Source organism: Chenopodium quinoa, unplaced genomic scaffold, assembly GCF_001683475.1.
Source record: "Chenopodium quinoa cultivar QQ74 unplaced genomic scaffold, ASM168347v1, whole genome shotgun sequence".
Classification (NCBI taxonomy): domain Eukaryota; kingdom Viridiplantae; phylum Streptophyta; class Magnoliopsida; order Caryophyllales; family Amaranthaceae; genus Chenopodium; species Chenopodium quinoa.
The window spans coordinates 4,610,742-4,682,830 of record NW_018745024.1 but is presented as its reverse complement, the minus strand read 5'-3'; the positions used below and the strand labels follow the sequence as shown (position 1 = coordinate 4,682,830).

At 35.3% G+C, this 72,089-nt stretch overlaps 3 protein-coding genes across 5 annotated transcripts; 1 reads left to right on the top strand and 2 right to left on the bottom strand.

Annotated features, from left to right (window-relative positions):
- Positions 1-192: 192 nt before the first annotated feature.
- Positions 193-6,664, bottom strand: LOC110708352. 3 transcript variants are annotated; one of them, XM_021886467.1, is made up of 3 exons: positions 6,336-6,647; positions 4,137-4,610; positions 2,869-3,699 (listed from the first exon to the last, which is right to left on the bottom strand). In XM_021886467.1, the coding sequence occupies exons 2-3, from the start codon at positions 4,572-4,574 to the stop codon at positions 3,655-3,657; spliced, it is 483 nt and encodes a 160-aa protein (XP_021742159.1). In that variant the 5' UTR covers positions 4,575-4,610; positions 6,336-6,647; the 3' UTR covers positions 2,869-3,654. The 3 variants fall into 3 exon arrangements, 1 of the variants encoding a protein (XP_021742159.1); XR_002508713.1 differs by lacking the exons at positions 2,869-3,699; positions 4,137-4,610 and adding an exon at positions 193-548 and having other exon boundaries at positions 6,336-6,664; XR_002508712.1 differs by lacking the exons at positions 2,869-3,699; positions 4,137-4,610 and adding an exon at positions 193-545 and having other exon boundaries at positions 6,336-6,664.
- A 6,978-nt stretch (positions 6,665-13,642) lies between these two features.
- LOC110708351 lies at positions 13,643-24,622 on the bottom strand. Its single transcript, XM_021886466.1, has 7 exons — positions 24,311-24,622; positions 22,706-22,849; positions 22,541-22,608; positions 22,358-22,408; positions 22,181-22,240; positions 21,656-22,096; positions 13,643-14,019 (listed from the first exon to the last, which is right to left on the bottom strand). The coding sequence occupies exons 1-7, from the start codon at positions 24,438-24,440 to the stop codon at positions 13,981-13,983; spliced, it is 933 nt and encodes a 310-aa protein (XP_021742158.1). The 5' UTR covers positions 24,441-24,622; the 3' UTR covers positions 13,643-13,980.
- A 12,450-nt stretch (positions 24,623-37,072) lies between these two features.
- LOC110708350 (serine/threonine-protein phosphatase PP1-like) lies at positions 37,073-46,980 on the top strand. The gene is made up of 4 exons (XM_021886464.1): positions 37,073-37,497; positions 39,661-40,220; positions 40,831-41,097; positions 46,381-46,980. The coding sequence occupies exons 1-4, from the start codon at positions 37,323-37,325 to the stop codon at positions 46,393-46,395; spliced, it is 1,017 nt and encodes a 338-aa protein (XP_021742156.1). The 5' UTR covers positions 37,073-37,322; the 3' UTR covers positions 46,396-46,980.
- Positions 46,981-72,089: the final 25,109 nt, after the last annotated feature.

Below are 72,089 nucleotides of genomic sequence, written 5' to 3'. Positions count from 1 at the left end.
AGGAAACGTAAACAATTATAACTAATCCATTTCCTCTTGTTTGGCATAGATAACTTGGAAACAAATAGCTTTCCTTCTAATTTTTGATGTCTTGGCTAACTTTTGATATACATTATACAATGTAGAGCAACACTAATTACCATAATATATATATATATATATATATATATATATATATATATATATATTCGGGATCCCGTGAGACCATCCCCCTATATGAGACCATCTCTTATATGAGACCAAATTTGGGCCCTTGAACTAAATAGATCTGACGGATGAAAAAGCGCATAGTAATGGAAAAATCAGTAAATACACCACCTAATTGTCATCTCTCTCCACCTAGCTAACTAACTTCTCTCTCCACCTAGCTAACTAACTTCTCTCTCCACCACGAAGCTTCATCAATGGCGGCTAATCAGTAACGTTGTTTCTCATTTCTTCAAATTGCTTCATCAATTGCTTCATCAAATTAATCATAAGCAAGTTCACACCGACTTTGCTCGCCTTGCGCTACAAATCATCAATTACTAATCACATTTCCATCGCTGCTACAAATCAAATTCGCAAGGTGAATTGCATGTTAATTGAATGATAATTTTTGATTTTTTAGTTTGTTCTGTTCTTATTAATTTGCATATTTAATTGCATCAATCACCAGGTTATTGAATTGCATGAGAATTTTCGATTTTTGAGGTTTGTTCTGTTCTCATTGAATTGCTTGTTTAATTGCATCAATTATGGATTTGATTGAATTTACTTCTTTGAAATATTTTGAATTAAATCAAAAATTTAGGTTTGATTAATTTGATAGAAATTGAAAATTTGCAATCAAATTTAAAATGAGCAAATGAATTGAAAATGAGCAAACCTAAATATTGGTAATAATATAAAAAACATATAATGAGCAAACATAATTAAATTGAGCAAATATAAAAAGGAGCAAATGAGCAAAATAAGTTGGTAATTATGGTGGTGGTAGGGTGCAGGGGACAGGGGTGGCGGCGAGGGAGTGAGAGTGCGACAGGTTGTGGTGGTGATATTGGTGGTGGTAAGGTAGGAAGGAGAGAGAGTTTGGTGGTGGTGGTAATTGTACAGTGTAAGAAAGAGGGTGAAAAATGGGATTCAGCTCATTAACATGAGTTGCAGAAGCAGTGAAAGTGAAAGAGGTAGCTGTAGCTAATGAGCAAATATTTAGTTGCTCATTTATCAAATGAGCAAGTGGTTGTGCTTCTTAGATTGAGCACTTCTGTGTGCTGTGATAATCTGAAATTACCGTGTGTATGTGTGTGTGTGTGTAAGTGAGTGTAAGAGTGCATGTGTTAGAGTGTGTGTGTGTGTGTCTAAGAATGTATGGTTTTTGCTGGCAAATATGCTATACTGAATGCTATATATGCTAGGTTTTGCAAACATATTGAAGGGTAGCATTATCAACTTTTACTCCTTTTCAAATCATCATTTCTGATATCAAATCATTGAGTTCCTTGGTTTTCTTGCCTGCACACAAGCCCCACCCCCCTTCTTCTTGGTCTATTTCCTGCACACCAACCACATTCCCTTCTTACACTTACTTATACAAACCTATTCCCCCCCCCCCCCCTCATCTTTCTGTTTGCAATTCTGAATTCTGAATCTGATTTCAGAAATGATGAGCAGCAATGAAGAACTTGACAGTCATTCTAGTACCATCACAAATGTGGCAACTACTCCTACAATAGTAGTTTCTCCTAAAGTAGCACCTTTGCTCACTCCTGGAGGAACAAAAGAATGGCTTCCAATATACCCCAATGAGTTGAAACCAGCTATAGGGATGAAGTTTAATAATCTTGAAGAGGGCCTTGAATTTTATAAAAGATACGCATTTGCTGCTGGATTCAACACAAGAAAATCTACAACTAAAAGGCAAAGAAGAAGCAAAGAATTGAAATCACGGTATATCTTATGCAATAAAGAAGGATACAAAGAGAAAAGAAAGCCTACTGTTGAAAAAGATTTAAATAACAACGAAGGAGAAAGCAATGAAGAAAAAACTTCAATCAAAAGGAAGAGACTCGTTACTCGTAATGGGTGCAAGGCACATATTATCATAAAGCATTGTGATGATAAAAAATTCATAGTGTCACAATTTCATGAGGGACATACTCATCCACTTTATACACCTAGTTGCAATCTCTTCCAAAAAGAAGGAAGAAAAATGAACATATTGCACAAAAAAAAAATTGTGAATAATTCTAAGGTACGACTTTCAAAGCCTCTTATGTTTCATGAATTATCTGTATGTTCTAATAAAAGTAGTATGCTCATTTGAAAAATGAGCATTAAATTATTTGCTCATTTGACAAACTGTTTTGTTCTTTAAATAGGTGAATATTGGTCCTGTTACAACTTTTCGAATGACGAAGGAAATTGTTGGAGGATATGATAACATCGGTGCATCTAAGCAAGATTTCAAAAAATTTCATAGAGATTTGAAAGCATACATTCAAGGAAGTGATGCTCAAATGTTCGTGGATAACTTTACCAATGTGGAGCGCTTTTTTCTTTGATTTTGAGATGGATGATGATTATTGCCTTTGTAGAGCATTATGGGTTGATCCCCTTTGTAAAAAGAGTTACGCTCTATTTGTTGATATGGTATCCTTTGATACCACATACCAAACCAATAGGTAATTCATAAAAATCACAAATCATTTTTATGTTATAACTATAGCTTAAATTAATAACTTTGTTTTAAATGAACTTAGTATAACTGTTTGTTTATTTCACAAATGAGCATTGACTTATTTGCTCATTTCAGAAATGTGCATTCAATTATTTGCTCATTTGACAAAAAAGCAAACAATTGTTTGCTTATTTCACAAATTAGCATTGAGTTATAAGCTCATTTGACAAATGAACAATCAATTATTTGCCCATTTGTCAAATGAGCATTGAATTATTTCAGTAGCCGATGACAATTCTGATTTCATAATCTGAATTCAGATTCTATCACAGATTGTGAGTGCGTGTATGTATGTGTATATGTGTGTGTGCGTGTGTGTGTCTGTGTCTAAGTACGTGTGTCTGTGTATTTATGTGTGTGTGTAGTTATTTGATCATTTAAAATTTAATCTGTATGTGTAAACAAGTACAACATGGTGTTTACTCCATTTACAGGGGTTGACCATCATAAGAGTTGCATTACTTTTGCTGCTGGTTTCATAGCAAAGGAAGATATAGTGTCATTTAAGTGGTTGTTCAGATCATTTCTCAAGGCAATGGGTGGAAATGAACCGAATTGTATGATTACAGATCAAGATCCAGCAATGAAAATTGCTGTTAAAAGTGTGTTTAACAAGACTGAACATCGCTTCTGTATGTGACACATAATGAAAAAGTTACCAGATAAGGTGGAGAAATCAATCATGCAAGAAGAAACTGATTTCCTAAAAAAATTATGTGCTTGTGTTTGGCATCTTGAAATTGAACCTGCTGAGTTTGAAGAAAGGTGGAACAAGGTGATGGTTGAATACCACTTGGAAGAACATGAGTGGTTAGGTTATATGTACAAGATAAGGAACAAGTGGATTCCGGCGTATTTCAGAGATGTGTTCCTCGGAGGAATAATGCGTACAACATCAAGATCCGAAAGCGAAAACAACTTTTTTTGCTCCTTTATCAATCCTCATGTGTCACTTGTTGAGTTTTACTTGAGATATGAAGCTGCAATTGATGCCCAGAGACACACTCAAGGTCAGAATGATAATGATTCAAAGCACAAATATCCTGAGTGCAAAACACCACTAGGGATAGAAAAGCATGCCTCACATTTATATACTAACTCTGTCTTTTATGAATTTCAATATGAGGTTGAAATTGCTTGTTTTTCATGTGGTGTTGATGAATTGAAGAAAGAAAATGGATTGGAAGTTGTAAAAGTAAGTGAAGGAAATCGGATTAGAACATTTGATGTTGTGTTTAATCCAACTAACTTTGACACCACATGTTCTTGCAAGTTGTTTTATAGACAAGGAATTCCATGTAGACATATGATTTGGGTTTGGAAAGCAAAAAGGTTTGAAACCAATCCTGAGCAGTATATGCTACACAGATGGACTACTATGGCACTGAAAATTTAGGGGCTTTGAAAATACCAATACCTTGAAGGATTTCCACCTTTCATCTTCACAATCATCCGATATTGGTGTGGGATTGTAAAGTAGTACTTCATGCAACTTGAGAAAAGCCCTTAGACAAAGGTGAAATTGTCGGCTCACGGTTTCTCCACTTCTATAGAAGTAATGTCCAGTAGACCTATTCTTCTTATGATGAGCCAAAGTGTATAAAAACATGGCTACTATCTCTTGAAGCGACATGTTTTTTGTTCCACTCAAACCCCCAATGTCTCTAAGCATCTCACAAATAATATTGAAAGTTCTTCTATTAACGCGAAGCTCACTCTTGCATTTCACATCACTCTCCTTATAAAGCCCTCTCAATACTAACATCCGTAACAATTTTTTGTTTCTTTTCCTATCTTTTATTTGAACCCCCCTTATTAGCTTTTTCTTCCTTATAGAACGCATAAGTCGAGGCATTGTACAAGAAACACAGAAAATAAATGGCAATTGAACCTGATAAATGGCAAAACAATATTTATATCAATCTCTAGTTAATCAAATAACAAATATTAAAGTCAACTAGATAGTTCAATAATTTCACTGAAAATTTAAGTGAAGGCTCAGATGGTCATAAACCAATTTTGATGAAAATGCAGGATAATAATTAAATAATATAATCTGACATATGGTCATAAAATCTTAGGGGATTATCAATAGGACTAAGTTAAGCCAGACTGTTGGAAATAAAAAAAAAAAAAAAAAAAAAAAAAAAAAAAAAAAAAGTTAAGAACATAACATATCTTTAAAATGCATAATAAATTAACTCACTAATTCATTAAATTAACTCACTGAAAAGCCAGCAAGCCTAATCTGATTAATCTGAAAGGCTAGTTTAGCTACCTGTCCATGTATCATATGAGTATGACCTTATTTATTTTCAAGTCTAAAACATTGTATATCCATTACACTAGCAATCTTTAATCTTTCTAAGTATCTTAGGAAAAGTCCATGTCAGACATATAGCCAAGCAGATTAAAACTAAATTTTGCTCATTTATATATTCTTAACACTTGTCACAGCATCTTAGGTCTATATCCATTACCAAAGCACCCATATAACTTTTGTAAATGAACTGATGCAGGACAGGACTTTAGCAACACAGCAATCATAAGCTTCCAAAAATCACTAATCAAACATTTAACATAGAGACATCATTTCTTCTCCATTTTTGAAAAAAAAAAATTCTAAATATGTGTGTGCGTGTGTGTATGATTAATTCTGTGTAAAGTAGTTTTGGAAACTTAAACAAGAGCAGGATAATCATTTCATAAACCAAGCATTAAATTAGTGGTAGATGCCAAATAACATATTCTAGCCTAGATGCCAAATAGAATTGGTAGTTAGTGGTCTGTTTTTGGTAGCCTAGATGCCAACATAATTGAACTTAAATTATGCAAAAACCACCAAACCATAGCAGCAGGGGGGAGCGGCAGCAGGGGAATAGCAGCAGGGGGGAGGGGCAGCATCAGGGGAATAGCAGAAGGGGGGAGGGGGAAGCAGTAGGGGAATAGCAGAAGGGGGGAGGGGCAACAGCAGGGGAATAGTAGAATTCCTCGGCACTTATGGGTTGTCGATTTGTCCATAAGCAAAACAATAGCAATCAAGTAACAAGAATTAGAGACCCAATATGCCTTAAAAACCAGCAAAGCAATAGCAATCAAACAACATTAACAATCTGCCTCAAAACATTGATTTTCGCTAAACAAAGCTGATTATTTACCATTGACATTTGCTAAACAAAGCTGATTTGCAGATCAAAACATCAGTAAGTATTACTATTAAGCATAAAATTGAAATTTGGGGGAAAAGAAGCCAAATAATAATAGCAAATTATAATAGCATAAAATCGAAATTTGCATGACAAAACATCAGTAAGTATTATTTCATAAAATCGAAATTGATATCATGTTAGCAATAATGTCATGAAGCAAAAAGCAGGAGAAAATAAAACTCAAATAAAACTGAAAAATTAGGATAGAAAACCCTAGAAATTAATTAACACCATAAATCGAAAATAGCAATCAACACAAAGAAAAAATATAGATCGAAAATCAAATTAAATAGCAATCTTTCAATATACAGTAGAAAAATCAAAACGCAATCAATAAGACAAAATTTTTATAAATTCAACACAACTCAAAAACTAGGGTTCTTCAACAAAAAAGTGAGAGATCAAACCTTGAGTTTGTTGATTTCTGGAAATTTGAAGTACGAAATTTAGAATTCTTCAGCGAATTTGTGGCTTCGATCGATCAAAGTTGAGGATTGTGGGGAGATCTGTTGTATGAGAGGAGAGAGAATAGATAGAGGAAAGAAACGAGATTTGTTTCCCCAAGTTTTACAGTGGAAACAAAGTAATGGAATGGGTTAGAAGAAGGAAACGGTTTCTATTACTTAACTCTTTAACCAAACATCTTCTAACGGAAACGGTAACCCGATTCCGTTACTAACCCCATAAAAAGCCCATACCAAACATGCTCTTAGTGGGATCAAGGGTTATGGAACAAACTTTGTAATTGGTATGGAAAGGCTTCAAAGTTGACGGTTGATGATGGCCAATCATTTTTAAGATTTGTTGATTTGATCAATTTCTTGCTCTATCTAAGGCTACTTTTATTTCTGTTTAATTTTGTGGGTTAGAGATTGTAATATGGTTGTTTGGTTGAATATATTAGCTAAGTTTTAACAAAGATAACCATTTATGAATTGAGAAGTTTTATTTTTAAGATTTGTTGATTTGATACCACTTTTTTAGCCAAATTTATAAATTGTTTTACATGGAACTTGTTTTGGGTGTTTTTGTCTCTCGGGAGAGTTATAGCTCAAAGACTAGTTGCGCGTGGCCTGTACCTGCAAAACAATGGAGACTCCGGGTGGTTGGAGCTCCACCTCCGACGATCAAGTTAGTACTTGAAGATAAACGGGAGAAAGTGCGAAAAAAGAGGTGAGATCTTCTCGGATTCCGAAATCAGGTGATTCTCTGATGTAAGAGAATGTAGGGTGCTCTAATAATTGTAAATGCCACAAAAATGGGAAAAATCTCCCTATTTTTAAAGTCATTGAAAAATGCGCCCTTGATTAGGTCACTCTGACCTAATCATTTTGGGCTGCGCCGAATTACGGCATTCTCGGGATTTGGGCCATTGAATGCCGCCTTTTTCTCCCAAGTTCTAGGAGGGACACGTGTCAGAAGGAGATTGGCCCAATTCGGACCAACCAGGGTATGACACGTGTCAAGGTCTGATTGGACCACATGGCATGGGTAAAATTACCTTAAACGGAACTAGTTTGTGCCCAGGGCGATGCCCGGGTTATTTATCGATTTTTAAAATAAAACATTTTATCTAAAATATATTGTATATGTTATTTGAATTTTCTATTCATGGATTAATAATCACTTGACAGTCTTGTCCGTTTATGGGTATTAATAATGTACAACAAAAAAGAACGGTCGTCTAAAACTGTGAACTCTTTTCATTTTCTCTTAATATATAGGGAAAGATTGGTTGAATGTTAAGAGTTAAGAGAACGGGTATGTATAATCACAAGTCTATTTGATTTTTTGTTTTTTTTTCCTTTTTTACGTTTCTAGATCCGGCCGTTATTTGTATAGAATTATTGGTATTTATTGATAATAAAATTCTAAATCCAAATTTTTATCCAAATTTTCTTGAATATAGAACTCTTAAATAAATTTTTTTATCCTGCCGAGTCTATCCTAATATATATATATATAATAAGTCTATATATATATATATATCCTAAATGTCATATTAAAGTTTAATTGTTGCCTACTTGGAACAACACTAACTGTCTCTGTCTCGTGGCCTGGATAAAAGTTTAGATTTATATATTATTTATATGATTAGTGGTAATTTGCAACAAAATTAAAAAAATTGGTTGTAAAGGTGGTTATATGCAAAAAAAAAATATTAATAATAAATAAATAAATAAATATAAATATAAATAAATAAATAAATAAAAATAAAACTTGAAAGGTGGTTTTTTTGCAAAATTTCCTATAACTAATGCAAGCTACTACATGATCGAACAACATTCATCAATAGAAAATTAATGCTAACGAAATTTCAAAACAAGAAATACTTGCATGGTTACATTTACATACTACTAGGACTGATAACTAAGTTTTATTTATTTATTCCTAAATTTGAACCCTAAATGATCATGACCGATTTCCTGCAAAGCTAGCTGCCTAGCTAGATGCATTATTACAAGCACTGGGACTTAAATTTCAAAATATGGATTTATTCCTTCATCGTACTTCTCCATCATAACTGGTCAGCATCAACGATGGTAGAGACATCAACCATACCCGTCAACTCGTACATAAAACATGGTAGATCATCGTCAAAGGTAACATTTTCTCGAAGGTACTTGGAAACCTTGGCAATCACGTATCTCAAAACACCGGGACTCACATAAGCCGGAAGATCATCCTTCTTACAAGTTATTAGGGCATTTGCAACGTAACCCTCAATTATATCAGACTTCCATGGTGTAATGACAAAATTAGCCCTATGATACTTGTTGGTTGGTTCCGTCCACAAGATATTATGGTCTTGTTGGTAAATGGACTCTGGATCACTACAATGATGGTGGATCTCAAGCTTATGGTGAAAGAAAAGGGAGACTCCGATCTCATGACTATCAATTTTCGACGAGTAGGGTAATCGTTCAATGGGGTCAAGGGTCATGGAACAAACTTTGTAATTGTTATCGTAAGGCTTCAAAGTTGAAAGTTGATGACGGTGTTCCATTGTTCAATCAAAGGGATACATTTGTTTGGTTTTGTGGGTAAGAGATTGTAATATGGTTGCTTGTTGAATAGTAGCTAGGTTTTAACAAAGGTAACAATTTATGAATTGAGAAGTTTTGAGTTAATCTAAAACTAGTTTAGTCCCGTGCGTTGCACGGATTAAGTAGCCATTATTTGTTTAAATAGTTCTCAAATAGTTTTTTTGGATAGAATCTTATTTTCTTAAAATATGTTTTGTAAGAAGATCTTATTTTCTTAATTAAGTAAAGTTATTTTCACAGCATATTTTATCTTAATTATTACAGATTTACACTATATCCTTCAGTACGTGTTAAAATATATCTGATATCTAACAAATACTCCGTAGTTATTTCCTCAATACTAAGACAAAATCTGTAGGAAATTTTGACTTTTGCTACCTGTCAAACAGGTCGAATCCACTTTTGCTACCATCAAAACTTTTATTTTATTTTATTACCTAACATATGCCCTTTTTTTACATTTTTCTACCACTTAACGGATCCGTTAATAATTCCATTAAGTTTTTTTAAAAAAAAAAAATAATTATAAATTAAAAATAAACAAAAAAATAAACCACCCACCCCTGCCACCCCTCCCCTCAACTGCCGCCCCTTCCCTCCCCCCTGCCGGTGGCTGGTGCCCAGAGATTCGGCCGACGCCGGCGCGAACCCACCCCCCTCCCTTTCCCCCACCCCTACGCTGCCAACCGAACCCACCCCCCTTCCCTTTCCCCGTTCTCGCAACCAAATCAGCCACCACGCGCAGCTCCTCTCCAAATACCAGCCCGCAATCGCAACCCCTGCAGCCACCTCCTCACTCAACCCGCACAAAATCAATTCCCAACCACCGATACTCAAACCACCAATCGCTGCCACCCACATCAATTCCCGAAATCAGAGCAAATCGCAGGTCCATCGAACCTCGTCCAGAAATCAATTTAAGTTTGCCGAAAAAAGTTGCGGTGTGGTGGTTTAGGGGTTAGGGTGGCCGAAAAGGTTAAGGCAGGTCGATTCGTTAGGGTTTGGAGCAAAGTGTTGTAGAAGAGTGGTGGTAGTGGTGGTGGTTGCGGCGATTCGGATCTTTGATTGTGGTTTCGGTGTGGTGGCTAGGGTCGGGGAAGCAGGGGAAAAGGGAGGGGGCTGGGTTGCGTTTGTGGGGGAAAAGGGGTGGGATGGGTTCGCAGGTCGCCGGTCGGGGGAGGGAGTTGGGTGGCTAACGGGAGGGGCAAGGTTGGTTTCTTGGGTGGTTGATTTAATTTTGGTGGCTGACAGGGAGGCTTGTACGGTGGCAATGGAGGGAGTGGCGGCCGGAAGGTGGTAATGAAGGTGGTAACGGAATTATAAACGGATTCCGTTCAGTGGTAGCAAAATTTTAAAAAAGGGCATATGTTAGGTAGTAAAATAAAATAAAAGTTTTGATGGGTAGCAAAAGTGGATTCGACTTGTTTGACAGGTAGCAAAAGTCAAAATTTCCAAATCTATAAGCTTAACCAAAAGCAAAGTCATTTTTTTAGAAGCAAGATGGAAATATCTAATCTCTAACAAATAAACTTTTTTAAATATTTTTTTTTGGAAAGATATACATATATCCCTTACGCTGAAAATGTTTTAATAGTTGTTTGAAATATGAAAACCACAATGTTTTAATGATTATGTGTTTCATATTTGACATATTTTCCTCCAATTAAATAATTATATTACTTAATTTTTGGAATAATATAGTATTATCGACATTTTTTAATCCATCAAATTTTTAATTTCATTTTAATATGTAATTTATATTACGGAGTATTATTTTATAGTTTCTTGAAAAATATTTATTTTATGTTTGTTTAAAATTTAGAAAATTATATTTGCATTGTAGATATTAGAAGACTAATTGTGTCCATGTTATAATGTGAAAAAATGAACCAATCATATTTTGGTTGTCATATTTGCATTGTAGTAACATTTATTCAACCTATCTACGCGTGATTTTGTCTTACACTGCTAAGTAATACCAAATAATAAAAGGTATTAAATGTATTATATATATATATATATATATATATATATATATATATATATATATATATACATATATTACACTGTAGCTCTAAATGATCACACTACCTCTGGTCTAATTTACTCGCAACAAAGGAATATTTTATGTCTCACAAATAATACCCCTTTGTTGTGAGTAAATTCGACCGGAGGTAGTATATCATTTTTATTAGGATTTTTTTTGTGAAAAACTACCTATTAATAAATTTGTGAGAAACTACCTACTATAAAATATGTCGTAAGAAACTACTATCTAAATGCAAAATGTACTACCATAGGCCGAAATCTCATCATTGACTTTTTACCCGTCATTGACCAGACCGCGTGGCGGCCTTTCCTAACCCCCTGTCATAAATGCAAAATCAGAAGATCGGGATAGATAAATGTGCTAAAGTTTTTCATTACTATATATACAAATTATTTGTTAGAAATTTAAGCACATCGAATTTGAGACAATTTTTATTTTTTGCACATTTAGTTCAAAACATATATGCACATGGGCGGAGCTAGGGGGTTTGGTGGAGGCCCGGCCCCCTGTGGTCCAACTGGTAATATATGTAATTTATAGTATGGCCCCTCTAGAATAACTAATAAATAGCTAATATTTGTCTTACATCATGGTGCTAGTATCTCCAATAATGAGATGAAAAAATTAGAAATTATAGGGATAACATAAACATATCATAAACTAGAGATAAGATCAAAGCTCTCGGATCACCTCCGACCATAAGGCGGCATTGGCGGGGAGAGGTCGGGGTAGTTTTGGTGGTGAGGGGAGCGATTGGCTAGCGGAGGGCTTAGCTTATAACCCGTTGTTGGCCTGCCTGTTGCCATTAAAACAACAGAATTCCTTTGAGGAAATCCATTACTTAAAACCAAGATTATTACAAGGAACAACGAAAACACCTTCATATTTTGTTATTAATTATTTGATCATGCAAAGTATGTGTATGTTATTATCGTTATACCTCATTTATATCCATAATTTACATGAATGGGTGATGGTTATGATTAGAAGCATACTCTTTGAATTAGACAAATAGTTTGATAAATATGGATTGTTTTTTAATGGTTACCATGCATGTGTGCAAGAAATTGTAGCGTAGTTATTGTAATTGTTTTAAATTGAATAAAATCTATATTTATAAGCGTGAGCAATCAAATTTAGTCATTAATAATTTTAACATAGAAATAAAATTAGATTTCAATGAAATTGACAACAAAATATAAATCAATGATCAATTAAAGAGAAAAGAAAAGTTGGCATTTTTATAAACTCTACAAGAATATAATGGGGAGAAATGTCCAAATCCTAAAGCAATACTTTATGTCTTTTCTGGTTACACTCTATACCCTTATGACTGAACTCAACTCGACCAACTCTTTCATTCTCCACTTATAAGTACTCTGTGTAACCAACTAAACACGAGGTTTAAGCAACTTTGTATACTCTGTATGTACATAATGGTTATCACGCAAGAGGTACATCCGTACCACGGCAATGTTCATTGGGATTTCTAGGGGGTGTAAAACAGTGGCGAAACTTAACCGTTTGGTCTGGCCGGTTTGGTGATGGCTTCTCTTAATTGTGAGAAACCAAAACCAGTAATCCACTTAACACCAACGTAAATGTGAGGAACAACGAAAAATCTCCTTCAGAATTATTTTCATCCAGGTTATGGAATAATGTATGCTTGTTATGAACTTATGCTTAGTATTTCTGCATGCTAATTATATATAGATGATCATCCACTTTGAAGGATTGAACTACACAATGGCCAGCAGCTTGTTGTCTGAATTCTTCAAGCTAGAATAAGTATGCAGCTCTTATATATAAATATAACTAGTTTCAGGTCTACCACCAGAAACGAATATTCAAACTAGTTCCTTATGCCCGAATGAAAATTCAACATCTTTCAAAGTTCAATTCGTACCATCAATCATTTAATTCGCCGAAATAGCAACGTGCCTGTTATACATTCGAATGAACATATCTGAATTCGACTGAACATATCTGATTCAACTGATTCGCACTATTCATGTGAATTTATATTATTGTGGCTCTATGCCTCTATCCTAGATTTACCACTAATCCAAACTTATGCTGTTTATACTATCAGCTCAGCTATAGGATGCTCTCCCGGCCTTGGGGATGTTCTTCGGGCCCTCGATCATCAAATCTACAAGGGAAGTAGGAAGTTCAACACTACTCTGTATATAGCTTTTTCGAGTTGTTTTCAGTGTTACCTAAATGGCTAAATCTCGAGTCTCTTATCCTTAAATTCAAAAATAAAACCCAGCGCCTACAACTATTGCATCAAGTGCCTGAAAAAACTGTTTTTTGGTGCTTTGGTGATCTCATAATGCTTTCAAAGTTGCAATAATTTATCATCAAAGCACTCTGTACTGGTAACAGCAAATTCTCAAATTCCCTGGCTTGTCGAACCTAGCAGTCTCAGCAATCAACATAATCAACAAAACTACTAGTATAAACAATTTTCCAGCATTAATATAAGCATACATGAAGTATAACATCCACATTCGACAACCTCGCTATGTATAAGGCTACGGTAACCAAGTAGTGTGAGCTGTATTTTTCTAGGAAGCACAGCAAATTTCTGAATTTCATATTTAGCTATAATTAATAAAGCAACAATGGAGTTTCAACATAAACAAGACATTGCAATTCGTGTATTCGACTTACAAATATTTAGTACTCCAAAATAAGAAAAAATAAAAATAAAAAATTTGGAATTATTTCTGAATATCAAATAAGGATAATCTAATTTAATGGGTGAAACTTTGGATTATCCATGTCAAATTATCTAAATATATACACAAACTATCTATATCCTGATGATAGAGCAATATACAATCATACCCTATGACCATTTTGTTGCTGTTGTTGCTTTTATATTGCCAATAACTATAACCCCTGTCTACCTAATGAGCAAAGCTTCCTGCTATGTGCCCGTTCACAGTTTCAGGCTGGCCGTATTCCCCTCAAGGCAGAAGAAAAAATCTGAGACACAGACAAATCAGTTCATTATAAAACTGCAGTGTAAGTGTGTTACTGCTGAAAGCTGTTGCAACATGAATAAAGACCAAATCTGAGAGTATTAGGTACAGGCACAACAGATATAAGTTATAAGTAGTTGCAGCCTTGCTGGACAACTTTCATAATCCGAAGTTTCACACACTGCCTATACATTGTGAGTCTTTCACAAAATATCCACATAAGGGTTTACAGATATAAACGTGTACTTATCACTAATCAAAGTGCTGAGACAGCAATGTAACACACATAGCAGATAACAACAAATCAACCTTCTAGAAATTAATCTAATTTTTCGACAATTTATCTACAGATCACTAGCATACGAAAAGAAGATACAGGTCCAACTTTCAGTGACTGCTTTTTCAAGACGATTGTTGGTAATTTCTTTTAATGTGTTAATACCAAAAATAAATCAAGAAACTTTCAATCAAATATCAAGCTTTTATATATTTACAATGGAGTAATATAAGGCTTGTATAACAAGGGAAAACAACCAGTATGCTGAGAATCACACTTTCATAAATAGATCAAACATCTAAATATTCTTCCAATCTATAAACAAGTCCACCTACCTTTTTCTAGCTAGATTCATTCTCAGTATATTGACATTGCTAATAGAGTATCTTCAAAATTGTACGAAAGAATCAAAAAGAGGTTTGACTTTCGTTGACTTTCTCTCTTCTCTCTCTTCTTCATGGTTCTTCATTTTTGATTGGTTTTCTTCATCAAATCTGGATTTCAATGGCGAAGAAGAAGAAGCAAGCTATTTCTACACCTCAAATTGCGCAACAAAAGGATGCTCATGAAGTTGTTGGTTCGGTTTTGAAGAATTTGGGAATTTCAAGTACCCCTTTTGTTCCTAGCCCGATTCAAGAGGGGGATGAGCTGCTTACTCCGGTGCCGGCGGTTGCTCAGGCAGCTTGTGGTGCTATTTCCGGTGGTCCATTAGATGCTGAAGCTACTGTTGCTGCTAAAGTTGCTGCTAGATCGAACCAGTCCAATGGAACAGTACCTAGGGTTTCTGGGTTTACTGTTCCATTAAATGCTGGTGGATCTGGGCACGATGGTGAACCAGGTCATCCTGTTCTTCCTTCCTCACCCTTCCTGGAGCATATTGCGCACAAGGTTACTGAAGATCGAGCTGCTTCCCTTACTGCCTTGGAGGTGAGCTCGCGCAATGAAGACCGTGCTGCTGCTTCCCCTGTTCTGGAGCAGAATGTGACTCGAGATTCAACTTTTACTGGGAAATTGGCTGCAAAAGGAGCTACATTATCCTTTGTTGCTCCGAAAGTGCAAGATGGAAAGCTAATTGCTGAGCTACAAGCAGCCAAGCTTGAGGAAGGTAATCGAAAATGGGCTAATGCTCTCGTTTTTTATGTGGTTGGCTTTAATCCTACTATTGCTGCTGTTCTTCGTTTCTTTGCTCAACAATGGAATGATATGCAAAAACCAGATGTGTATTGGCATGATGATGGGTACTTTATTATCAATATGTGTTCTAGTGATGATAGAGATACTATACTTTGTTCTGGTCCTCATATGTTCTTTGGAAAGCCTGCAATAGTGAAGCCTTGGTGCCCCGATTTTGATTTTCATGCTGAAATTCTTAGAACTATTCCTCTTTGGGTTAAATTCCCTAATCTCCCACTTAATTGTTGGGGATCTCACACTCTTAGCCGCCTTGGTAGTTTGCTTGGAGTACCAATTTGTGCTGATGAGTGTACTACTAGACAGCTTAGAGTGTCTTTTGCTAGGGTTCTGATTGAGATTGATGTTACAAAGCCTATGCCAACCTCTGTGTGGGTTGAGAGTCCTTCGAAGGAATTATTGGAGCTCAGGGTGGTGTATGAGTGGGCTCCTTCTTTTTGCTCTAAGTGTAACAAGATTGGTCATGATTGCTCTGTTAAGCCTTCTTTGCCTAAGCAGGCTCCTAAGCAACCGGCTCCTGTTCCTCCTAATCAAAAGCAAGTTTGGGCTCCTAAGCCTACCCATGTTCTACTACTGCTGTTGATGTTGGGGTTTTTGTTCATGGTCAATCTATTATACTCCAGAGGTTCATACCTCTAAGAATTCAGATGAGGGTTGGAGAATAGTAGGGAGGAAAACAAAAAGCCAGCAAACTAGAGTTCATCAGCCTGCTTCTACTTCTAATGCCTTTGTTGCTTTGTTTGCAAATGAAATGGATGGTGCAGGTGGTTTCACAATAAATCCAAGCGGGGGTGAGGTTAATCCCCCTTTGGTGTCATGATTTACTCTATTTGGAATGTCGTCAAAGTTGCCTCTGTAAGGAGGTTGCTTCACTCTCATTTAGTTGATGTTGTAGGATTGCTTGAAACAAAAATCAAATTGAAAAATGTTCTCACTTATCAGAGGAAGTTTGGTTCTTCTTGGCTTTGGTTGTGTAATTATGATCATTCTCCCAAAGGGAGGATTTGGCTTGGTTGGAATGTGGATAGAGTAACGGTTAATGTCTTGAAGATTCATGAACAGTTCATTCATTGTACTGTTTTTTCTAAAGATCTCTCTACTCAAATTTTTCTCACTGTTGCCTATAGTCTTCACTCCGTTCATGATAGACTTTCTTTGTGGGAAGGGCTTAGAAGCATCTCTATCCAACATTCTCCTTGGCTTTGTGTTGGTGACTATAACTCTATTCTTCATGCTTCTGATAGGCTTCATGATTATGAGACTAGAGACTTTCAGAATTTGGTTGATGATTGGGACCTCACTGAGCTCAAAAGCAAAGGGTCCTTCTATTCTTGGTCTAATAAGGCTCATACTGGCCCTAGAACGCTCTCTAGACTTGATAGAGCCTTTGGTAATCAAGCTTGGTTAGCTTCTCATGGGCATGTGGAGACAGTTTATCTCCCTCCTTCTTTATCTGATCATAGTCCTGTTTTGTTGGATATTTGCTCTGGCCCTATTGGGAAAGGTAGACCTTTCCGATTTCTAAACTGTATTGCGGATCACCCTGATTTTCTTGATACTGTTTCGCAGGCTTGGGGCTCTGGTAGCTGTTTGGCAGAAGCTCAATTCTGTAAAGTCTAGTATCAAATCTCTTACTAGCAAGCAGTTTGGTAACATTGAGGAAAAGATTGACCAGGCTAATGATGAGCTCTCTAGAATTCAAACCTTAATGGCTCTGATGATTTGGATTTATATGCTAAAGAATCTGATGCTATTAAGGTTGTCAATGATATTCAGGAAAGCATCTTCAAGCAAAAATCTAGGATTAATTGGGTTAAGCTTGGAGAAGGCAATTCCCACTACTTCTTTTCTGTGATGAAGACTAGGCAAGCAAGGAATAGAATTGACTCCATTTTTTATTCTAATCAGGTGTTGCTCAAGGATCCAGATGCTATCTCTCATGAAATTATCTCTTTCTATAAGTCTCTTTTAGGGACTCAGGCTCCTTGGCTCCCTGCTGTTGACCTTGTTACTATGCGGAGGGGTAAGCAGCTTAGCTCTGCTGCTCAGAGCTACCTCATTAGGCCTATCTCTCATGCTGAAATTGATGCTGGCCTTAAGGGAATTGATAACGCTAAAGCTCCTGGTATTGATGGCTTTAACTCCTTTTTCTTTAAGAGAGCTTGGCATATTGTGAAAGATGATATTTATGCAAGTGTTATTGATTTCTTTAATAATGGGATTTTGCCTAGGCAATGGAATTGTACAACTATTACTTTGGTCCCTAAAGTCCTTTCTGCTTCTCATGTTAAGGATTTTAGACCTATAGCCTGTTGTACTGTGGTCTATAAGCTCATTTCTAAAATCATAACTGCAAGGCTTGCTGCTGTCATTGGTGAGGTGATTGTTCATTCCTGGCAAGCACATTGGTGACAATATTCTTCTTGCAACTGAATTGATCAAAGGCTATGATCACAAATTTATCTCTCCCAGGTGTATGGTTAAGGTGGATTTGAAGAAAGCCTATGATTCGGTTGAGTGGGGTTTCTTGATCACTGTCATGCAAGAGCTTGGTTTCCCTCTGAGATTTGTTGATTGGATCTGGAATTGGAATTGTCTTACTTCTGTCTCTTATTCTATTCTTATTAATGGTTTTCCTGCCCCCCCCCCCCTTTGAAGCTAAGAAAGGGTTAAGACAAGGTGATCCTATGTCTCCCTTTCTCTTTGCTATTGGTATGGAATACCTCTCCAAATGCCTTGATGAGCTTAGGTTGTCTCCTGACTTTAACTTTCACCCTAGATGTGAAAAGTTAAACCTAACTCACATGATGTTTGCTGATGACTTATTGATGTTTTCTCGAGCTGATAGTGTTTCTGTTAAGCTTCTCTTCCAAGCCTTCTCGAAATTCTCGGGTGCCTCTGGGCTTTCTGCTAATCTTGATAAAAGTGAAGTCTACTTTGGAGGAGTCTCTGTTGATGTTCAGAATGAGTTGAGGGAGCTTCTTGGTGTTTCTCAAGGCTCCATTCCTTTTAGGTATCTTGGGGTCCCTCTCTCTTCAAAGAAGCTTACTATTGCTCAAGAGTCACTGCTAGAATTCAAGGTTGGATGGCTAAACACTTGTCCTATGCTGGGAGGCTTCAATTGGTGAAGAGTGTGTTGTTTGGTATCCAGACTTATTGGGCTCAAATTTTTATTCTTCCGAAGAAAATTCTGAAAGAGATTGAGGCTAGGTTCAGATGCTTTCTTTGGACTGGATCCTCTGCTCCTGCTAAGAAGTCTTTGGTTGCTTGGAATAATGTCTGTCTTCCTAAAGTTTGCGGTGGCTGGAACCTGCTTTCTCTTCCCGAGTGGAATAAAGCAGCTGTCACTAAGTTACTTTGGGATATTGCTCACAAGGCTGATAATCTTTGGGTTAAGTGGGTTCATATCTACTATTTCAAGCATAAAGATTGTTGGACCACTCCTAACCCTGCTAGATGCTCCTGGTTTTTGAAGAAGATTTTGAGTTGTAGAGATATTGTGAATGATCAAGGGGGATGGGATGGTTTCGTTCGGGGCAACAAGTTGAAAATCAAGAAGCTTTATGCTGCTATTAGGCCTGCCTAAAGTTCCTTGGAAGAGAGTCACTTGCCATAACTTAGCAACTCCCAAGAGTGTTTTCATCTTGTGGCTAGCTTTATGGAATAGGCTTGTCACTAAGGATAGGTTGCTTCAATGGCACATCTCTTGTGATCCAAAGTGTTTCCTTTGTTTGAATGACAATAAAAGTGTTCAGCATCTATTTTTTTATTGTGATTTCTCTAGGAAGGTTTGGAGTAAGGTTTTGGGGATCTTGCGTGTTTCCAAGCCTGTTCAGCAGTTTAGTGATGAGATTGATTGGATGAAGAAAATCTGCAGAAGTTCCAGATTAAAGAATAAAGTGATCCAGGTGGCTTTCACTGAAACAGTTTATGGTATTTGGATTCAAAGGAATGCAGTTCTCTTTACTGGTTGCTGCAAATCAGTTGATGCTCTTGTTCGGGATATTGTCTTTCACTCAGTTTGTAGAATCCCGGCGGGAAGCAAATATTTGATTGTCTAGGGCTTGTCTCGGGCTCCTTATGCGTGTGTTCTGGTTTCTTTATTTTTCAGTTGAGGTTCCCGTTGTTTTTGTTTTGTTTGCTGTTCTTTTTTTGCTGGTTTGGCTGTTTGCTTGCTGTCTTTGTGCTTTTGGTGCTGTGCTCTACTAGATGTTCTGTTGTGCACTGCTTTGCACTGGTTCTGGTGCTATTGTTGTTGTTGCAGTGTGCTGCTGTTGTCTGGTGGTGTTGCTGCCCTGCTGTTCTTTTTTTTTTTGCTGCTGCTCTGATGTGCTCAGTGCTTTGCTGCCTGCTGTCTGCTTTTGCTGCTGGGTGGTCTGTTGTGTCTTGCTGTGTGCTGCTATTTTGCTACTGCACTGCTGCAGCTTGCCTGCTGACTGCTTTGCTGCTGAGTGCTCTGCTGTGCTGTGCTGGGTGCTGCTGTTTGCTGCACTGCTGGTGTGGTGCTGCTGATAGTTTGTGTTCTGCTGTGCTTTGCTTCTGCTGCAGCTGCACTGTCCTGCCTTGCTGCTCTTTGCTGCTGCTGCTGCGTTCTGCTTTTGGTGTTGCTGTGCCCTGTTTTCTTGCTGCTGCACTGCTGATTATGTTAATGCACTGCTGTTTTGGTGCTGTTTTTGTTGCTGCAGTATGTTATTATTGTTGCTTTGGTGCTCGTTTTGTTGTTTATCTTTGTTCTTTTGGTTTCTTTAGTCGGTTCTGGCTGTAGTTTTTGGTGACTTTCGGGTGTTTGGCTGTGTTGTTTTCTGGTTTTTTGTTGTCTGGTCCTGGTTTCCGGAACCCTTCCTAGAAGGTGGCCGGAAATCTGAGTCCAGTTATTCTAGGCCCTTCCTAGAACCCTTCCTAGAAGGTGGCTAGGTTTGGGTCTAGAACTGGTCGTGGGGTATCCTGTTGTTTTCTGGTCTTTTGGTGTTCTGGTGGTAGTTATAACTTAGCTTTTGTAAGTTGTAACTTTCTCTTTTTGGTAATAAAATCTTATTTTCCAAAAAAAAAAAAAAAGTTGTACGAAAGGAAGCTATCAATCTATGACATCCCCTATCCTGCCACTTCCAGTGAGCCTGGTTGAAGTCATAAAGGCACGCACTGCTATGGAATGTTTTGGTATTGATAATCTATGATAAAAATATAGTAAAAAGTGCAACAATCAATCCACTTTGGCCCCTACGCCTTCGTGGCCCAAGCAACAGTCCAATTGCCATATCCAACAGCAAGCACGCCTAATGCCTGCTGTACCTAATGCAGGCTGCTAAGCTGCTTCACCATTTTCTCGCCCATCACAAGCACATCTCACGATAGCGCAGGTGGGCCAGCTCCGAGCTGCAACTCAGTGACTTACCAAAGGCCTTCAGTGCCATGACACTAAACAACTGGACGAGAACCGATGCATGAACACTGGTGCCTCCTCACACATGCCCATAGACCATTCCACAAGGTAAATCCCACATTTTACTTCAAGTACGAACTTTAAACTTTGTAGGAAGTTATTCTTACAGAATAGGTAACAAGCACAGGTAGGTATACATCTATACAGAATTTATCAACCAAAGTAAGTATCTAACATATTCACTATCATTCTTCATTTACAGCTACACTTTCACAGCTTCATATATCTATGACAAATGTCAACCTTATACATGTGCTAGCTCTAAAGCACCAGGTATATATATCTACACGGAATTGTTAAGGACATGAAATTTATACTGGATATATAAGTGCATTTTACAAACAAGCACACCCCTCGTCCCTCCATATGAATTTTCAACCACCACCAAAAGCTCCCTAAAACAAACTCATAAGCATACAAGGATAAAAGTAAAGCTCAACTCATAATGGCCATCTAAATTTTATCCACAGCTCCATACTATAGAACATATTCAAAAATTAAAAATCTTTTATACTACCTCTGTTTCGTATTATTTGCAACGATTAAAACGGAGGTAGTATAAAAGATTTGTAAGAGTTTGAAACAAAGAAATATGTGTTGTATGGAAGTAGGAGAGGCCCTTTTGTGCTCCGTGTGGGATGTGATAAGTTTTAATAGAACAAAGCATACTCATAAAACCTCGAGAGAAAAAAAAAAAAAAAAAAAAAAAAAAAAAAAAAAAAACCCACTAACCAGAGAAGAACCAGCAGAGTGCTGGTCTAATCTACTTGAGGAATTTGAACCTAGCTGCTTCTGTTTCTTCATGTCAACTGATTTGCTCATCCCTTCACTCTTGCCATTGGAATCAATGTCAAAACCAGTTTTTCCTCTATCCTCTTCCACAGAGACACCTTTTAGCTTATCTGTCAGTTCTTTATAATTAACCTTATTGTCACGCGGGGTGTCTTTTAGAGGTTTAGTATCTTTTTTTGTGTACTGCGTAGTTGCTGCCCTTGCACCATCTATGGCTGCAATTAAACTTGGTGACATCGCAGCTAGAACGTTATTTTCAGATAAAACCCTAGGCAAGGATCCTGGCCTTAATGAATAGAGATTCGCTGGATTTGGGAGTGGAAATTTTATTGAATGTGGACTTTCCGCTGGAAGAAGACTTATAACCGCAGCCTCAGCTACCTGCCACAAGCAGAGAAATCAACTGTTATAAAGATGGAGAAAGCTGCAAGGAAAAGAAATAAAAAGGCATTATTATATACTTACCTTCCATTCCAGATTATAGACACCCTGATCACCTCGCATTTTTAGAGGATCTGTCAATTTCTGCATTAAGGACCAAAGCTTAGTAATAATAATTCACCTAAAACATTCTCAAGGAGATCACAAATGAATGTAAATATACCTATAATTCAATTATAACACTAATAAAATTTAATATACCTGAGGTTGTTCACACAGCCAACAGAAATCTGTCAGTGCTTCCAGCCTCACCTATTGATTCCACAGTGTGCATGGTTAAAAGTTGAAAAAAAAAAAAAGGAAAATTTAGTGCCTGGAGCACGAAATACAAGTATTTCTGATTAGTAAAAAAGAAACAAAAAAGATAAGAGGTTTGTTTCCTACCCCTTCAGGTACTGCTTTCCAGGATGCCAGCTCTTCACGTCTAAGACAGCCAGCAATTTCTACACAACCTAAATGAATATAACATCATCAATACACAACAAAACATGCATAAAGAGAGTACTTTATCTTTTTTTGGTCTTCTTGCGGAATCATGTGATGATGTACCTATAAGCCTTGAAACTGGATAATGCTCAGGAAACTTGAGATCAGTCACACCATCCACGGCATATATCTCCCTGTAAAATTCCTCCATCGCTTTTATTGTTGCCACATCTGGGACCTTACTGGCAGCGTGAATCCAAAGCCGACCTTCCAATTCCAAAGATCTTTACAATCAAATTTATTTTCAACTCATAAGAAAAACCCACAAATACACAAGCAATCTGGTTAGTATTACTATCACATGCTACCAAAGTGCTAGACTTGCCTTCAACAAGCAAAATTAGCTGATCCAAAAAGATTCAATATTAACCTTCCAAAAAAGATAACCAATTACAGAATCATGATCTGATATTACTGTAAGGTTAGAATTTGGTGTGATCCATAGCGTATATGTAGATATTACTCAGGGAGGTTAGTATCTGACATCAATTGTCCCCACAAAATATGAGTGACATAGAATAAACAAGATAATGTTTTAAAATATAACCTGGGTGAAAATGCAAGAACCTTTTACTTAAAGGAGGGAGCTAGACTAACAACTTTTTAGCTTATCCTCATCACTATTAAAAGAATTATCTTGTTCGCTTCATAATATTTGTCTTTTCAACTTACATATAACTTATATAGGATAAGAGGAATACTTTTTTTAGGGGATCTTATATTGGGATACACTAGTTGTTACCCTGTAGCTATATGATAAATTCTACTTAAATGTCATGTCTTGTACTTTTTTCATATAGGTCAATTTATTTTACATGGCTTTTCAACATCAAGCCCTATCTCACGATGGGGCAGAGGGTAAGGAAACTAAGGGGTCAAGTGATTCAGCCACAACTCCAACCCGGTTCCCCTCTCATAGACTTTATGTGTGAAGATATATCATTGAAACTCTAGATAATCTAATAGATATGCACTTAGATCCTATGCTTGAGAACATGATACACAGTATGCTCCTGAAATAACATATAATTCAAACTAAAAGTATATACGTATATATAAAACATAATATGATATTATGATAAATGAACATGTCATTGTGATAAATGAGCATGGAACGTGAAGAGAGATACATTCGTCTCTTTTTAAAGCATTCTTACATTTAGTATAGTTAGCCACAAAATTTTCAACAATTTGAGGTTTTGACTCAATATTTTCAAGCATTCTTATATTTAGTATAGTTTCTTTTTGCCAATTTCGGAACCAACGCAAATATCATATCAAACATCAACATCAACACTATTCCATAAATACATAAACTCTTTCATCTTAATCATTTCATAATCTAAAGTATCAAGGTATACAATTATACAAATCACAAACATACCAAATATCAAACAGTCAAATCAGTATTTTGAATAGTGGTACCCAAAAACCCTGGATTCGATCACCTATATATCGGTCAAATCAGTGGCATATGCAAGTTGGACTGCAACTCCCAATGCACCCAAGAAAAAACTAAGAATTCAACTTACTACCAAGTATCAACGGAACCTAGTTATATAATCAAAACAAATTAAACAAAAAACGAATTGGGTAATTTATAAATTGAACAAAGAGCCTAAAATCAAAATTGGGTATCAACAATTATAGAAAATAAAGCAAAATTACCCCTAATTGGAGCAGGCCAAGATCTTCCTTCAATACGTTTAATACCATAAACAAGCAAAGAAGCCCAAGGTTGGTGCATTGTCAAACATGGATCTTTATAAAAATTTCCATGTTGATTTCTTCTTCTCATCTCTTAATTTTTGTTAAAATCTCGATGATTTACCCTAAAGATTGAAACTTTGTTAAGGTAATTGAAATTGACAAAAGTTTTAGGGTTGGAATTTGATGAGCATAAGAGTTTTACTGTTTTAGAGTGGAGTTTAGGACATTGGTGTTTTTACGGGCGACGAAGTCGTTGCTTAAATATCTGGCGATTGTTGAGAGTTCCACGTGCCCCTAAAGGAGAGAATATACGAGCGAGGTAACCAAATAAATTCCAAGCACAGTTGGTCTTAATATATTAAGAGAAAATTGTAAAAAAGATATTTTAAGAGGATGACTTTTTGAAAAAAAAAAAAGCTTTTAAGTGAAAAATTTGTGAAAAAAGACCTTTTAAGTTACATTTTGTTTATATGGGGTACTTGGGTGGGCTTGCGACCTTACGTGGTGGTCAATGTCAGACCTCAGACGTTGACTATCACGTGACTTATTTTTTTTGTTAAAAAAAAAAAAAAAAACCAAAATTTTCCTCCTCTCCCGACGTAACTCTTAAGTCGAGAAAGGAGGGAAAGTTGGGGATTTTTTTGTATTTTTTTTAAATAAAAGTCACGTGACTAACACGTAATAGTCAACGCCAGAGCTCCAGCATTGACCACCACGGAAGGTCATCCAAGCACCCATACAAACAAAATGAAACTTAAAAGGTCCTTTTTCACAAGTTTTCACTTAAAAGGTCCTTTTTCAAAAAGTCGACCACTTAAAAGGTCCTTTTTCACAATTTTCTCATATATTAATCCAACATTTCAATTATAGCTGATTAATCCCACCTTTAGGCTCTGTTTTCTTCACCTTAAAAAAATAATATTAAGTAAAAATAATTTCAGTTCAGTAAAAACAAGTTAAGTTCAGTAAAAATAATTTCAGTTCAGTAAAAATAAGTTCAGTTCAGTAAAATTCAGTTTTCTTAAAGAAGAATTATAATAGAAAATTAGTAAAAATAATTTAAGTTCAGTAAAAATAATTTTAAATTCAGAAAAAATAATTTCAGTTCAGTAAAATTAAGTTCAATTCAGTAAAAATAAGTTCAATTCAGTAAAAATAATTTCAGTTCAGCAAAATTAAGGTGAATCAAACAGGGCCTTACACCCCATTCTATTTTATCAGGCCCAACAGGTCATCCACCTTCTATAATAGGTTGTCAGTCCACGTGTCGTGCTATGATTAGTCTAAAAAAAATTTATAATTTTTTAAAAATCTATTTACTTTTTTTTTCACATTCATTTCCTCTTTCTTGTTTCCTCTTTCATTCCTTTCCCTGCCCCTCAACTTCATGAAAGCCGACACACTCTCAACCACCCCAACCACCTCTACTACCCGTCCCAAACCACAGTAGCCACCCTGCTACCCTTCCCTACTTCCCTTGCCACCCCAATCACTAACCTGACCAAAATCTCCCCCCTGCCCCTCTTTATATTTCGGCGGAAATCCAAAACCCCCACCTAGTTTTCCTTTTCAGTTTCGGTGGGACGATTTTCGGATTTCATGGGTTTCAATGGGTGGCTTTTTGGATTTCAAGGGTTTCGGTGGGTGGGGTTTTGGGTTTCAAGGGTTTTGATGGGTGGGATTTCGGGTTTCAAGGGTTTCGATGGGTGGGGTTTCGGGTTTCAAGGGTCTTGCCAGTAGGCCGGAAAAGGGAGGTTAGGGGGAAGGGGTGAGAGTGGCCGGAAGTTTATGTTGGGTTTTCGAAGGAAGGTCTGGTGGCTGAAACAGCGGAAAGAGAGGGGGAGGGGGAATTAGGCCGGAAAAGGAAGTTTAGGAGGCGGGAAAGGAACCGGCCAGTATTGGTTAGGTTGCTGGGCGATTTAGGTTGTCGGAATCCATGGGCGACTTGAGGGAAGGTGGATCATCGGTGGTTGTTGAATTTTATTTTGATTTTTTTTTTAATTCTATTTGTTTTGTTAAAAATTGATAAAAAAAAAATTTACCTAAAGAACAGGTAACCGGTTAGGTTGGCCTAATAGAATAAGATGACCCCTAAAGGTGGGATTAATAAAATAAGACCGGCGAAAAGTTGGATTATTATAATCAAATTTTCCTTTTTATTATTTTTTTTAAAAAAAATACCACAACTCTTCTATTTTCTTTTCTATCTTCTTCTTCAAGCCAAACCACACATCACCAACAACCAAATCTCTACTCCACTCATTTTCTCTCTCCTCTTTTTAGCTTCTTCTTCAAGCCAAACCACACATCACCAACAACCATATCTCTACTCCACCCATTTTCTCTCTCCTCTTTGCCAAATTGCTACAATTAACGCCCAAAATTGTAGAAATTGGGTGTCAAATTGCTGTGGAAAATTGTGATTAATTGTCCTTAAGATCATCAACAACATTTGAAGTAGTGAAATCGATAAGAACTAAAGAATGTGGGCTCGTTTTCTTCGTGGAATCTTAGATCGAACATTCTACATCAAAAATTGTAGGGTGTTACTAATTTGGTCAGGGGTACTTATAGGGTGTTACTGGTTTGGTCAGGGGTTACATATAGGGTGTTACTGGTTTGGTCAGGGGTTACATATAGGGTGTTACTGGTTTGGTGAAGGTGTTACTGGTTTCGTCAGGGGTTACTTGTAAGGTGTTACTGGTTTTGGTCAAGGGTTACTTGTAGGGTATTACTGGTTTGGTTAGGGGTTACTTGTAGGGTGTTACTAGTTTTGCTCAAGGGTTACTTGTAGGGTGTTACTGGTTTGGTTAGGGATTACTTGTAGGGTGTTACTAGTTTTGCTCAAGGGTTACTTGTAGAGTGTTACTGGTTTGGTATGGGGCTTACAAGCAACCCTTGAATAAATAACAAGTAACCCTTGAATAAGTAATTCATACAAGTAACCTTGAAGTAACTCATATAAGTAACCCTTGAATAAGTAACTCATACAAGTAACCCTTAAATAAGTAACTCATACAAGTAACCCTTAAATAAGTAACTCATACAAGTAACCCTTGAATTAACCCATACAAGTAGCCCCTGAAAAAAAATAATACAAGTAACCCCTTAAAAAAAATACAAGTAAATCTTGAAAAAAAAAAAATACAAGTAACCTCTGAAAAAAAAAATACAAATAACCCCTGAATAAGTAATTCATACAAGTAACCCCTGAAAAAAATACAACCCTTGAAAAAAAAAATACAAGTAACCCCTGAAAAAAAAAATACAAGTAACCCCTGAAAAAAAAAATACAAGTAACCCCTGAAAAAAAAAATACAAGTAACCCCTGAAAAAAAAAAACAAGTAACCCTGACAAAACCAGTAACCCCGTTATGCGAGTGAATAGTAACCCCGTTATGCGTGCGTAATCCGTTATTTTTACTGACTTGGCAGCAGGCCACACGGTGTGGCTTGCTGCACCAAAAAAGCTTTGAATTCCAAGACCTTGAGAAACAATGAAATTATACAAGCAATTTCAAAAAGAAAATTTGACTCTAATAATCCAACCTTTGCGTAGTCTTGTTTTATTAATCCGACCTTTTGATTATTTTCCACAATAATCCAAGCTTTGGGGGGTGTCTTAGATTATCAGGCCAAGCAGGTCACTTAACCTTAAGATGTAGGTCACCTTCTACGTGTCAGATTGTCATTTGTCCAATAACTATTTTTATTTTTATTTTTTTAAAAATAAAATTTTAAAAAAGAAAAATTCCCGCTTTTCCACCTCCTCCTTCTTCTTCCCTCCAAACCACCATGACAACACCACCACCACCGCTTCCCCTCCAAAAATCAACCACCACCACTCCCTCCCCTCCATAATGCGATCGTCCGTCACCACCACTACTCCTTCCCATGCAAAATCCGACCACCACCACAAACGAAACCACCCCTCCCCTGCAAAATCCGACCACCGACAGTCGGTCCCTCCAATTGTCGAGCACCCCACTTCCTTCCTCCTCCATAATTTCCGGCAGCCCATCCTTCCTTCTTACTTCCTTTCTTAGCTCCTTCCTTTGTCTTTACTTTCACTCTCCATTAATCTCGATCCTCTCGACCCAGCCACCCACGACTGACCACACACCGCCAACCTCCCTTTATTGTCCTCAATTTCTCTCTCTTCATTCCCAATTTCCGATTGCCGCCAACGTACTCGACACCGTAATATCAACTCGCCCCCCTCAAATAACAGAACCCCTTTTTTGAATTCTAGGTTTTCGGTGTTTTAGGTTCTAGATTTTAGGGAATTGGGCGGACTTCGAAGGTAGTCGGAAACTGGACAAGGGAGAAGGAAGGGCAGCAGCTGCGCTGGGGTGAGGGGAGGGGGAGGGTCGGCAAGGGGGTAGGGGTGTTCGGAAACTGGAATAGAGAGTGGGAGGGGCGGCAAAGGGTGGTCGGGGAAGGTGGGTGGCTGGGTTTTACTTTTTTATTATTATTATTATTATTATTATTTGTCAAAATAATTTAAAATGAAAAAAAAATACCTGAGAAACAGGTAGCAGGTCACTTTGGTCTGACAATCTAAGACACCCCCAAAGCTTGGATTATTATGGAATAATCAAAATGTCGGATTAATAAAACAAGACTACGCAAAGGTTGGATTATTAAAATCAAATTTTTTATTTCAAAAACAAAGTAGCCTTCTGGCCTTTTTAATTCCTTTTTCTATGATTTTTTTAGGAATTTATTTTATTTTATTATACTATTATTATTATTTTCTTTCCTATAATAAAGTTTAATCTTCATCATTATATATTCAACTAATATAGATTTTTTTTTATATAGTAAAATTAGAATGTCAATTACGCATGATATTCCATGTTTCACTATGTCAAATACTTTATTTTTGTTCATGATAAATTTAGACAATATATATATATATATATATATATATATATGTGTATATATTTTCTATCAATTAAATCTATCTATTAACTATTACTAAAACAGAAGTTGTTGACATCACTATTGCCCACGTGTCGCTTTCTCAATAAAAAAAATTCCCGCCTAAATGCAATGATGATGTTACCCTTTTTTTTTTGGTAGAGCTATCATATTTAACATTTTTGAAATTTCAATATTGGAAGCTTCTACATTACAATTAAAACCTATCAATTAATCATTGGAAATTGAAACAATTTTTATTAGAACGCTGAACTATAAATTAGACAAAGTTGAACAGATACTATAAATTAATACTTTGTCTAATTTATAGTTCAATGACCTCCTACATTGAACTATAAATTAGACAAAGTTGAACATATACTATATAATAATTTTGATTAAAATAAAAAAAAAAAAATTACAAATATATGTAATTTTTATTTATATTCATGTATAATAGCGATTTATTTTTAAAGTGTACAAATTAAAAATAGGTTTTATATAAACCGTGCATTGCACGGGTTCTAACCTAGTATAACATTAAATGATAATAAATAATGATAATAATTAACCGTGCATGGCACGGGACCTAACCTAGTATAAAATATAATGGTGTACGTTGAATTAGTAAAAAAAATATAATGTACTCCGTAAAATTTAGTTAAAATCGTGCGTGGCACGGTACTTAATCTAGTTTCACATAATATTGCGACTATTGTTTTTTTTTTTAGACTAATTTAAATATCATGACTACATTTGGATTCAATTAAATAAAAGCAAATAATAAATGATGGACTAAAAATCAAGGAGATACGATGTGGTGACACGGAAAACTCCAATAAGTGTATGAGTCTGCAATCCACTAAAATACAAGCATAGAGCCGATAATTATAAGTACAATGTGTGTTTGACTAATAAAAAAGAATCGTTAGGTAGTACAAAAGATACCAATAAGAAATGGATTGTAATAGGGGACACTAAGTGAATTTTAGTAATTGTACTATCACATTTGGAGTACCAAGTATAAAAATAATATATACAACAATACAATTACTAAAAAGACCTTAGTATCCTCTATTAGATTGAACGGGTTTTTCACCATACGCCATTGAGTTTTTTGTTTATTCACTATATATGTAATTCCCCGTGTTTTTAAATATTTTATAAATGAAAATTTATTTTATTTATAATATTTGTTTGTTATTTTTCATAATTTAATTTCAAAAGTTTTAAATTATTAATCTGGGTCGAAAATTATTTGAACAAATTATTTTATGCACCAAAAATTTTCCACACAAAAAGGCTATTCTTATTTTCTTTCTCCTTAGTTTTATTAATTTGTATGATTATGATTATTGATTTATGGGTTTTGATTTTATTGTTTGAAATTAATTTAATTATTATCAAGTTGTATTTTGATGATTAAACTTTATAATTTCATATTTTATAAATGTCATAATTTTCAGATTTTGTAAATTTTATAGCCTAGGGTTTTTAATTATTGAAAATCATGATTTTAGGGGTTTTATGAACAATTGATTTAGGGCTTTTATAGTAATGATGTTTTGAAATTTTGATGATTATAACTAATGATTATTTTAACTTAATTCCAAATTATTTTGAATGCTTAAATTCGGATTTTAATTTTTAGATTTTCGTTCGTTAATATTAATCCCGTTTTAATTCCGATCAGATTATGAACTCATCCGATTTTGACAAAAAAAAGTAGTGTTTTCCATGTGGAAACAACATTTTAAGAAAGACTCACTACCTTTGGTAGTGAGAACTACCCTATAGTGGCCAAATTCAACCTCTAAATATGATTTTCGGGCGGTTTTTGATTTTAACGAAGTTTTTTTATACTTAAAATATTATCCTTGAGTTTGATTGATAAAATTAATTATGTTTAAAGTTAATTAAGTATGAATATATGTCTTTATTGAAGTTTAAGTGCTGAAAATAGTTTCTAAGTACTACTTTTGATGTTTTATAAAGAGGGTTTAATCACCCAATAAAAAGGGAGATTATTAGGGGTTTTTAAATAATTTTCAAATTTTTTTATTAAACTTTAAACTTGCTGTAATTTAAGGCCTGTTCTCTTCCGTTGAAATTCAGTTCAGTTCAGTTCAGCTTAGCTTAGCCCAGCTCAATTCAGTTCAGTTCAGTTCGGTTCAATTCAGTTCAATTCAGCTCTTAATTTACGTCTAATGATATAAAGCCAAATTTCATTCTTTTAAGCTCTTATTACAACGACGACGACAACAACAACAACAACGACAACGACATCAACAACGACAACGACAACGACAACGACAACGACAACAACAACAACAACAACAACAACAATAATAATAATAATAATAATAATAATAATAATAATAATAATAATCAATAAGTAATAAATAATAATAATAATAACAATCATCAATAAATAATAATAATAATAATAATAACAATAATAACAATAATAATCATCAATAATTATTAATAATAATAATAATAATAATAATAATAATAATTGTAGGGAATAGTTTCAAGCCTTTAAAAATCCCACTAGCTTGAACCCCACTGTGATCATACATCAAAGTACGGTGGCGTCCAAAAGGGAAGAAGATAGAGCAAAAGAGTCGCCAACAAGTTTTTAAGGAACTTGTAAACCGTTCACGAGGTGAAGGTTACACCCCTTAACGATCCAAGAGATCGTCAACTCCATAAGGTCATGAACCAAATAAGGGTCCGGGGATGATGGTACAAATCCAACCTAAAAGAGATTGAACCTGCCCTAATAATAGGCCTCTACTTTATTCTGCTCGTATTCTTGTGCGCTTTCTAACTAACATACAATCAATAGGATTAACCCTAAACCTGTTTAATCTATGTTGGTATAATGCAAAAATAAACTATTATTGGCGATCACTTGAATTATAATCATATAACCCTAACAAGATTATTAAGTTATCTTATTAAGTGTGGTTGCAAATACCAATTCCCTGTAAACATGCAATAAAAGGTGATCAAGCAATAAATAATATAAAATAATATGCATATCAAGCAACATAATAAATAATAAACATCATTAATAACAATAATATCAATCATAATCAATAATCATCATAATCATGTTAAAGCATAGCAAGATCCTAGGCATGATACTAACAAGATTAATAACAAACCCTAGCATGTCACTAAGCGATAAAAATCAAATCTTTAACCATAACATGATATTAACATGAATAAATATTAGGAAGAGAATAAAAGGCATCATAGCAATCATATTTAATATTAAAAATACTCTAGACATGATACTAGGAATCAAAATATGATTTTGACATCATAATATCAATTAAACCATTAAAGTACTTACTTGGATACCTCGTACCTCTTTCTAATTACAAAATACACACGTTAGTAACTTCAAGGAAAGATAATAATCAAAAAAATTAAATTAAATAATTGAAATAGAGATTTGGGACCAAACCCTCATAAATTAAACCTTTCACGTCTAGGGCGAAGGCAACTTCGAATATGGCTAGGTGTTTCTAGATCTTGTGAATGTGGAATTCTGTATGAAAAAGTAAGGTATAGAAAAGAATGCTAAAAGATTAATGTTATTGAAAATTGATGAATGAATGATGTATGAAGAGAGTTAATGAATAATTTTGTGAATGAAGATAATTGATTATTGGTAATTCATAAAGTGATTGTTGATGAATGAAACCGGAGTTTTTGATACGATATTTATAGAGAAAATCAGCCAAAAAAGATAATTTATCAAAACAGAGTCTGAAGATCCCAAAACTAACTTGGCGCCAGCCCTGGCTCATTGGCACCAGGACCAGTGGCTAGCGCCAGGCGCCAATGGCTGGCGTCTGGCGCCAATCCTGATTCCAGGCGCCAAGGCCTGGGGTTGGACGCCAATTTGGATTTCAACGCGTTTTCGAAAAATCTGATAAATTCCCGTACTGGAAGATAAAATAATATAATTTCAGTCGAAAATGCTATTTGATCTTGATTAAAACTCTAAAGAATCCTAATTGAATTAAGAATGATAAATCATATTAGGCCCTCCCCTAGATCATTGGGCCGTACTTAAAACTCAAACCGGGCCCAGTTTAGTAAATTGGCCATAAATTCCTCAATATTCATCGGAATTGGGCTTATAATATATCGTTGGAAAAGTCTTTGCAAGCCCCATCCAACTACACCACTATTGGACCCATATCATGGACCAACCAAACTGGATTGGCTGTTTTCTTAAAATAAAGTTTTCAAAAACAGAGAGAAGAGAAAAGAAAAGAAAAGAAAACTTTCCGCAACACTAGACCTTTCCACACTTTCGTTTCATTCGATTATGATTCGACGTGAAAGGTACTCATCACTGGATTTGGTTTTGGGGAGACACAAATGGGTGTCTACAATAATAATAATATGTACATTTGTATATACACATATGTATAGTAATAAATAATCAAAGATCACTAATTCGTAGTTAAAAATCACTAACTATTAATAAGTTCAGTTCAGTTCAGTTCAGTTCAGTTCAGCTGAGTTCAGTCAATCGGAACAGGCCCTTAATGTTTAAGAGTGAATTTTAAGGTTTTTATGAAGAAAATTTAAAGAACTATATATAAGCCTTTAATTTTAACTAAAAGGAAGGTTTTAAAGTGTTGTTTGATTTGGATTTTGAAGGTTTTAAAGTAAGTTAGTATTGCTGTAAATTTGATCGATTGGGTATTGATTGAGATGTTATTGTTTGGTTTAGGAGAGGAGTTTATTGAAGGTGATTTCTAGTTTTAAAGTGGCCAACCGAATTGTTTACACAAGGTACATACAAGTTACGAAACCTTGCTTGTAGGTGCAAGTATAAGGACGGATCGAGAACTTAGTATCATGTATAGGATTGACTGGGTTAAATTGTTTGGTTATACATTGTGAATTTCAAATGATGTGCACTAGTTTATAATGCAAGTATTATTTAATTTGTGCTCTAATTATGCAAGGTGCGCTTAAAGGCAAAGGTATGTGATTGGTGTAAAGATTAAATTATTACTCATTCATGATTATGCAAACAGGATGAGTAAAGGAGGAATTCAAGTCTTGTAAGACGAGGTTAAGGTTTTGGGGTGCCTTATGCACTCAAGGTGTTTATACACCGAGGTAGTAAAGGAATAATTAATAAATGTTGTTTGTCACTAATAAATCAAGAATTTAAATTGGGAATTTGCAATGTTTGATTGAATTGTGTTTGGAATGTTTGTATTGTAATGTATATGAGTCATCACCAAGTCTAAACATGTAAATCACATAAAGTGCAAGACGGATGAGCAATAAAACTCTGGATTGGTGCACATCTGGAGTAATGACAATCAGGGGTTGGGGTACATGGGGTATTAGTCGTGTACTTTTATCGAGGTCATCTGATCTACGAGTCTCCTATTTCAAATATTTTTCAAAACTAGGAGTTAGGTGAGATCTCATACTAACTACGGTCACGGAGTCGCGCCCGTGGTCGTTGGATGTTTATTGATGTTTCCGAAAGTAGGCATGGAGTTTTTCTTTTATTGATGTTCCAAATGGGACATGGGTTGGACAACCTTGTCTATTGCTAAATCCAATGAAATAAATAAATAAGTTAGTTAATATTAACTAGTGAAGTCTTAATAAATTTGATGGTTGAGTCATGTGCTGAGTCTATAATTTAATGATGCTTATGATTGATTATTAGTAGCTTGTTAGGGGTTTCTTATTTTATTTCGCAGCTTGTATGTACTCAGCTTTGCTGATTGCGTGCTTTGTGTGTCTTTCTTTGGTCATGGCCTTCGCCTTTCAATGACCCTGTGACGATCCAATTTTTACACTTGTAATATTGGGGAGCAGATTAACCATAGGTTCTTACATACGCAGCATTCGCGTCAGGGTTGTGGGATTTTGAGTTGAGAGTTGGTTATATTCGCAGTTTATTTCTTTTCATTAGTTTAAATTTATTTTAAACTCTGATTTTATTTATTTACTACTTTTGTGGGGTTTTGAATAAGGGCCTTAATGGTTCCAAGTTGTATCACTTAATTTGATTTTGGTTATTGGTTTTAAAACTTATTTATAACTGATTTAGTTTTTCCGCTGTTAATTTCTGATATGGCCTTAACGTTTGAACACATGGCGGTAGCACGCCAGTAATTCTCTGGGATTTTGTTCAGGGTATTTACAGGTTTTAAGAGAGAATTATTGGGGTGTTATAATATACCCTTGAACTTTTTTAAATTCATCATATACTCCCGAGTTTTCACAAAAATACACCACATACCCTTGATGACTAATGATTGCTAATTTTGTCAATCATTAGAATTAATTATGAACGAAACCACTCCAAATACATTCTCCAACCCCCAAAACCACCTACACTCCTTTTTCCACCCCCAAAACTACCCTAAATTTCCTTTTTTCATCCTCAAAATCAATCATACGAATATGGTTATGGAAATTATGAGTGGTTTCAAAGGCTGAAAAAAGGAGATGAGTGGTTTTGTGATGAGGGGAGAGATCTAAAGTGGTTTTCGAGGTATAATTAATCAAATTCCACTCATCTTATTCTTATTAGGGGTATGTAGTGAATTTCTATAACAAATTAGGGGTATATGGTGAATTTGAAAATTTTCATGGGTATATGGTGAATAAACAAAAAATTCAGGGGTATATGGTGAAAAAACCGTAGATTGAATTCTTGTGATAGGACATTGTTCGCTTTCTATAGGGTTTCAAATGATAGTAGAGTTTGTTAGAGAAAAATATGAATGACTCCCTTGAATTTAGGTGGTAGCGGCTGACACTTTCACTTGATCTTTAGCCGAATATGGATTGTTTTAGGCTATGCATTCATTTATTCATATCTACCAATTCTATGTCTTATTCTAAGGGTTTGTTCTCATTGACTGAACTCAGCTGAACTAAATTGAACTGAATTGAATTGAACTGAGCTGAACTGAACTGAAATGAATATTTTATAAGAGAAGGAAATTAGGAGCTGAATTGAGCTGAACTGAATTTCAACGTATGAGAACAGGTCCTAATTGTTACATATTCTCACCTTGGTTTTAGGAAGCAGTAAATTTTGACTCGTTTCGAAGCTATTTGGCGTCGTCTAACATCGCACGTAAGTCATCAGAGTCAACCGCGGACTAACGTTGATGGTCACGCCACTATTAGATATCAATCGCGTTGCCTGTCGCAACACTAATCGTAATAGGAAAACTTATCGTTATTGTTTATTATATTGTTAATTAGAATAACATATCAATCCCTTAATTGTTGGAATGAACTTAATCTTTCCTTTATATTCTATTTGTAGTTGCACAAAAGTAGGATTTCCTTTCTTGATGGAGAAATATTTTTCAACCTTTCTTGACCTAGGATCGTAGACTTCAACATTGACTTCGTCTTACCTAAAATTTTACATTGATTTGTACAAAATATACACGTAACTTGTATTAGTGTGTATATATAATGAATTATCTATAAACCACAATGCAAATCATTGAAATCATAAACATTAACAAAAGTATCACACTTATCACCAAAGTCCCCGTCATAATCATCATCCTCATCACTCACATTCTTAAATCTCAACCTTAGATTATATTTTATGGACATTGTACGGGGCACTCCCATTTTCAACTTCAACTCCCTTTATCTATTAATTAAATATTTTATTAATTTTTAACGATTATAAAATAATTATTAATTTAATCTTTATTGAATTATTTCAAATGATCCCACGCGCCACGCTTCTCTCTCAACAATCCAACTTTTTCAAATCTCTCTACTTAAAACGACACGCTAATCGTATAAACGACACTATCTAACCCTCAAAACGACGCTCAACTTCAATTCCAAAAATCCCACATTCCTCCGAAACTTCCTACCAATCTTCGCATTCATCATCTATCTCTCTCTAGAATTTCCCATTTTCTCTCTCTAGAAAAACCCACCAAACCCAGGAAGAGAGAGAGAGAGTGAAAGAGTGGCGGGAAGAGAGAGAAAGTGAGTGTTAATGGAGCAATCAGTATTGGATGACGTCATCCGTCGTCTACTGGAAGTAAGAGGTAGACCAGGGAAGCAAGTTCAGCTTTCTGAGTCTGAGATCCGTCAATTATGTTTACAATCTAAAGATATTTTTATGAAACAGCCTAATCTTCTTGAACTTCAAGCACCTATTAAAATTTGCGGTAATTTTTTCATTTTGGTTTTGCTTAATTCTTTGTTTATTTGGATTATATGATTGTTTGCTGTGTTTTTCAATCATTATTTTATCTGGGATTTGCTTAATTTTTGTATATTTGATTTGTATGATTGTGGGTAGTGTTTTTCAATCATTATTTTATCTGGGATTTGCTTAATTTTTGTATATTTGATATGTGTGATTGTGGATAGTGTTTTTCAATCATTATTTTATCTGGGGTTTGCTTAATTTTTCTGTAATTTGCTGTTTTTAATTATGGGTTAGTGTTTTTCAAGCATTCTTATATCTTGCCAATCTGGGTTTTGCTTAATTTTTTTTGTAATTTTAATGAATTTGATTTGGGTTATTGTTTTTAATCATAATTTTACCTGCGTTTAGCTTAATTTTTATGTACTTCGTATCTGATTAATAAGATTGTGGGCAGTGTTTTTCAATCATTAGTTTATATGATTTTTGCCCAATTTTCTGTCAAGTTGTTGTATTGCAATATGGGTAGTATTTCCTAATCATTATTCTATCTGGTATCTGTTTTGATTTGAGCTATTTGATCTTGATAATTATGAGTGTTATGTTAATAATCAATACTTATTTTCTTTTTTACCTGTTGACCCATGATTGATGTGTTATTAATTTAATATATTATAGGTGTATAGGTTTTATCTTCTTTTAGATGTTGAGTTTAGATACATGTCTATTTTACCAGGGGTTTACCTTTTTATTTAACACCAATTATATGAATTATGATTGGACTGTTGGAGTTATTTGGTTACTGTTGAAGTTTAGTGTGTGAGCTCTAATTCATCTTCTACGTAGATAAGATCTTGATTTGATTTTGCTGCTGATGCCTGATGGAAATCATTTCTGTTCTTTTGATTTGAATCCAACACATTGTGGTTGAATTAGATCAAGGTCTGAAATCTGAATTTCATATAAAGATCTTTTAATATAATCAGCTAATTAAAAATAGTTACATTTCTCTAGGAGAGTGTTACACTATGGAAGAGAGTGTTGCTGATGCATTAGTTTTTTTTTTTATTTATTTATTTATTTATTTATTTTTATTATTATTATTATTATTTTTTTTTTTAAGGTGTGCTAAATACAAAATTTGAAGTCTTTAGCTTGAGCTAGTGACCTGAAACGATTAAATAGTCCCACTGTATAAAATTTCATTAGGTGGTAGTATGTTTTTATATTCGGTATTTCTCTTGTATAGAATCAGCTATCTACTAGTAATTGCAATAAATATTTCTCTAATTGTCATTTTACATATTATGTACTGCAGTACCTTAATAGATAGTTTATCACACATTTTAATGTAATCAACTAATTCATACACTCTTTGCTGCATTCATCAGCCACTAATAGAATATTGAATGTAATCAACTAATCTTTTAGCTAATTTCACTAATCAAAAATTGAATGCTGAAACAGAATGATCAAAGGATTATTGTTTTTAACTTAAAATGCCATGAAACATGTTCATTGCTAAAACTGATCTGCAATCATGTTTATTATCTTTAAGTGAAGTACTATTTTCCTTACAAAGTGATAGAAATTAAAGGTGGTATGTGGGGAATCCGGTGATTGATATCAATAGGGCAGGGAAGTCTTAGTGAAATTTGGAAAATTTTCTTTGTGTGTGTAGGCAACCCAAGGAATTTATCACTTGCCTGTCAGCTTGAGTTAATATTTGTGTAACAGAATATATTGCATTCTCTATTTATCATGTAATAGAACATATATGGTGTTGCGAGCTCTACTCTCGCTGTGAAAGAAAGAAAGTTACATTATAGCTACCAGCTTCTCTTTCTGTTTAGGTTTTATTTTTGTATAATCTATCACTGACGGCCCATTGTCAACTGGAATTTCAGTGTGTGAATTATGACTAGCGTACTTGAAACTCTTTTGTAGATCTAAGGCATGCATGTTTGACTGGTTTAGAAATATTTTAACCACCATGGCTTTAAACTTAATGAGCCATTCATCGTAACCTAAAAGCCAAAATATTATTGGTCTTTGACTCTTTTAGAAATGGACAGCGTGCTATTTTCGTTTTTTTTTTTTTTTTTTTTTTTTTTTTTATCTATTTTGGTTGTTGAATTGTTGAGTATTCATGTCTGATTACTTATTTACATGTGATTTGCAGGTGATATACATGGTCAATATTCTGATCTTCTAAGACTTTTTGAATATGGTGGATTTCCTCCTCAAGCAAACTACTTATTTTTGGGTGATTATGTTGACAGAGGCAAACAAAGCTTGGAGACTATTTGTCTTCTTCTTGCGTATAAGATAAAGTACCCTGAAAATTTCTTCCTCTTGAGGGGAAACCATGAGTGTGCTTCAATAAATCGTATATATGGATTCTATGACGAATGCAAGAGAAGATTTAATGTTAGGTTATGGAAAGTCTTCACTGAATGCTTCAACTGTTTACCAGTTGCAGCCCTTATTGATGAGAAAATTCTGTGCATGCATGGAGGCCTCTCACCTGATCTGCACAATTTGGACCAGATACGAAATATGCAGCGGCCTACTGATGTGCCTGATACAGGTTTGCTGTGTGACCTTCTCTGGTCAGATCCTAGCAAAGAGGTCCAAGGCTGGGGTATGAATGATAGGGGAGTTTCATATACATTTGGTTCTGACAAGGTGACAGAATTTCTTGAGAAGCATGATTTAGACCTTGTTTGCCGTGCACATCAGGTCAGGCTGCCAATTTAATTTAACTGTTTAAAAATAAATAAATAAATAAAAACTTTGTTCATTTTCAAATCCGTTTTCTTTTGATGGTGAATAATTAGATTTAGAGATAGTTATTAGCAGCTGTTGTGTTCTGCCTCTCTTTTGCATGTTATGTGTATTCATTTTATAAGCGTTTAATATAAAACCCATTTGTTAGGCTGTGATAAATGAGGGTAAAAGGAAAGAAAACTATATGCAATTTTGTTAAGAAAAAAAGTAAATAAATAAATAAATAATCACATGCCAAGGCTGTGGTAATGGAATTTTTTCCCAAATCACGTGACTCGTTTCTTTAATTAATTTTTCAACTCAATACCTCCTTTATGGTAATGGATAATAATGGAAATTGGAAATTTGGAAAGAAAAGCAAAATTTTGGATGGACAAGCATTGCTATGGAAATTGACAAGGGACTTCTATGAAACTACACTAGTAGTCTAGTAGTCCATTAAATTCACCCACCATCTATTACCATCTGCCTAACAAACTGATAGTATTCTTTTCTAAAATATTCCTTCTACTCCTATGCTCTCAGAAAGCCAGAACTGATATCAATCTTCTTGATAATCCAGGTAGTGGAGGATGGATATGAGTTTTTTGCAGATCGGCAGCTTGTAACAATATTTTCTGCCCCTAATTATTGTGGAGAGTTTGATAACGCTGGTGCTATGATGAGTGTGGATGAAACTCTGATGTGCTCATTCCAGATATTAAAGCCTGCAGAAAAGAAATCAAAGCTTTTAGGTAGCAGTACTACTACTGCTAAGCCTGGTAATGGAGTCAGCTTTTTTGGGAGCACTACAACCATGAAATCTGGAACTTCTCTCCCAGGGGTCAAGGTAATCTAGCTTCCATTTACTATATAAGATCAAGTAGAATTTTCTGGAACTCTAGGTCAATTTAAAGCTTTGCATCTTGGCTTTCTATTATGCCTTCCCATAATCCCATTTCCTGGAATAACGCTGTCTTCCTTTTGTTTTGTTTGTGCTTTAAGATTGAAAGCAAAAACTTAGAGTTGACTAGTCGGGGAGCCAAAATAAATTCACCTTTCTTTTTTTCTTGTTAAAAGCTCGTAGGACTCAAGCTTAACCTGAAATTTGGCACTTGAATCCGCCTATTCTTTTTATTTGTAAATTCTGCCCATCTTCACCTTGGTAAGAGATTACTATTAAATTAAACCCCTGTTTTTGGAATTTATGTGTGCTCTTGCTTTTCTCCAATCTTCACACCTCAAAGTTGCAAAAGTGCCTTGAATATTATTGCTATTGGTTTAAACAAAGTAGGTGACCAATTAGAAATTTAGAATTATGTTATGACTTATGTAAGTATTAATATGCAACAATGCAACATATTTTATCTATGATGTAAATATATGTGGACATTATAGCATGATTGTGTTGTTACTGTTGATACCATATACTTCTTGATTTTCAAAATGATCCACTTTTAAACCTACACTATTAACACACTATACAATCTCTGTTTTTGGTGATTTTTATAAGCGTAATCTTGTGGGGTCTTGTTAGAAACATCATATATTAAGGGTTGAAGTTATGCGTTGTCAAGCATGAAAAAAGTGTTTCATTGAAAAGGCGGCTGACAATAATTTAAATAAATGGAAAAAGGAACAAGGAACCTAGCTAAACTCAAGCATATGAATATCATGCTCTCCATTATAAGGTTGTTAACTTGACCCTTCACGATCTTCTTGTGTCTATCATACGTGTAAACAGATTTCTCTCTTGAACTAAAACCTGTTGTTACTTCCGCTGTCTTTAAATAATTGACCACATTCGGTCAAAGATAATTTTTATGGAATTGGGTTGAAATACCATAATTGTCCTTTGTGTAAGTTTTTACATTCTACAAGGTATGTCTTCTCTCAACTTATTAAGGTGAATATGGTTAGCTTGTAATTAATAAAAAAATATTAGAAAGTGGAATATTATTTTGGGGAGAATCTGGGAAATCAAGATGGCCATTCGGTAAGGGGTGGAAGGAGTTTGTAAAAAAAAAAAAAAAAGAAGAAGAAAGAAACATGACATTAGATTAGCTGGTATATGTTGGAGAATTTTTTGAATACTAAGCTTATTGTAACCAGCAAAACCTTCTTTGGCAGCAATTTGTTCTACTAATTGACTCAGTTAAAGATTTACTCATGTAGGATAAATATATTCTCGGTATCTCTTAAAAATCCTTTTGCACATTGCCTGTCTAGCTGTTGATCTTCCTAGTACCTAGACTCATTGAATTACTTCTAAGACAACCTATGTGATCAGTTGAGATCACCAATCTGTCAAACCCCACGCACAGTCTTTTCCAATTTTCGTCTCTAAATAATAGATTTAGAAAGCATCATTCTTGTGAACTCATAAGTCATACCTAGAATCTTTCTTGCCCACAGCATCTTGATTAGAAGTTTCTCACTTTAACTAGAACTGCTGTATTATTTCATCTGAACTCCCATTTGAATTAAGATCTTCTGAGATCATTTGATAATGATATATTTCCTCCATGCCTTCTTAGAGTCACATTACAAATAGAGTTGTGCACATGAGTACATCAGTGCATGACTCAGGTTCCTTGTAAAAGTAGCTAACGTTGGATGTAGTTCAAAACTCACTTAAAATTGTCTATCAGCTGTATGCCAAAGAGTGAAAGACAGCTTGGGATTCAAACCTCTGCCGCATCATAATTTACTTCACCTTTCAGTTTCTTGTAGGTGGTGTTAATAGTTATTTCACACTTTAATTCATTCTTTTTTTCCTTTCCTTTTTCCCCCATATTAATAGATACCTTTTATTAATAGATGCTTGATTGGAATTTCCAATATTCTACGTAGACTTTTTAATTCTTTCCCTCAATTTTTATATAGTGAGTGTAAATACAATGTACTTAAAGCACCTTATATTTCTTAGTTAGTCAGTACAGCTTTATTCCTTACGTATTGATTTAGCACATGCACATGCAGTTTCTATGGGTATAGAAAGTGTGCATGTGTGTTGATGTAGATTGAAAATGAGAAAGGTCTAGAGAGAACATATGAAGGAAGACTCTCTTAAGAGACACATGGGTCATGGGTGTACAACTTCAAGTTGATGGATGCCTATCAAAGGGTAAAAAACCTGCAAGGCAGTAAACATGAGCTGCCCCTGTGTGTATTCAGGAACCTTCCTCATTGGAGAAGTAAAGAAAGGAGTTGGGAATATGTAGGTTATTTTGAGACAGTGACTACTGATTGACAAGGTTACAGCTCTATTGTTGTAAAATAATCCCCTTAAGAGTCGTGAACGATGGCCTGGAAGATTAGATTTATGTGGACTCCCTTGTGTATTGCCTCTTGTTAGTCTTCACTTTGGTCACTACATATAACTAAGCTCAATTCCTGAATTTGTGGGGATGTTATAGTGAAGGGATTATCTATTCACGCATTTCTAACCAATTAACCATGTTTTGACCAAATTTCCTTTTCTAATCTGTATCTGTAGTTGAAGTATGTGGCAAAATTTCTGCTTCTTTTCTTCACTGAAGTATTCAGGATACACAAATATCATGCATCCTAATTTCTAAATATCTATAATTTTGATGGTCACTGCATAGCCTGCTGCAAGGGATTTGACTTTTATTTTCAATTAGGTGCTAACTTCATTCCTGTTTGATTTGTCACACAATGGCTAATAAGTTAGATGCCACTCCCAGTGATTCTTAAGCTATAGAATATTAGATTTAATTTAGGAAAAATGGAAACTAAAAATCCAACCTTTGGCCGGTCTGACAATAAAAATCCAACCTTCGTTTAATCTCACAAAAATCCAACCTTTATACCCCACCTTCTTTGACAGATCCATTTGACCTTTAACCTGTTAAACAGGTTAATTTTTTATTTTTTTTAATTCTCACTCCTCTTCTTTCTCTCTCCTCTCTACACCACCGCCAGTCCACCACCTCTGCCACCACTTACCCACCCTACCCGAAACCGAAACCCTCTTCTTCCTCCTCCACTATCTCTCCTCCCAAACCAACGCCCAACCACAAGCCTCACGCAATCCTCCCAAACGAGGCGGTCTGAGATAGGGTATGGGGTCGGTTTAGGGTCGCCCACCATAACCACCACCCCAGCATCTCCCTCACCGTACCCATAACCTCTTCCACCACCACTTACCCCCATACCCATACCCAGATTCGAAACCACCAACCCCATACCCAAGGTCGCGCGTCGATTGGGGTTTTGATAGGGGCTAGGTTTCGCTCAGGGGAGGGAGGTTGTGCGCAGGGGAGGGGGAGAGAGAGGGGGAGGTTGTGCTGCGTAGGGGAGGGAGGGGGAGAGGGGGATGTTTGGTGGGTTTGGTTGAATTGGGTGTTTGGTGTGGTGGTTAGGTATAGATTCGAAGGGGGTTTTGGTGGTTGGGGAGGTTGCGGCAAGGGGTGGGGGGGTGGGGGGAGATCGCCGGAATCCGACGACCCCGATGGTGGGGCTGGTTGGGCTGGGGGGTAGTTGCCGGGGGCTAGGAAGGGTGGCTGGGGTGGTGCGGGGGCTAGGAAGGGTGGCTGATGGTGTTTTTTTTTTTTTAATGATTAAAAAAATAATGGACCAATTAACGCCTGACACGTGGCACATAACTTACAAAAAACGGTCATCAACTGGTAATGGATCTGTCAAAGAAGGTGGGGTATAAAGGTTGGATTTTTGTGAGATTAAACGAAGGTTGGATTTTTATTGTTAGAACGGCCAAAGGTTGGATTTTTAGATTCCATTTTTCCTTTAATCTATATATTTATTTTTGCCCACTTCATCTGTCAAATCATGAAGGATTGCTAGGTTTCTTTGGTAATTAAATTGCAAGTTGAGCAGTAATATTTCAGAACCAAAAAATTTCGTTTCAGAAGATAATAATAGGCTATATAGTATACAGTGAGTCTAAATATTTGAAAATAACTGCTGTAATAGTTGTATGAAAGAGAAGATCTAACCTCAATATTTGAGCTGCTGGAATTAGTACAATTGATAAAAGGAATTCTGTCTTGAATAAAGTGAGATGTTGGAGTTGCAAATTCATTATCCACATTGCTAGAGAAATGTTTCATCCGTCCACTGCATTCATAGGCTGAGTTAGTTGGAAGCGCAATCCTTTGTCCTATCCTACTGCTATGTGTTAGTTGTAATTTGTAAAAGAGGAAGCTTTTAAGTGATTCCAACAGCAGGATCCCCACTGTTAAAGCCATTTATCGTGAATATTACAATTGTTTGAAGACTTCCTGCAAAAATTATTTGCTATGATGGCCCTGTTTTGTACTTTTGTTTACCTTATTTTCACTTATTTATAAGTTCAGGATATAAGTTAAGATAAGGGTTGCTCAAATTTTAATTACAACTAAAATTAGTTCAAATTAGAAAAGATAAGTTCAGACACCTGAAAATCAGGTGAATAAAACACGCCCTAAAAGGTCCAATATGCTAATAAAATCATGGTTTCGTAGTATAATACTTCCTCCATTTCACTAAAATTGCATCACTTCTCATTTCACGTTTGCCAATTCGTTAATTCAAACATTAATGTCTCTAATTACCAACAAGTAAAAACTACTTCCTCTATTTGACAATTAAAGATATTAATGGTCAAAGTTATGCATTAATTTGATATCATGAAAAAATAAATTGAGGCAAATGCATCATGGTTCACTGGAATGCATTATTCTCCGCTATTCCTTCTATACCGAATGACTTGCCATGTCTCAACCTCATATAATTGGTGTATAACTTTTTTTTTTTCCCTGACAAAAATGCCTTTTATAGTGGTTTTGTTATATCTATCTTCGCTCTATCAATTAGTGTGGTGTATTAGAAAATCAAAACATAAACCACTATTGATTTTAGGGATGGTAACTATTTTTCTTTCAAGACAGCTTACAAATTTATGACTATCAATTACATGCGGAGGGAGTATCGCGCTCTATCTTTTTGACTATAAAGTTGCTGGCATGTGTGTGGCATTCATAAATGTTGACATATATAACTCAAATTTATGCTTTGATTTCTCCTGCGTCCTCTGCTGCTGTTATTAATGCATAATTGGTATTGCTTTTAGTTTTTTTTGCTGACTCTTGATGTTAATCTTATGCAGTCATATGGTGCTTAAGTATGATAGGCGGTGGTTTTTTTCCGAAATGACAATTCACAGTACAAAGTTCCCCTATGCTGTGACTTTTAGTGGACATGATTAGCACAAACCGTGGAGACTGGAGAGTACAAATTTGGTTTACTACGGTCTGTTAATTGTACAAATGAGAAAGAGTATCTTATATGTGATGTAAGGGATAATTTTTCTTGGCAGAAAGTACAGGGCTGGGATTTATGGAAGAGGGTGCTTGTCATTCCCTTCTGTTGTATAGACTGGCTGCTGTCATGGTTGCCGCTGCTACTTGTATGTACGCTTGAAATCACATCTCTGTCTCTCTCCCGCTATTATGTACTGTCTTTTCTTCTGAGAATGTAAACAGGTCCTAACTTGTCTGCAGCATTGGCAACCCTGTTACAAGGTAACCACAGTTATTTAGTCTCTCCTTTCTGTATTTTCTTGAACTACTGTATACTCCTACCCCTTCTCTTTTGTTGCTTTATAAAACAGCATTACCGATCTGCATGTGTATTTTATATTTCAAAGCATGGTCGGTTTATAGACCTTGATAATAAAATTTTATACATCCATGTGATGCTAGCTTTATTCTCATTGTAGAGAAAACAGGTTAAGGGTTAACTTATAAGCTTCTGTAGAAGCAAAATCTTTCATCAATATTGATTCATGTCAATGGGCCTCATCCAGGCCATCGTCGTCTACGTTTTATAGATGTTACTTGATTTATAGTTATCGAGCACCTTTCATTGAGAATTGTCTTAGCAAACATTCAACCATGGTATTTGGTCCATCTTCCTTCGGAACTTTCTTTGGTGCTAAAATATCGTGCTGTGGTTAAGCAATGGCGGGCTACTTGCGTTTGACTCTGATTTGTGCAATGATTGTTCAATGCATACAGCGATTGACTTTGAAACTGCTGTATTAGTTTTGAAATTCCAGTCTCAAGAACATTCTGTAGTAGTCTCTTTCACGGTCTTGGGTTGAATTCGTGTAGTGAGAAATGCTCAACTTTTCTTAATTTCTTAGTCCTTTTGAAGCGGGTTTCACACAAATTCGACCCATATTGTTGGAAATTCCAGTCTCAAGAAATTTGGTGTGTTAAAGAATGTAATAATTTCTTCATAGAATTGGTGATTTGGAATAATAATAGCCTAATCTCAAAACGAGCGCGAAATTCACTGCTTGAACTTAATCTTCGTTTCTTCCCGTGTCTACTATGACTTGATTAACATTCATAAACCAAATGGAAATGTTAAAGTGTATTTTAAGGCAATATTGCTAAGTAGAAGTTGAATTTAGGGGTTACAAGTGAGTAACATTTTATTTGGTAGATATTCACAAGTACAGTAATTTTGTAAGAAAAGTTTTATCATCATTTCGTCATTAATTTCCATTGTTACTCCGTATCAATTAATGGATGATATTGATTGTAATAAAAAGTTATGAATAAGAAAACATTTTGGAGTTGAAGTTTCATTATTATGGATTTATGGATGCCAATTTAAGATTTTTCTTGCAAAATTACACATAAAATTGTTATTACTTCTATCATTTATTAATTAGGCAACATAACATTCTGCAACACCAACTTAACGTGCACTACATTATATTCATGACACAACCTTGTCTATATAATTAAATTGACACCAACTTGAGAGTGAGGGATACCTCAAGTGGTGAAAGCTTCTCTTTCGATTTCATAAGATTTTGGGATTGATTCTCACCCTACTCTTGTGGCTCTCTAAACACACACACACACACACACAACACACACACACACAAAAAAAACAAAAAAAAAAAAAATCAACTTAGGGCCTGTTTACATTTACTTAATTTCAGTTCAGCTCCAATCAGTTCAGTTCACTTCAGCTCCAATCAGTTCACTTCAGCTCCTAATATCCCTCTCTCATAGAATATTCATTTCAGCTCAGTTAAGTTTATTTCAGTTCAATTCAACTCCAATAAGTCCAGCTCAGTTCAGTTCAGTAAATATGAACAGACCCTTGATACTGAAAACCACAATTGACATTTTGATGACCAAAGTACGTTTTCAATCCAAACACACTGTTAAAGAAATTAAGATTATTAGGTAATACATCCTAGGGAAAAAAAGGTACCAGTTGTGGTAAATTGGCATTCATTCTACTACAAAGTACAAACCATCAATTGACACGCTAATCACTAAAGAACAAAGAAAATCAGTGGTTTATTCCGCTGGAATCATCATTAATCAACAACTAGTAGTTTAATTTGTTTGATTATAACTAGGATTATTAATTAAATTAGTGTATCAGATTCACTAAGAGCTGGACCAACAGCACATGGATACATGTTACAGCGTTACTCTTTTGGAGATACTCAATAATCTAATCAAGAAGTTGATTGATTAATCAAAGTGTAAGAATCAGCATATGAAGCACCTAGAAACCATTTAATTAGTACTCCTTCTATCCTTTAAAGAATTAAGGATATCTTATATTTTCTTTCTAAGCCGCTACTAAAACATTGTTCTATTTTCGTATTAGTCAACATGATCCTTACAATTCCTCTCTACTTTATTTATTGTCAAACCTTCTTATCAAAAAAAAAAACAAATTTACCTACTCACTCAATATAACTCTTAATAAAGTGAAAGCTGGATAAATAAAAAGACGAATAGATCGAAGTGACTATAATAATGTGTAGAATTCAATCCTCAAATTATCCAAAACATTAAACAAATCCCAAATAAATTGGAATCTTTTCATCTATCCTACCAAACTAAGAACAGTAGAGCTAAATAATTAAAAGTATCCTTAAAATTTGAGAGTATATAAGTTATCATTAAAAAAAAAAAGCAGTTAAAAGTGGGGCTTAGATGGATCAACTGTCGGTTTGGACAAAAACATGTTTGGGTTTAAAATAAGAAAAAATCAGCTTGTATTTATGTTAGCAGTGTCACATGTTTATAGGCCCCAATAATATTGCCCTTTGGTGCCCTTCAAAATGTACAACTTTACCAAAAAATTTAAATTATAGGTCATTTTCATGAAAATATACTTTAACTTATTTTCTTGGCTTCATGTATTTTCAATGAACGAACTCACTACTTCACTAGTGTAGTGAGAAATTGTTAGGTTCCGTGCTTAATATGTACTATGTCCACTAGTGAGTAGTGAATATGACTAGCTACCACCTTTATCTATCACTACTTTTGTGGCTTTTGTACTATTGTAGACTTGTAGTACTATGTTAATATCGATCAATAGATAATTTTTTTAAAAGAAAAATTATCCGATTTCTAAGTTTGTTAAACTACAGTTGCTTCATAATTAAGTCATATTAGGTTTTAAATCGAGAAAAATTCTATTGACTGATTTTAATGTTATAAACCTGAGGATCTATATATATGGTAGTTGACAATTATACGTGTAGCTTTTAATAATTCTTCTATCTCCTAGGATATATGGTCTAGTTGCTAGTAGATGATGATTAAACTAAAAATGACTTTTATTTCATGATTTGAGAGAAAAAAAAAATACAGTTACAAAATTTTGTATAGTGTCTTGTGCTAATACGCAGAATTATGTCTTATTTTACTTTATTTTATTATTATTTTTTTTATTATTTTTTTTGGTGTTCTACCCGGTTCACCCTTTGGGCTAATCCGGATTCGGGGATCAATTCTGGGTGATTAGGTTCCAGTCCCCTCCCAATTGTTGTTGCGGGGGATCGAACACGGATCCTCCCTACCAAGTGTAGTCTCAATCACTTAACTTATTAGAATATTAATTATAATATTTTTCCTCTATGTGAAATAAAGTTATATGTAGAATTAATTATTTGATTCCATTAAAAACAATTTTATATCTTAAGAAGGAATCAAATGTGATCATATTTAATTAAAGTATGGTTAGTGGCTTAAAATCTCTATTGCATCGGATATTTAATTAAGAAGAGCATTTGTTCGAAATCCCACCACTTATACTTTTCAATAAAATTATAAAATTTTATTAGGTTACTATAATTTAGGCCTCGTTCAGTTCACCTTAGCTGAACTTAAATTATTTTTACTGAAACGAAATTATATTTGCTGAACTTAAATTATTTTTACTGAGCTGAAATTATTTTTGCTGAACTGAAATTATCTTTACTGATTTTCTATTATAATTCTTCTTTTAGAGTAGTAGATTTTATTAAACAGAACTTATTTTTACTGAACTGAAATTATTTTTACTGAATTGAAATTAATTTTATTGAACTGAACTTATTTTTGCTGAACTAAAATTATTTTTACTTATTATTATTTTTTTAAGGTGAAGTGAATAAGGCCTGATAGACTTTAAAATTTACATTTATATGTTTACCCTCGTTAATATGTAGAACAAGTTTTTATTTTGCCATCATTAATGTAATTCTCTTTCTTTTTTTTTTTTTGGCCTTCGTTAATATAATGTTAATTGTCTTCTTCTTTTTTAAACTATTTAAAATAGTATGCAGACATTTATAATACTATATGTATGTGTTTACATTTATTTCCTTAATAATGTAACCAACAATTGAAAAAGCTCTTTAAACATGGCTAGCTATAGCGCGTTAGCCACCCTAGTAATTTCAATTAATCGAGAATTTTCAAGCTTGAAATAATTACAATAAGTATTTTTTCATCCGAGTTTAATCAAACGACAAGGAATGAAATCAAACAAGATATTCAAACATCAACGCGTAAGACATGAAACCGTTTGAGTACACCTGACCCGGCCTCAATAAATGTAGCAATCTCTATTTTAAACAATTCCAAGCATCAAATATCTTGATCTTCATTCCTTTGAATGCAAGCCATAAATAAAAAGCTTAATCGTGGTCCTATTCTAATCTATCATCAATATGTAAACCGTCGAGAAACTACAACCTGAATTCTAGTACCTTCTTATAAAAAAATTGCCCTTTGGAAATCATGAAGAAGTAGTATATTCTCATGTTAGGCCAAAATATGCTTAGTTGTTTGTTATGTACTTCTTATTTTGTCAATTTTTATACTTACATATATTATTATATGGTTTTTATTTGATAAAGAAACTTATATTTATACGGAATTCATATAATATTAATTGATAAATAAATGTATAAATGATATTTTTGACGTTTGACAAGTAACTTTGTGGGGGACGAACAAACTACATGCATCGTTACAACTAATAATACAAGGTCACATGGGTGGGACCCATTTGTATTTTGACCTAAACTAATTTTGTGGACAATTGTTAATTATGATTTATGAAGATAATTAACTGTCCTTTTCTCTTAATTTTTCCGTACTTATTTTCAGTTAACCTACCAAAATCACAAAGAATATCTACTTAGATTGTTGCATATTTCTTGTGCTCTAAGTATTTGCCATGTGCAAGTTTTCTCAAAAAATGAGTCAATGAATTATTCAATCATTTTATGAAATATGCTTTTTTTTTTCTTCTTGGTTTCACATTGATTCTTATTCTTGATTGTTTTTTTTAAATTAAGAATTTTTTTAAAATGTGAGTTTTATTTATGGGATTATTTATTTTTTGTGGCTTGTGCTAATTAGATCATTTAAGAGAAGACGTGGGTGGTGTGGAAAGGTATTGTAGAGATTCCAACAAGACAGAAAAAAAAAAAAAAAAAAAAAGTCGATTAAATAAAAAAAAGTTTGTTAAAGTCTTTAGGTTTATAGAAATTTTGCTCGTTCAAAGCATGGAATTTATATGTAGAAGTATTTGAAAGTCTATGGTTTATAGAATTTTTGCTCGTTCTAATCAATAATGTTCATTCCATTCTAGAAGACTGTCCTATATATATTTTAACTTTCATTTTAATTAAGGTTGGTTAAAGTTGAGCACATGTATGAGCAAACTTGGGCACATGAGAAGAGAGCAAAGGGGAAAACAAATCAAAATGTATGGGCAAATTCAAAGGCACACCCCAAAATATGATAGAAGGGGCAAAACATACAAGTAATATGATTTGTATATTTTAATAGAAATGTGAAGGAATTTTTTCACCAAAAAAAAAAAGTGAAGGAATTTGAATGTGTGCTCATAAGAGTTGTTTTTTTTTTTTAATATTAGGTACTTCGTATATATTTTTTTTTCCTATAATCACTACATTACATTGTGACTTCAATTTAATAACTAACTCAAAAGTAAAGTACAAAGATATCATAATTTCTAAAAAAAAAAAAAGTACAAAGATATCAAAAAAGCATGAATTTCCCCTACATCGTTCCAATTTTATCAGATGTCTCCGAAGAGACAAAAAAAAAACATGAATTTAATTAAATTTCTATATGGGAATTTTCACTTCCTTTTTTTTTTTGACTTGAAAAAATGAATTTCCCATGATTACATATTAAAATTCCTAAAAAATACAATTATATATGAAAAATTAAATTTTCAAGTTGCATTGCATTGTTGCAATTAGATCCTACATTCAAGTGATTCAACCAAACGAGACCTAAGTTACAAAGGCCATAGTCATTTATAAAGTTAGATTATGTACATTTTTGCAAACAATGCAAGTAAACTATTTAGATAGATTTTTTTATACATACTACCTCCGTTACATACGTAGTATTATTTACAACGATTTGACATAAAGTAGAGACGAAAAATGTCTAATCGTTACAAATAATATATAACGGATGTAGTATGTAAAGTTTAAAATCTATAGCCAATCAAACGATTGCAACAAATTACCATTCAAAAGAGTAAATTCATCCAAAAAATCATATAGTATGATAAAATAATGTATGCCGTAAATTATGACTAATTATCAAAGAACATAAGCACGTATCAATAATATGAAAGAGGAAAAGAAAAGCAAAAGAACTTATCACACTACGCTTAAAGAAAATTCCCGTCATTAATGACCCGTAAATGCCGTCGCAGTTGGATAGTTGACGTGCAGATACTGTGGTCCTCTTTTTGACAAAACGCCTGATCTGACGCTGACAATTGAGGCCGACCATTCATATTGGCGTTTAAAGTAGGTTTGTATGTACATTTATCATACTATATGAGTATATGCTCACTTTTTATGCCCTCCTCGTTTCTACATATACGGTCACATTCATCGTGATATATAGGTCTCTTGTTTGGCATTAGCGTTTGAGGTTTCAATTAAAGTTTTGATAAAATATTACTACTAAAAAAAAACTGCTTGACATATGAGTGATTTAGGTAGCAATTTGTAATAGAGGTAGTGTTTGGATAACTTTCTCAAATGTTAAAAATAGTACTTCCTTCGTCCCATATTAATATGCCTATTTTCCTAATTGGGTGTCCTAAAATGAAAGTTATGTTTGTTTCTAGAAATAGCATATAATTATTAGTTCGTATTTAATTTTAAAATAATATGTATGTATTTTAGTTCGTGGCGGGTAGCATTTGTCAAATTTTGATTACTTTTTAAACAATATGTATGTATTTTAGTATTTCAACTGACCGCTACTTTTGCCACACGCTAATACTGTAGCGGTAGTGGGTAGCTTTAGCGGTCGAGTAGCGGGTAGCTGTTAAGGTAGCGAGTAGCTGTCAACTAGTAGTGGGTAGAGGTTAGATGTCATGAGTGTTTGGCAAAAGTATTACAATACTAAAATATATCAAAATTCATATATATTAATTAAAAAGTAATAGAAATTGGTCAAACGCTACTCGTTATTTATAAACGCTATTATTTTTAACGTTTGAGAAAAGCTACCTAAACGCTACCTCTATCGTTAACCGCTACTAGAACCACTACCTTGCCAAACACTATCAATTTTTTTCTAGTAATGTTTTGACTAGTCAAAATGCTAATCGCTACTTCAAATGTTACCACCAAACAGGGTCTTACTTTGACTACCAACCTCTACCCAATACTAATTAATAGCTACTCGCTAGTTCCTCAACTACCCGCTATTCGACTACTAAATGTTTTCCCCTACGACTTAAGTACAATACTTCCTTTGTTTTTTTTTAATCGCATCGTTTAGATTTCACGCTTGTCAATGCACTTTTTGTAACTTGAATGTTTGAAATTTCGTTGTATTTTAAAATTATAACAAGTTGATATTATGAAAATATATTTTGGAATGATCTATTCATTGAATCTAACAATATCTCATAAATAAATTGAATCATGTTGATTAGTGAGAGATTTGGATACCCGTATGGTAGTTCTTATTACCTAAAAAACACATATTTATTTTTATTTTATTTTTTTTTGAAAAAAACAAATATTTAATAAGCACCAAATACAAGTTTATCTTGATGATTTTGTTTTCTAAAGGCATTTTCGTAAATAAATCAACAAAAAATCCTAGTCAGCATGACATTTTCGTAAATAAGTCAACATTATTTGCGGGGCCTGTAAATTAATAAAAGTTGTTCACTTATTTACAAAAATGTCATACTGGATGGATGATTTGTTAATATATTTACGAAAATGTCATTAGATAAACAAATTTTGATTATCATCAAGATGAATGGGCTCCCTCGTAATTTCGTAAATAAATATAAATAAGATCTTTTTTCGAAGGTAGACGAGCTAAGGAGAAATTAAATAATTGGCATTTGTAATAGGTGATAGAGGGTGATCTTGAAAGTTAAAAAGTACTTAAAAATCTTGTTTATTGCTTTTATGTGCTTCATAGATAAATATAAATGTGTCAAAAGCATTTTGAGCTAGAAAATTTCAGAATCATGGGTGACCAAGTATCCTTTCAAGAGCATGGAAAGGCAAGAAGCTAATTACCTAACAAACTAGATTACCTAACAAAAGGCTAGATATGCTTTGGACAAACGAAGAAGTTAAATAGCTAGAAACAAATTATGCTTACTAATCTCACCGTATTTCTGGTGGTATTATTAATTTAGGTTATTTTTAACCAAACAAAAAGGGGAGGACATTTCCTACTCCGTAATAAGTCCTAGAAAAGATTCTCAATATATATATATATATATATATATATATATATATATAGGGAGGGATCCGGTGAGAATAGGTTCATATGTGAGAATTCATACTTATATGAGAACTGATTTTAAATTTAGAACATGTGAGTAAAAGTTTAGAACATACGAGTAAAAATTTAGAACATGCGTCTGAGTAATAATTTAGAAAATCTAAGTGAGTAATATGTTTAAAACATTTGATTTAAGAATTAGAACAAGTGATTAAAATTTTATAAAATCTGCTTTATGAAATTTTAAACATATGAGTACAATTTAGAACATTTGATTTAAGATTATGAACATGTGAATAAAAATTTAGAACAAACAAATATAGAATATAGAAAGTGTGAGTAAAAAATTTAGAACATACGAGTAAAAATATAGAACATACGCTTTAAAATCTGGAACATATAATTAAAAATCTTAGAACACACATTTTAAAATTTAGAACATATAAGTTAAAATTTTGGAATAGGTTATTTAAAATTTATGATATTAAACTTAACTAATTTATGGTTTAGAACATGTGAATACTAAATTAGAACATTTGATTTAATTTAGAACATCTAAGGAAAAGTTTAGAACATCAGATTTAAAATTTAGAACATACAAGTAAAAACTTAGAACATAAAGAGTGTTCTCACATAAGAAAAATTCTCACATAAGAAAAATTCTCACAAGAGCCTCCCCCTATATATATATATATAATAATAATAATAATAATAATAATAATAATAATAATAAGTCCTAGAAAAGTGATAAGTGGTTGTCCTTATTTTTTTTATGACCTATGGCTATTGGCCAAGCTTTATTTACATGTAATACTGATGCAATATTTCTTCCGTTTAATACTTGCTTGTATTACCCCCGTTAATTATTATGTGCAACTTTGAAATATTTTATACGAGTATCTCACAAATAATACCCCAAAGTTGCACATAATAAATAACAGAGATTGTATTAGTTTTCACAATTATAAATGTTTTATTATCTTTATCTTTAATTAACCTCACTGACCCAACTCATTTAAAAAGAAAACTTAAAAATATTTCTCCCTTATTAACAATACTTTTATACTATTCCTTAAAAAAAAATAAAAATAAATTATATTACATATTGTACTACTTAAACAAAGATCCTCTTTTGATCCTCACCTTTTAAGTTCTCCCAAAATTTTATGCAACATCTATTGTTACAATTATTACTTCGTATTATTTTAGGTGTTTAGAGTGCCACAACGACGGGATGAGAATCAGTCCCAGAATTTCCTGAAACCAAGAGAGAAACTCTAATCACTTGAAATATCCCTCACTCTCATTGTTACAATTATTATGAAATAAAAAGAGTAACTGGGTAAGCGATAATAGTGCACGATCACAAGATAAAATAGGTCAACAATGACAATAGTGCAAGACAAACTGTACTTGACCAATTGTATAGTCAATATCTTAGATATTTCCACTAAATTGATCTAGAACTAATCAACCTTTAAAAGTAGTTTAATTAAGCTAACGATTTGAATCTTTAGTGCTTACATAATCCATTTCTTCCTTATTTTCAGGACTAGTGCATGTTAAGGTTAGACCTTAGATAATTAGACCACCCACTCTACTATAAGTATAATTTTTTAATTTTATTTTTTAAAATAGTCCAAAAAAGAGCATGTAAATAAGGCAGGCCTCTTATAAGCTAAAAGTAATACGACTATGAAAAAGATAAAAAGAGACCACATGGGATGGACCCGATGCTTTCAAGACAGTAACCCCACATGGGTTGCCCTGATATGCCGTTCAACTGATCATAATTTTGGGAAATCAATACTTCTATTACTCCCTCCGTTTTATAATGTTAGTCCCATATACTATTTTGGACGTTTTAAGAAAAATCTACCCATATCGAATATATTTCATTTAAACTTGATTTTTTTTGTAATTAATTGATTGCGTATTGATGACATGACTCTAGGTAAGAAAATTTTTACCTTAAATTATGCAATTATGACTTGTATTTTCCTAATGAAAAATAAAAAAAAAAGTTAAATAAGGTAAACTAATTATGAAATCTGTTGTACTTTAATGTTAGATTCCAAATATATTTGTTTTTTATTTTATGTAATTGATTCCATATGATACTAACATTATGAAACGGAGGGAGTGTATTTATTATTATTTTTTTTTGAAACAATTGAAAAATCAACCTTTTTTTTTTTTTTTTTTTTTAAGGAATTCAAAAATCAACTTAGAGAGTGTCAAATGTCAATAATGTAATTTTTCTGGTTTCAAACTACTTGCCATGACCGTTATAAATTGTAATGTGAGATTTTTAATATTCCCTTAATTATTTTAATATCTTATGGAGTGCATGAATTATTTGTTTCAAATAATGTACAGTTAAAGTTTGACTATTACTGGTAATATTTTTAATTGTTTATTAGCAAAATATCTGTATACTGAACTGAGCTGAACTAAATTGAAATGAAATGAACTTATTGGAGCTGAACTGAACTGAACTGTGCTGAAATAAATATTTTATGAGAGAAGGAAATTAGAAGCTGAACTGAATTGATTGGAGCTGAAGTGAACTAAACTAAACTGAAATTAAGTAAATGTGAACAGGCCCTAACCCTACGGTATCAAGAGAAACAAATTATTTTATATATTACCATATTCTTGTATTTTTAGTTTTCGGGATTTCATTTAATTTACACATAAACTAAACATAGGATTCAAACGACATCTAACCTTAATGTTTTTACGGAGCGTAAAGAGTCATGATAATTACCCTTCTAATAAACATCTTATATTTCCATCAAAAAAATAATAATAATCATCTAATATCCGTAAGGTCTTCATTATCTCTACGTTATGGACGACTTTATATTTTTGTGTCCATCCCAAATCAATGTCTAAACTTTATCGTACCCAAAACCTGTAAGGGCACGTTTTGATTTATTGAAAAGAATTTAACTAAATTGATTGGAGCTGAGGTGAACTAAACTAAAATTAAGATAAATAAAGCAGACCCTAAGTTGTGGATCAGTAAATGACATTTTCCTGTGTTCATTTCAAGTCAGTGTCTACTGCTTATACTTCAATACTAGTGCAACCTACCTATGACGACTAATCCACACTATACTAAAAAAGCTACTAACCAAGTGTACAAAGTAAAATTGACAATTGAGAACAACATTGATGTTAACTGTTTTAAAACAATCAAGTTAAAAAAAAATTCAATTTAAATTCTATTCACGTAACGAATGACGTTAATAAAATCAAAATGATGACCAATTTTCCAAAGCATGCTCCAAAACAAATTACTACTTGTAGTAGCATAAAGTATCGTCTTAACAAAATATTCCATTTACTTGACCAAATTAATTCAAAATATATACAACTATATTATATATATATTTATATAATATATTCTACGTAAATATTTGACTTTGAGAAAATAAAAGACGTGTTTTTCTTCTGGAAGTTGTCTATATCAATTTCATTTATATTTTTTTCTAATAAGTCATTCTCTAATAAAACTGTCAATAAGTTTGATTATCAAGCAATAATGCATGGGTCATACGACTGATTAAATTAATTAATTTAATTGCATTAATATAATTATAATTAATAATGGCCGTCATACGTTCAATTTCAACAGCTTCTGTCACTTTAATTTGCATGGGTCACCCCGTCAACTTATACTCACTGCCTAATTTCTTAGTTTGATTTTTAATAACACTTGCTTAAAGCAGGGGAATTTTGATGTTTTTTAAGCATGTGTTTAATATTTAGGAATTGAAATAACCCAAATCATGTTTGTAACTTTTTTAGATGCTGTTGAAATATTCCAAAACTATATACGGAGTTTATTATTTGACCATATGTTATATTTTTATTATATGGAGGCGCTGCCGCCATAACCACATACAAGTAAGATTTTATTTGGGATTTCATCTTTAGTTTTTTATAATAATTATAGTTAGCTTTTTTACTTAAGGCATAATTAGTGAAGTACTTTAAGCTTAATAATTTCTTAATTGGAGGAGTGGGGTGGGGGTTCAACATAATGCGGCGTGGGACTTGCTTAATGAAACGTAACAAAGATTAGAAGAGACGGCACTCTAGTGCCATAGTGCCTGTATGCTAGTTATTTTAGTTGATTAACAATCTATAATAGGATAAAATTCAAAGTAGCACAAATACTTATTATGGAAATAATAAATGACAAAGCTTTATATATATATATACTCAGAGGGATCAGAGATTCAGAGTATTATACAAAGTTACTATTTTATCAAGCAAGCTAAGGTTCAGTATAGTGGTAAGAATTTGGCCTCATGTTGACTTAAAGATCGTCATGAAATCAATTCTCACTAGAGCTGAGATGGTTTGGAATGAGAAATCTCCTTATCCCTTCCCTTCACTTTTAACGAGTCTGGCCTGTAAAGTAAAACTAGTTAGATTAATATATAAGAAGTATTGGTTGAACAATGTTATTCTCTTTACTTTAAAAATTAGCATTAACGGTTATTTCTTAGTATTAAGCTACGTAGTAGTAATAATTACATTAAAGTTGAATGTAAAGGTCCAAATTTTCACCTTGGTATAAATCACTTCATCTTAGCTTCGTTCAATTGGAAAATATATGATGTAATTGGACTATACTAGGCTACTAGCTACTCCGTACTATTCTAAGGCAAACATTTGCAATGCTTGTATAGTTGTATGTCAGTAATGTCAAACTAGCTCAATAATTCATCACAACATTAATAGCCTCATGGCCGAAATAAGCTCCTACTATTGAAGTAAGATGCTCATAGAACGTCACATCGATCTTTATCTCACATGTAAATGCTTGACGCAAGATGCACATTCATTAAATAATTTAAGAACGAACTATACTCATTCTGTTTTTTTAAAATGTGTAACATTGAACCTTTTAATTTACACAATTTATTTATTTATTTAAACTTCATTTTATTAGTGATAGACAAAAAATCAAAGAGGAAATTTATATTTGATTCTTTATCTTGTTGGACTTATCATAACGTACAGAGTATTTTTTTTTCCTTAAAGTTTACATTTTACAAATTTATCAATTGTATGAATGTATGAGTGTTAATGATCAAAGATAATATTCGAATATTAAACCGTGCAAATAATTTAAATGTCACTTTATTAGGTTATTTTCCTTAACATTATATTATCGGTAAATTCCTTCAAAAAAAAATATTATCGATATATTAATGAGGTTCACTATTACTTGACAAGCTAATTATACACGTATTAATATATTTCAATAAGTGTATGGTTACGTCCGAGTATTTCTAACCTAAAAATGATACAAAGAGCAGGTTGATCAGGACTAGAAGTTAGTGGGGGTGGTTATGTGATAGGAAGATATATAGAACAAGAAATCAAAGATGATAAGGTGATAGAACTATTGTACTAGAGATAAGATGATCTATAATATAATGATCAGCTTATGCACTTTAGTAAGGCAATTATTGATCTTCTAATAGTGATACCTAATTCTCTGTTTGTTGGAGATGATTTGGTTATTTTGGTATAAGGAAAATTTTACACCAAACAAATATGCTTAAGGAAGTAAAATATTGATAATTTTGACTAATATTATATAGGAAATGAATTTATTCGTTATTCAAAACTTATCTTACTTGAATTCAGTAGAACTTAAATGATCGGAACTAGTTAGAGTTTACAAAAATCTGAAATCAAAGCGTAGTCATTATAAACTTGGAAAGAACAACTGAATTGTATGTCAAAATTAAAAAGATGCATGATGAGTAGATGACATATATCCTTTCATTTTTTTTTTTTGTTTTTTGATGTTTAGAGAGCCACAAGGGCAAGTGATGAGAATCGATCTCAGAATTATATATATATATATAGGGGAGGGATCATGTGAGAACCCACCCCTTAGGTGAGAACTCTCTTAAAATAAGAACCAATCTTACACCATCAATTTTGAGATTATGGATGGCTGAGATTAATTATCACTTTCCCATGCATTTTCTTGGGAACACGCATTTCAGTCATTAGTACATGTTTTTTTACTTTTTTTTCCTTATTTTCTGCATTGAAACACCGATTTATGTACTATAAAACCAAGAGATTCAGCCATTGAAGAGATAGAAAATGGAAAATCTGGTTTCATTTTAATTTAGCCATTGAAGAGAGAGAAATGAAGGCAGATTTCAAATGAAAATTTCTCTCTCATAAAGAAAGCTTTTGAAGCGATTTTTTTTTAATTTGATTATTTTTTTGTGTAGAATAAGCATACAAAATTTCATAATTTTTGGAGTTCGTTTGATATTTTTTTTGGTAGAATTTTCGAAGTAGTGCAAAAAAGGAGCAAATCTGGAAAGACGGATTTCAAATGAAGATTTCTCTCTCATAAAAAACCCTTTTGAAGCGATTCTTTTTTTGAATCTGCTTATTTTTTTGTGTAGAATAAGCATACAAAATTTCTGAATTTTTGGAGTTCGTTTGATATTTTTTTGGTAGAATTTTCGAAGTAGTGCAAAAAAAGAGCAAATCTGTATGTGGTACAATAGTTGAAAATTCTGGAACGACATATTTAAAATTAGAAAACTAGGGGCATATCATGTAATTGGAACACTAGTTCTTATATATGGAACAATATATAATATTTATGGGACAATAATTCATATTTCTGGAACAATATAAATTGTATTGACAATAACGGGCATATCATCCAATTGGAACAATATTAATTACTTATTTTATTGTATTAAAGGAATAATTTTGAGATGTTTCAAAAGATGTTATTATTGTTTCAAAAAGACTTGTCGCTGTTTCAATTAAAAAATGTAATGTTACATTGAATTGTGTTGTCAACGTTAAGTTAAAATGTAGTTGAAGTGTACGTTAATGATGTTTCATAAAATATATTAATTGTTTCAATTTATAATATTAATGTTTCATATATATTATTGCTTGTTTCATATAGTTGGACTATATATGAACTAGGTTTACTATGATTTCTTATACCTTATTGATGTTTAAAAAAACATACCTTATATTTCATTTTATACTACTTATGTTCCATAAAATATATGTATTGTTTCATATACTAATGATATTGTTTTATACATAATATAATATTTCATTCGGATATTATTTATATTGTTCCAGAAATATGAACTATTGTCGCATAAAACAATATCATTAGTATATGAAATAATACATATATTTTATGGAACATTAGTAGTATAAAATGAAACATAAGGTATGTTTTTTGAAACATCAATAAGGTATAAGAAATCACAGTAAACCTAGTTCATATAGAGCCCAACTATATGAAACAAGCAATAATATATATGAAACATTAATATTATAAATTGAAACACTTGATATATTTTACGAAACATCATTAACGTACATCAACTACACATAATGGATGGCTGAGATTAATTATCAATTTCCCATGCATTTTCTTGGGAACACGCATTTCAGCCATTGGTACATGCTTTCTAATTTTCTTGGGAACATGCATTTCAGTCATTGATACATTTCACACATATGGTATGGAACAATGTATAATATTTATGAGACAATAGTTCAAATTTCTGGAACAATATAAATAATATTCGAATAAAATATTATATGAAATATCAATGATTTTTATGTATAAAATAATATCATTAGTATATGAAACAACACATATATTTTATGGAACATAAGCACTATAAAATGAAACATAAGGTATATTTTTTGAAACATCAGATAAGGTATAAGAAATCACAGTACACCTAGTTCATATAGAGCCCAACTGTATGAAACAAGCAATAATATATATGAAACATTAATATTATAAATTGAAACACTTGATATATTTTACGAAACATCATTAACGACGTACACTTCAACTACATTTTAACGTAACGTGTTTCAATGCAATAAATAATAAAAATCATGTAATAATGACAGCTTTTGACAGATTTTGTGTCCTAATGCACAAAAATTAATAAAAAAATACAAACAATCATTACAATTAATGAAGGTGGCCCACGTGAATTCCCACTAATGAAACAATAAATCTGAACCATTCATCTAATAAAAATGAATGGTGTTAGATGAGTTCTCATTTTAAAATGGTTCTCACCTAAGCCATGGGTTCTCACATGATCCCATTTATATATATATATATATATATATATATATATATATATATATATATATATATATATATATATATAATATTGCTTGTAAGTAGGGAATAAACAATAGCAACTGATTAGGGGATTTTTATCCACCAGGCGCCGTTTGACAAGTGGACCAACCAGGTTCCGCCACGTGTCCACCCATGCCAAATGGGACAACCGGCCATCAAGGCCCATTTCAGTCTAGAAGCCCGATCGGCCCTAGGTTTACCTTAAACCTAGAGAGTTGCACGCTTCCCAAGGCTATAAATACTCGATTAATCCTCATTAATCAAGGGACCGAATAATTAACAGAACAGAGGAGAAACATTACGGAACACACTAATAACCGGCTGATTTCGCTAGCAAAGCAGATTACCTACATTAAATACTCTCACCTAGAGAGACCTTATTACTTTAATTTCTGTGTTAATTACTCCTTAATCAGGTACTAACTTGACCGTTGGAGGCGGAGCTCTCAGGAGTCTCCGTTATTTTGCAGGTACAGGCGTCCGGTTCCAGTCTCGGAATTGTAGCTCTCCCGCAGGACATCAGAAAACCCCAAAACATTTGGCGCCGTCTGTGGGGAGAGTACTTCAGAGATGGCATCCAAGTCTGTACCGACCCCAGAAGAGAGGCGTCCCCTAGACGACCCTCAAGTTCAGTCGGACCATGATACCGAAAGTGAATTTGAAGTTGAAACTCATACAACTCCAGACGGGACCCTAAGGGCCCGCCGTACCCGTCATACTGAAATAAGGGAACGGGAGTATCTTCAAACAGGAAGCGAGCCAGCAGGCGCACCGCTTGCTCGGCAACAGCCGACTGATGGGTCTGCTCCCATCACAAGGAACGAACTCATGACCTTCATGAGGGGATTCAAGGGAGAGATCCAAGAGTTGATCAACAAAAAACCGCCTGCTTCAGTCAAAGAGCAGGCGGCCAAAAAACCTTCCACTTCACTGAAGAGGAAGCCAGTTCAAGGGCGAGAGGCGACTCCCCATCCTAAATCTAAGAAGCGGGAGCCGTCTGCTCTTGATTTCACAAAACTCCGTTATCCTACGGGAAATAGGAAACCGGTTCGTCATATTCAGGCGGACGGGTCAAAGCAAACGTTCACAGATGCTCGGCACCTGCTAGAGCAGAAGAAGAGTGACCGATTATCAGAGTCGGCTTCTACTTCAAATTTTCAGGACAGTTTGCGAAATGCCTCGATGAGGCCAACTCAGTCGTACCATGAGAGTCAGTCAGGCGGCACCTCCCGTCAGTCTGGCTTTCATAGTGCGCAGGCGGTACCAAATTTGCCATTTGTGCCGCAACAACAATATTTTATGCAGCCACCTCCATTTGGTGGACCTGCAGCAAAAAACGTCCAACCTATGGACTGGCAGCTACGGCTGCTTAGACTTGGTGAACAGCCGTCGGCCTTCTCCAAGGAAATTACTGAAGCCGCTCAGCCGGCCAAAGTAAAAAATGTTTTAGTAGGCGCCTATGATGGCACTACTAACCCGGAAGACCATCTGATGGCATTCACCAACCTGATGTACCTTCAAGGGTTGGATGATCCCACTTGGTGCAAGTGTTTCCCAGCAACTCTCAAGGGAATTGCACAGCAATGGTTCGGCAACCTGCCGACTGGTTGTGTAAACAGTTTCAGGACGCTTGCTTACTTATTTGCCTCCAACTTTGCAATGAACATCCCTGCGAAGAAAACGACCCTTGATTTGGGAACAATTCAGCAGGGTGAAAAGGAGGGGCTTCGTTCCTACATCAGGCGGTTCAACCTGATGAGAATACAGATTCAAGGGTTACCGGATGAGGTAGCTTATACTGACTTTTTTAGAGGTCTCAAAGACGGGTCTACCTTCAAATTTGATTTAGTTCGAAAAAGGGTGGCGACTCTTCAAGAGGCCTTGATTGAAGCAGAAGCCTATATACAGGCGACTGATCTGTGTACAATGAAACAGTCGGACGGGAAGAGGTTCGACAATAGAGAAGGACGACAGAAACAGTCGTCCAACAAAGATGAAAAAAGAAAAGGGGTCTGGGCGGCTGATTCCTCTAAACAGCCGGCCAAGAAGAAAAAGGAATTCAAACCATACTCCCCAAAGTATGTGTTTAACAAGGATAACCAGTTTATCCTAAAAGAAATAAAGGGACGGCTCTCAATTGAGAAACCGCTCCCCATGAAGGGTTCTGCGAGCAACCGGAGCCAAGACAAAATCTGTGCTTATCATGATGACATTGGTCATCACACCAACGACTGCATTAGTCTCATGCGGTACCTAGACCGCTTGGCTGATCAAGGTGATCTTGACACTTATGTCAAGAAATCTACGGGGAATACTTCCTCAAAAAAGCAGTCGGCCAAAAAGAATCAACAGGCCGACAGTTCCGATACAGATGATGCAGTCGTCTACACCATTGCAGGCGGCTTCTCAGGAGGCGGCCCCACTATTAGGGGCAACAAAGATAATATAAGGCGGTTAGATGTAAATTCCGTTCACCAAGAACGACCGTCCAAATATACATTTCCTGAGATTGTCATCACTGAAGAGGATCTAGGAGGAATAAGGGGGCCGCATGACGACCCTCTCGTTATTGAATGTAAAGTGGCCAACCAGAGAGTTGGTCGAATCCTCATAGATACTGGGAGCTCTTCAGATCTCATCAGCAGCAAATGTCTGTCAAAACTGAAATATCAGACGGACTGCATACATCCGGCCTCCCACCCTTTAATAGGGTTTGGAGGAGGAGTCGTCCACCCACTGGGACGAGTTGATCTACCCGTCCGCCTGGGCGAAAAAGGGGAAGGACGACACATGGTAGTCCGATTCCTAGTTGTAGAGGAACTCTCTGCCTACAACATGATTCTGGGTCGCCCAACCCTGAATAGTGCCAAGGCTGTTATAATCCCGTCACTTATGCTGCTTAAGTTTGAAAGGGACAATGGAACAGTCGGCTCCCTAAGCGGAGATCAGAGGATGGCCCGAGAGTGCTATCTCTCGGATGTCAAACCCACTGCTAAGGCCACTGGGTCAAGTGGAGAAAAAACAGACCTTGACAATGTCAAGGAAAGTGCGCCTGTTCAAGAAACAGGCGACAGAAAAAGAAAGGCGTCCCAGACAGAGTCCGCCAGAAAGGCAAGAAAATAGCAATCATTGGCAGAGGACCGGCCGGATGAGTTCCGCCCTCAGCCGGCTGGTGAGCATACGGACCTGATATTAGACGACTCCCGCCCTGACCGAACAGTCAAAGTTGGGACGACTGCTCTGAGAAACCTTGGTGATGACTTTCACAACCTGTTGAAAGAATACAAGGACATCTTTGCATTTGAAGTCCATGAAATGCCAGGCATTAGTCCTGATCTGGCAGTACACAAACTCGCTGTGGATCCGAAAAAGAAGCCGGTACGGCAAAAGAAGCGGAACCATGGTGAAGAAAGAGGTCAGGCGGCCGCCGCCGAAGTCAAAAAATTACTTGATGCAGGGTTCATTCGGCAATGTTACTTCCCAGATTGGGTTGCAAATGTGGTACTTGTTAAAAAGCCGAATGGCACCTGGCGAATGTGTGTAGACTACACAGACTTGAACAAGGCGTGCCCCAAAGACAGTTACCCTCTGCCCAAAATTGATAACCTGGTCGACTCAACAGCCGGCCATGCCTTGATGAGTTTTATGGACGCCTATTCTGGTTTTCATCAAATTCCTTTGTGGAAGAAAGATCAAGAGAAGACGGCCTTCGTCACTGATCAGGGATTATACTGTTATACGGTCATGCCGTTTGGTCTTAAGAATGCCCCGGCTACATTCCAACGAATGATAAACACAGTGTTCTTTGATCAGATTGGGAGAAACGTCGAGGCATACATTGATGATATGATTGTTAAGACTAAACTTCAGAAAGATCATCTGACGGACCTCCGAGAAACTTTCGCCACACTCAGGCGGCACCATGTCATGCTCAATCCCAAGAAATGTGTATTTGGAGTTGAGTCTGGGAAATTTCTCGGATTCCTTATCAACCAGAGAGGAATAGAGGCGAACCCTGAGAAGGTACAGGCGGTCATTGACATGCAGTCGCCTCGTACCGTCCGAGAGGTTCAGAAGTTAACAGGTTGTCTGGCGGCCTTGGGAAGATTTCTAAGCCGATCAGGCGACAAATACCATGTCATGCTCAATCCCAAGAAATGTGTATTTGGAGTTGAGTCTGGGAAATTTCTCGGATTCCTTATCAACCAGAGAGGAATAGAGGCGAACCCTGAGAAGGTACAGGCGGTCATTGACATGCAGTCGCCTCGTACCGTCCGAGAGGTTCAGAAGTTAACAGGTTGTCTGGCGGCCTTGGGAAGATTTCTAAGCCGATCAGGCGACAAATGCCTATACTTTTTCCAGGCAATTAAGAAAAAGGCAAGGTTTGAATGGGGGCCGGATGCTGAGGCCGCCTTCCAGAAATTAAAGGTTCACTTGCATTCCTTGCCAAGGCTGGTCAGCCCTTTGCCCAAAGAAAATCTCTACATGTACCTGGCCGTCTCTGATCATGCGTTAAGCGCGGTGCTCCTTGCTGAAAGGGACGGCTGTCAACTTCCGGTCTACTTTGTCAGTCACGTACTGAGAAATGCCGAGTTGAGGTATCCCCTAGTGGAGAAATTTGGTCTTGCACTCTTCATGGCTGTTAAAAAATTGAAGCCCTACTTTCTGGCACATGCAGTCGTCGTGTATACCGACCAACCGATCAAACGGCCCCTTACCACCATGGAGTCCTCCGGACGAATGATCAAATGGGCCATAGAAATGCAGAGTCTCGAAGTTACTTTCGAGCCTAGAAAAGCAGTGAAGGGGCAAGCCTTTGCTGACTTTATTGTAGAGATGACTCGTCCTCCTGACTCTCAAGTTCCAGACCAAGTCTGGAAGGTATATGTGGACGGAAGCTCTACTTCAAACGGTTGTGGAGCAGGCGTCGTATGTCAATCTCCAGAGGGCGACAGGTTCGAGTATGCTCTACGCTTCAGTTTCCAGGCTTCAAACAATGAGGCAGAATATGAAGCTTTATTAGCCGGGATCCGCATGTGTAAGGCGGCCGGGGCAAGGAAAATAGACGCCTGTTCTGATTCACAACTGATAGTGAGTCAGTACAATGGCGAATACGAAGCAACACATCCGGCCATGATCAAATATTTACAGGCGGTCCGACAAGCAGTCGGCTCCCTTGAGGATTTCCATCTGATCCAAGTACCGAGATCAGAAAACAACCAGGCAGATGCACTCTCGAAATTAGCATCATCCGCCTCCTCCGATACTCCTCGAACTGTGTTTTGGGAAGTAATGGAGAAGAGAAGCATCGAGGAAAATCCTATTGGAATTCTAGACAGAAGCTCAACCTGGATGGATTCAATCAGGGCATATCTGACAAACGGTACACTGCCGGATGATCCTCAACAGGCGGCATCACTGAAAAAACGAGCCTCCTGTTTTGAAATGATACAGGGGGAACTGCACAAGAGGGGGCACCTTCAACCCTTCTTAAAGTGTGTTACTCCTGAAAAGGGACGAGAGATACTAGATGATCTTCACTCTGGTTTCTGTGCTTCCCATATAGGTGGTAGGATGCTTGCTCAAAGGGCAAGGCGGCAGGGCTACTTTTGGCCTACTTTGGAAGCAGATGCAATGGAGATGGTGAAAAAATGTGACAAGTGCCAAAGGTTTGGCAAATTAATTCACCGTCCGGCTACTGACCTCACTACCATTCACAGCCCACTACCGTTTGCTAAGTGGGGCATGGACATTCTGGGTCCATATACGCCTGCTACAGGCGGCAGAAGGTATATACTTGTTGCCGTTGACTACTTCACTAAATGGGTAGAGGCGGAGGCTGTAAAGGGAATCAAGACGAAAGATGTAATTTCATTCATTTGGAAAAACGTCATCACTCGGTTCGGGGTTCCCATGTCTATGGTTTTTGATAATGGTCCCCAATTTGAGACGCCTGTTCTCAAAAGCTGGTTGGGAGACCAAGGAATTGGACATTACTTTGCATCTGTCGGCCGTCCACAAGCAAACGGCCAGGTAGAAGCCTTTAATAAAATCATCTCAGACGGTCTCAAGAAAAAAATTGAACGAGCAGGCGGCCTATGGGCAGATGAACTACCACATGTTCTTTGGGCCATTAGGACGACTGAAAAAGGGGCGACTGGAGAAACTCCATTCCTCCTAACTTATGGTGCAGAAGCTGTTCTTCCAATAGAACACTACGAGCCGACTCTTCGAGTAATGCTATATGACGAAGAGGCAAACTGGGAAGCTATGCGCCTGGCATTAGACTCACTTCCTGAAAAGAGGGGCAATGCTGTTTTGCGCCATGAAATCTACCGCCTGAGAATGACTAGATCATACAACAAAAAAGTGCACAGGCGTCCACTCAAAGTAGGGGACTTTGTACTTAGAAAAATGGAAGCAGTTGGTAGGGCTAACGAGTCTGGCAAACTAACTCCCAACTGGGAAGGACCCTACCGAATCTATGCGGAAGTCAGGGACGGTACCTACCGTCTGGAAACACCAGACGGACAACCGTTGCCTCGAACTTGGAATGTAGATAACCTTAAGAAATATTTCTTTTGAATGATGTAAAGTAAAGAGCTACTTAATAAAGTTGGCACTTACTATTCAATTTTGTATTACGAGGGGCATGCCGTCTGTACCTTTACAGTCGGCTACTCTCCATTGAGTTTCACTCTTTATCTTTACAGGGGCATGCCGTCTGTTCCATTACAGTCGGCTACTCTCCCTCGAGTATTTTACTCACAATACTTAGCTAAAAAGTTTAGGGCCTGGCCGATCCTGTAACTAACAGGCGGCTACCCTTCTTTTACTTAGCACATACGTTCACCAAAAACATACCAAGGCAACTGGCCGAATGATCAGACCAGGCGCCTAGTCAACTGATCTAACTTTTAAAAACTAATCCGACCTGTCCCAACATTATAGCAGGCGTCCGGCGGCATCCATTCGGATGAAATTCGTCGCAGAGAGCAGCTCCCTTTTGGGTGGAACATTGTTCTATAAACTAATTACACGGCACCTATACGACTGTCCCAAAGGGCAACCACGTAGCCGTTTTTGAGACAAGGATAACTCTATCACTAACCAAACCAGTGGTAGCAGTTGACATCTGAGTCAGATGACCGCCTGTATTACTTGGGATAAATGCAGGGGGTACCTATTGAGTTAATAGCCAACAAACATTGGCGAATCAAGGGGTCTAGCCGGCCTACGCCGCCTGGTACCTCTACTTCTCAAACAAAAGTGACGGCGACCGAGTAACTCCAAAGTTAACTCATAGTCACTCCTTCAAAATTGGTATGGAACCTAAAAAGTTTGAGTCGTCCGCCTGTTTTATACAAACAAGGGCACTCGAACCCCTATTCCTACTGGATAACCTATTGAGTAAATAGCCAACAAACATTGGTAAATCAAGGGGTCTAGCCGGCCTACGCCGCCTGATACCCTTACTACTCAATCAAGATTGTGACGAAGACTAAGTAACTCCTATGTTAACTTAATAGTCACTCAAACTTAGTACTGAGCCTAAAAGGTACGAGTCGTCCACTTGTTTTTAATAAACAAAGGCTCTCAACCAATACTCTTGCTAGGTTAACAAATAACAAATTAGAGGCCAACATTGGCAATAAAGGGAAACAACCGGTACCCGCCGCTTGTTTTCCTACTGAAATTCCTTGGCTACTTGGTAATTCTATTTACTTGGTCAAATTGAATAAAGAGTTCGAATACCGATTGATTAAATGGCCGACTGATCATCTATCCTGGAAACAGACAACCAGTCGTCCAGGGGCATAGGCGGCATACTTACTATTTGTACCTGTCTTAACGTTCGGCCATACACAACAGTCTGTCTAGTGAGCAAATTTCAAATACTTAGACAAATTTGAACAAAAACAAAAAATTTGATTAAAATGAGCCGGCCATAAAAGACCAGCAGAATATTCAAAACCCCGGCCCCCTGGCCGGGTAATTACAAAGCAAACGGCACGCAGGCCGTGAAAAGAAAAAATATACTTAAAGCTTAAGAAGGGGGCAGTTCAGTATCAGCAGCAGCCGCCTGGTCAGCACTCTTCTTGCTGGACTCGGCCTTCGCTGCATCATCTTTTGATGCCTTTCCCCCAAGTGGCACAAGCGCCACAACAGGCTCTTCCTCCTCCAACGCAACGTCCATCGCCTCTTCTTCAGCAGCCGCCAGGATCTGTTGATTATATATTTCCGAACACTGGCGGTACGTTCTTTCCCATGAGGCAAAGTCGGCACTGGGGAACAGTCGTTCCCAGGTCATGCGTTGGATTTGGGCGGAGTCTTCCACCATCTCCCGGACGAGCTCTTGTTTTTCTTGCTCGGCCTTGTCCGAGAGCTCTTGGGTAAGACTCTTCTCCTGGTTCACCAGGCGTTCTTTTACGTTAGCCAAAGATTTCTCCATGGCTTCGTAAGAGTGCATTTTCTGGCGAAGGGGTTTCAGCTCGGCTTTAAATTTGGTGACGGTCCCCTCCAGCTCGTCAACCT

Coding starts and splice junctions, on each gene's coding strand:
- LOC110708352 (XM_021886467.1), bottom strand. CDS start 4,574: ATGCCTCGACTTATGCGTTCTATAAGGAAGAAAAAGCTAATAAGGGGG. Junction 3,700..4,136: donor AAAGGTGGAAATCCTTCAAG/GTATTGGTATTT, acceptor CATCAATTGCAG/CTTCATATCTCAAGTAAAAC.
- LOC110708351 (XM_021886466.1), bottom strand. CDS start 24,440: ATGAGAAGAAGAAATCAACATGGAAATTTTTATAAAGATCCATGTTTG. Junction 22,409..22,540: donor GGAAAGCAGTACCTGAAGGG/GTAGGAAACAAA, acceptor TGGAATCAATAG/GTGAGGCTGGAAGCACTGAC. Junction 22,097..22,180: donor TCTATAATCTGGAATGGAAG/GTAAGTATATAA, acceptor TGCTTGTGGCAG/GTAGCTGAGGCTGCGGTTAT.
- LOC110708350 (XM_021886464.1), top strand. CDS start 37,323: ATGGAGCAATCAGTATTGGATGACGTCATCCGTCGTCTACTGGAAGTA. Junction 37,498..39,660: donor AGCACCTATTAAAATTTGCG/GTAATTTTTTCA, acceptor TGTGATTTGCAG/GTGATATACATGGTCAATAT. Junction 40,221..40,830: donor TTGTTTGCCGTGCACATCAG/GTCAGGCTGCCA, acceptor TTGATAATCCAG/GTAGTGGAGGATGGATATGA.